Source organism: Somniosus microcephalus, chromosome 13, assembly GCF_052327205.1.
Source record: "Somniosus microcephalus isolate GS21.2 chromosome 13, FLI_Smic_1.0, whole genome shotgun sequence".
Lineage (NCBI taxonomy): Eukaryota > Metazoa > Chordata > Chondrichthyes > Squaliformes > Somniosidae > Somniosus > Somniosus microcephalus.
Genome location: NC_140999.1, coordinates 162325245 through 162397333, shown reverse-complemented (window position 1 = coordinate 162397333; position 72089 = coordinate 162325245). Strand labels below are relative to the sequence as shown.

General features: G+C 45.9%; 1 protein-coding gene and 1 pseudogene across 1 annotated transcript; one reads left to right on the top strand and one right to left on the bottom strand.

Annotated features, from left to right (window-relative positions):
• The first annotated feature begins 14055 nt into the window (after positions 1–14055).
• On the top strand, positions 14056–64540 carry LOC147108733 (nociceptin receptor-like). Its single transcript, XM_086004292.1, has 4 exons — positions 14056–14408; positions 22025–22264; positions 60260–60615; positions 63640–64540. The coding sequence occupies exons 1-4, from the start codon at positions 14056–14058 to the stop codon at positions 64158–64160; spliced, it is 1470 nt and encodes a 489-aa protein (XP_085860418.1). The 3' UTR covers positions 64161–64540.
• Positions 58188–60250, bottom strand: LOC147108734 (BLOC-1-related complex subunit 6-like; annotated as a pseudogene).
• Positions 64541–72089: the final 7549 nt, after the last annotated feature.

Below are 72089 nucleotides of genomic sequence, written 5' to 3'. Positions count from 1 at the left end.
CATAGAATGGGAATGGAATCTTGAGCATGAGAAGTCATGGAGCGATCTAAAGAAACTGCTCACAGAGGAACCAGTTCTGAGGTTTTATGACCCAGCGAGACCCATCAAGATATCATCAGATGCATCACAGAGTGGGCTCGGTGCCATTCTTCTGCAAAAATATGACTACTGGCAACCTATTGCATATGCATCGCGCTCAATGACAGACGCGGAGATGCGATATGCTCAAATAGAAAAGGAGCTGCTCAGCATCACATACGCCTGTGAAAGATTTCACCAGTTTGTGGCAGGACAAGCAATCAGTGTAGAGGCTGACCATAAGCCCTTGATTGCATTGTTCCAAAAGCCACTAAATAGCTGTCCGCTTAGAATACAAAGAATGATGATCAGGCTGCAACGCTATACACTGAATGTTGCGTACACACCGGGTAAGCTGATGTATACAGCAGACACGTTGTCCAGAGCTGTTGACCCAAGTGAGCCCGCAAACACCAAAATGGATGAAAAAGTGAACGCCTACGTGAACATGATCACAAGTGCACTGCCCATAGCAGATGCAAAAATGGAGCTCATAAAGACTGAGACAAACAAAGATGAAACAATGAGACGACTGAGGAAAAGCATCTTGGATGGATGGCCCAACATGAAGCAAGACTGCTCACCTGACATGGCAGAGTACTGGAACTGCAGGGCGGAACTATCAGTGGTTGAAGACATCATCTACAAAGGAAGAAAAATAGTTATCCCAAAGAGTCTGAGAAAAGAGATGCTAAAAAGGATCCATGGAGGACATCTGGGAATCGAAAAGTGTAAGAAAAGAGCACGAGAGGTGATGTACTGGCCACGAATCAACCAAGATGTGACAAATGAGGTGTCAAACTGCACAATATGCCTGAAATATCGAGCAAGCAATCCGGTAGAACCACTAAAGCCACACCCAGCACCAGACAGACCTTACCAGAAGGTAGGCGCTGACCTATTCGTATGTCAAGGGAAGGACTATCTTGCAGTCACAGACTATTACTCCCTGTATCCAGAGGTTTGTAGACTGTACACCACCACTGCAGATGCTGTGATAACATGTATGAAAGCCATATTCTCCAGACATGGCGTGGCAAGCGAGGTCTTCACAGACAACGGACCCCAGTTTTACAATGCAAGTTTCCGACACTTTGCCAAAGAGTGGGACTTTGTCCACACAACGTCAAGTCCTCACTTTCCACAGTCCAATGGACTAGTGGAAAAATCGGTCCAGACAGTGAAAAGACTGATGTACAAGGCAAAAGACAGTGGAACTGACTTCTACCAGAGCATGCTTGTATACCGCACAACGCCGCTCGAGTGTGGTATGTCACCAGCCCAACTCCTGATGGGACGTCTGCTAAGGTCAAACCTACCCATCCCGGAGAACCTCCTGAAAACAAAAGAGGGGGAGAAAGTGAGGAAGTTCAAAGAACAACAGAAAGAAAAGCAAAAGTACTACTATGACAGAGGAACACAAAACCTACCTGAACTCCACACTGGTGACCAAGTAAGGTTCAAAGACAAAGCAAACATATGGACTCAGAAGGGAACTGTCCTGAGTGAAGTTCAACCAAGATCATACACCATTCAGACAGATGAGGGTGCTGTTCTGAGAAGAAATCGTCGGGATCTTCTCATGGGACCAGCCACAGCAAGTCAAAAGACTGATACTGTTGAACAACCTGATCACACAGCAGGTCAAAAGACTGATACTGTTGAACAACCTGATCACACAGCTGAGAAACCATCATCTGAGGCAACAACTCAGATTCAAGGACAATCAATCAGAAAATCCTCAAGACGCGTGAAGCCTCCTGAGAGACTCATTGAGCAAGTTTAAGGACTCTTGTTATAGAAGGAAGTAATGTTATCTTATTCTTTCTTCAAGTTCTAGTGTATTTTCATATTTCATGTGAACACACAAAACAAGGTTAAAAAACCTTGATAATGATAATGATAATGTAAGTTCATTAAGTGTTACAGTTAAAATGCAGAGTAATACAAAGAAAACATGTTGTTAGATAAAAGTAAAATACTTTTGTTTTAAGAAAGGGAGATGTAATGATATCAGCAAATAGTGATGGTATTTGCCTGTTTGATTATTTATGCCTTACCAGCATATTTGCCTGATTGATTATTTATGCCTGACCAGCAGAGGGCATGTGAGAGACAAGCAGTTTAGTTTTAGTTTTGCTTTAGATGGATCTCTAACATGGTGTCTCCTGTAATGCTGTTAACTGAGTTGAACATACTTTAGATAAAAAGTCATTCTCTTTCATGAATGTGTCGTCATTGAACCCACATACAAATCAATACATACTCGATTTTCTGTGTCGCCGCCTGTACCTAAGTCCGATGTCTAGAACCCAGGGGTGTGGGAGCAATTCGAACCGCTCAAGGGACAGTCAGAGGCGAAGCTGACTGGGCACCACGACACGACACCACTCCTCTACAGTGATCATATTGAATAAGCAGATGACTTAGAAAATTGTCACTTTTCTCAGAAAACCAAGAGTCGCAGCTCTTTGCTACACCATCAGTAGTTTCATGGGGTTGAACAACCATTTCAAAAAATTATTTTAAAGTGCCACTGTTCTCTTCTGACAATTTATGTTATTCAATCAATTGCTCTGTGAATGACTGCATTGCAAGATGAGGCTTTTAAATTACAATCAATTAACCATGCATCTGCAACATATATCATAAGAACATAAGAACATAAGAAATAGGAGCAGGAATAGGCCACTTGACCCCTCGAGCCTGCTCCACCATTCAAGAAGATCATGGCTGATCTTGGGCTCAAAGCCACTTCCCTGCCCGCTCCCATAACCCTTCACTCCCTTATCTTGTAAAAAATCTGTCCATCTCCACCTTAAATTTAATGACCCAGCCTCCACGGCTCTCTGGGGCAGAGAATTCCACAGATTTACGACCCTCTGAGAGAAGAAATTCCTCCTCATCTCAGTTCTAAAGGGCGACCCTTTATTCTGAAACTATGCCCCCGAGTTCTAGATTTCCCCATGAGGGGAAACATCCTTTCTGCATCGACCTTGTTGAACTCCCTCAGTATCTTATAGGTTTCAATAAGATTAGCTCTCATTCTTCTAAATTGCAATGAGTATAGGCCCAACCTGCTCAACCTTTCTTCATAAGTCAACCCCCTCAACTCAGGAATCAACTGTGTGAATCATCTCTGAACTGCCTCCAATGCAAGTATATCCTTCCTTAAATAAGGAGACCAAAACTGTATGCAGTACTCAAGGTGTGGTCTCACCAATTCCCTGCTTTTAACATCCAACCCCCTTGAAATAAAGGCCAACATTCCATTTGCCGTTTTGATTACTTGCTGCACCCGCATGCTAACTTTTTGTGTTTCATGCACATGAATAATTGCCTGCTCAGGCTATGAATCATGTGAAAGCCATAAACCACGTAAACTACCTGGTGACTAATGACCCAGCTGTGTGTGAAAACTAACATAAATCCAGGAAAGTTGTGATTGCCATTGACTTGAATGAGCGTGGGGCAGAGCTATGATAATTACCTTTTCATGGTTTCAGTGAGGGTATCTGTGGCGGGCGCAAAAGTCCTAGGAATGGCATACTTACACCATAATTTCCTGGGAATTTTGTGCTGGAAAATGGAGCCAATGCTCTTGATGGGCCATTCCAATGACATAAGTCTCCATGAAATTCTGGGCCAACAACGCATCATGATAAGTCTTAACCACAGTCTTTATTGCAGTATGTCTTCAGCTCGAAGAGGATCAACTATCAATAGAAAACCCCTCCAATGACTCAATTGGTAGCTGAGCCACAAAGATGAGAAAGCCACAGATTTGATTACTGGTCTGTGCTGAGCTACCTGTTTTCAGCTGTTGCAGCAGTAGGGATGGTACAATTGAGCCTGGGCTAGGGAGGGGAAAATCAGCCAGAACTTTAATATTCAATGAAACCTGCTGGAAAGCATGCACTTGTAGTAGACATTGGGTGACATTGGGTGAGGGCAGGATCTCACATGATGAAAGTTAACAAAAAATGACTGGCTGCAAGAAAAACAAATCCAGTGTTCTCAAAATTCATAGAGAGGAAATAGACAACTTTATATTGACAAGAAAGAGATAGAAGGATACACATTTTGGAGATAATCACTAGAAATTTCCTTGGAGGTGCTCCCAACTGGCCACTGCAACTTCAGTAGAAACCCCGGCTAGACACGTAAATGGGGTTTGCGCCGATCTTTTGCAAAAGTTACAGTGGCTAATCAGCGACCACCCGAGGAAATTCACGGTGATTGTATCTAAAAACAATTTGGAGATTTTGGAGGCCGCATACTCCTTGCAAGGAGGCCACATATTCCTTGGCAAATAAGTGTCTAAATGGGGTAGAGGAGCAGAGGGATCTGAAATACACAGATACACAAATCACTAAAAGTAGCGGCGCAAGTAATAAGGCCATAAAAGAATGCAGACAAAGCACTGGGATTCATTTCTAGAGGGATAGAATTGATAAGCAGAGAAGTTATGTTAAACTTGTATTGAACCTTGGTTAGACAATGCTTGTGAATACTGTTAACAGTTCTGGACTCCATATTATAACATGGATATAGAGGCACTGGAGAAGGTGCCAAAAAGATTTACTAGGATGATACCAGATCTGAGAAGTTATACCTATCAGGAAAGATTGAACAGTTTGGGGCTCTTTTCTCTAGAAAAGAGAAAACTGAGGGGTGACCTGATTGAGGTCTTTAAGATTGTGAAAGGGTTTGATAGGGTAGACATAGAGAAGATGTTTCCACTTGCGGAGAGACCAGAAGTAGGGACCATAAATATAAGACAGTCCTTAATAAATCCAACAGGGAAATCAGGAGTAACTTCTTTACCCAGAGAGTGGTTAGAATGTGGCACTCTCTACCACAGGGAGTAGTTGAGGCGACTAGCATAGATGCATTTAAGGGGAAGTAAGATAAACACATGAGAGAGAAAGGAATAGAGGATATGTTGATGGAGTTAGATGAAGAAGGGCAGGAGGAGGCTCGTGTGGAGAATAAACACCAGCATAGACCTGTTGGGCCGAATGACCTGTTTCTGTGCTGTAAATAATATGTAATCAAAATTGCTGAGTGTAAGAAGAATAGATCCACACCTCAAAATCTATTGCAATGTGAATACACCAGACAAGTAAAGGAATATGATCCTAATCCAAATGGAAGGATTTGACAGGGTGCAATAAAGGTAATGCAGAGCCATATAACAATAACAAAAGAGTTGAGTTGCAGTATGAACCTACAAGTTAATCAAGAGATTTAATATTTAATTATAGAACTTGAAGACTGAGACCAAAACTGTCTTGTTTTGCACACTTTGTACAAAAATAATAACTTGCAGGACAACGGAGTATTACAGTTTAACTCTTTTAATAAGCATTAGGTCTGATCTTACTCATACAGCACAGTGTGGAAAAGATGGCGTTAGGACCCCTAGCCTGGGTCTTCAAAACAATAGTAGTCCTTACAGATGCCTGCAGGCCAATGACAACTCAGCATGTGATCACATGTGAATATAATAGGTATTCCTTACAGATGCCTGTGGGCCAATGATAATTCAATATGCAAATGTTACAAAAACCACTGATAAACTCCCTAAATATCCAGTCTCTCCAAAAAAACATGTTTGTGATTTTTTTAAGATGTTTGTGGCACCAGGAGAGGCCTCCAGTGGATCCTTTAAGGATCACTGGTGAGACCCCGCAACACCTAGAGAAATGGGTGCGCTGTGAATGCGCTGCCCATTTCTCTTTGAAAGTTGAAATTGGTGTCCTACAACAGGTGTAGGACCTTGATTCGCATAACAAAACAACAAAACAAATGGGTGGCCAGCACTCCCACTCACCTGGTTTAGGCAGGAGTGCTGGGCACCCATTTAAAGGCCATCCTGAAAGTTGATTCAGGTGGGCAAATCAGACTTTCCCCATCAGACTTTCAACTGCCAGTCACACGTTTTTTCAGGGAAGAAACTAATGGCCAGCATACAAGTCTCTCCCATTTAATCAGAAGCAAATCGTCTACTGATGATGTTGAATCTTCTGGTTCACAATAGCGGTAGTTAATCTCACCTTACCAAGAAAATGAAGAATAGTAACCTAAAATGAAAGAAACCATTAAACTCAAGGCTTAGCTCACCACAATGTTGTATAAAGATGCCTTTTAGTGTGACATTTGTGTAAATTAGAATAGTTTAGATGACTAAGAAGGAGTGGGATGTATGTAATGCATTGCTTGTATTATACCAATGTGAAGGCATTCCTGCAGACTGCAAGATGGCAATGACAAGTTCAGATGGAACTCCTGATCTGGTAGTTCAGATGAAAGGAAAACAGATACAGAACTGACATTCTCAAAATATGTAACACTTGAATACATGAAGAAAAGGAAATGCATTCAACTTGGTTCCTTGGGATGCAAAAGATAGAGGGGGAGAAAATGATATCTGTTTCCAATTCCTAATACAAGTCATTTTTCAGGAGTGTGACTTTAGCATAAATTCATCGAACAGATAAGATCAATAAGGGTTATGCAAGTGGTTGACAATTTTTTAAGCTATGCAAAGATCTTAGAGCAAATTGCAAAAAAGATGTTTATGAGAATGAATAATAACATATAGTGATATATTATCAACAGTATAAGGATTAAAAAAAAAAGAACCAACATAGGTATTGTGGTGTATGTGACCGTTCTACCTTTAAGAGAACTATTTTAAGAGATGCACTACTTTATCTTGGCTGCTGTATACTGTAATACCGGTGGTGACCACACCGGTATATAAGTGCTGTGTAATGATTTATTGGGCAGTTCAGCCCTGACCTTCGACTAGTAAAGACCTGTTAAAGTTATTCTTGTGATCTGTGTGCAGTGATTCATATTAACCATAACTGGAACACACAGACTTAACAGTGGCGGCGAGTACGATCTTACCCTGCGGCAGAGATATATCCAAGGCAGTTTAACGGGCGTCGAGAAGAGGCATCCGCCCTCATCATCCTGCTGCGAAAAGACTCGGGTCTGAAGAGCAAAGGAAGAATCCTGACACGAAGCCTTCCATCAGCGACAGGCAGTGATCATCCCTTCTACCACGGTGGTGGGTAAGCCGATCAGCGACGAGCAGCAAGTCGGCCACGTTGGCTGTGGAGTAGGGGAGGGAAAATGGAGGATATAAGGGCGGAGAACTCGACCACGGCCGGGGAAAAGAGCTGGACAGAAGTCGGGGCCAGAGGCGCTGAGACTGGGGCAGCGTAAGGCACGGGAGCCGCGGTGAATGCAAACGCAGCCGGTGTAAAAGACCGGGCTGCAAGCGGGCTGGGAGACGCAACAGCGTCGAGAGAGAGCTCGACCGCGACCGGTGAAAAAGGCCGGGCAGCTACCGAGGCCGCGAGGCGCAGCGACCAGGACAGCGTAAGGCGCGGGAGAAAATAAAAAAAACCGCGGCGAACTCAGCCGCAGCCGGTGGAAAGGACCGGACTGCAAGAGGGGCTAGGAGGCACGATTTGAGAACCGCTGGGGAGGGCGAACGCAGCAATACGGCAATCGCCATTACAGCCAGCGGGGGAGAAAGGCAAACGCAGGAAGCCGCCATTTTCATAGGCGGGGGAAGAAGACAAGCGCGGGAAACCGCCATTTTGAAAAAAATAAATAAATAAAAATTTCTTTTCGTTTCTCAAGAAGATTGCGAGGATGCCTAAGCATGGTAACATCAACGATTTCGATCCCGATGTTGAAGATTGGGCCACGTATGTAGAACGCATAGAGATTTATTGTAAGGCAAATAAAATATCAGATGAAGATAAAGCACTAACCTTACTAAACTCAATGGGTGCGAAGACATACGGGCTATTGAAGCATCTTCTATCACCAGCTAAACCGGCGGATCAGGCTTTCGCTAATATTGTTGCTGTCCTGAGAAATCATTTGAACCCCACACCGCTGATGTTAGCGGAACGATTTAAATTTTATGCGAGAACGCAACTGAAAGAGGAAAGCAACGCGGAGTATTTAATTGAACTGCGTAAGCTAGCGAAATACTGTCAGTTTGGGGAAAGACTGACAGAGGCACTGAGAGACAAATTCGTGTGTGGATTGTCGAAAGAAGGAACACAAAAGCGGCTGCTTGAAGGGAATGATCTTACACTTGATAAGGCTGTCACTATTGCAGCATCGCACGAAGCCACAGCGAGAGGCACTGCGGAAATGCAGCTGAAGGCAGCGGTACTCAGCGCAGATCAAATGGCTTTGGGTACAGCGAAATGCTATCATTGTGGAAAGACAACACACGATCAGAACCAATGCTGGTTTAAAAATCAGGAATGTAGAAAATGTGGCAAGCTTGGTCACATAGCTAAAGTATGCTGGTCAGGAAAGAAGATCAGCAACAAAAAGTCACCGCAGGAAAAGTGCAGAAAGGTACATAAGGTGGCTGAGAAGAGTTCGGATGAACAGAATTCGGATTCAGACTCCAACAGCAAGGAACTGGGTAGTCTGAGAATTCACAATGTGAGTAAGGAAGCTGACCTACAAACTATCTGGGTCACACTTCAGATAGCAGGAGTCCAAGTGAAGATGGAATTGGACACCGGATCGGCGTTGACGGTCATGAATAAGCAAGATTACAAAAGGTTATTCACACATATTCCCCTATGGGATATGGAGATAGTATTGCAGACATACACGGGGCAAAGAGTATACCCCATCGGAAAGATAAAAGTCAAGGTGGTACACAAGGGCAAAGAACACCAAGGAATGGACTTATATGTACTACCTGAGGGAGGTCCACCACTTCTGGGACGGGAGTGGATCAGGAAAATAAATATGGACTGGCACTCCCTAAAAGCAATAACGCTAGATTCCGGAAAAAAAGATGTCAAACCTGAACGATTGTCCAGAATATTGGATGAGGCTCAAGAGGTGTTCCAACAGGGACTGGGAACACTGAGAGGAATTGAGGCAAAAATCAAGATTGCAGAACATGCAAACCCAAAATTTTTCAAAGCCAGACCGGTACCTTATGCGATACGACCTGCTGTGGAAGCTGAGCTGGAAGGGCTAGAACGTTCAGGAGTACTGTCTAAGGTGGACTGGAGCGAGTGGGCCATGCCCATTGTTCCCGTCATGAAGCGTTCATCGAGTAACAAGCCAGGGGAACCGGGGAAGGTCCGCATCTGTGGAGACTTCAAGATCACGGTTAATCCGGTGCTTCACACGGTGCAATATCTGCTTCCGCGGATTGAGGATATCTTTGCTTCATTGTCTGGCGGGAAACACTTCACCAAGATAGACCTGGCGCAAGCGTACTTACAGATGGAAGTTGAGGAAGAGTCGCGCCAGTATCTCACAATCAACACGCACAGAGGCTTGTATCGATATAATAGACTGGTTTTTGGCGTGGCTTCGGCTCCAGCAATTTGGCAGAGGGCCATGGAGCAGGTATTACAGGGAATTCCAAGCACTCAATGTTACTTGGACGATATCCTGATTACAGGAGATGACGATGAGGAACACCTTGCAAATTTCAAACTGGTGCTCACCAGATTGAAGGAATATGGACTTCGAGTTAATCGCCAGAAATGTGAGTTCTTTCAGAAACGGATCTCGTACTGTGGTCATGTCATTGACCAGGAGGGGCTGCACAAGTCACCTGACAAGATCGAAGCTGTTGTAAAGGCTCCCACTCCGGAAAATGTATCCCAGTTGAGGTCGTTCCTAGGGTTGATTAACTATTACCATAAGTTTCTGCCAAATCTATCCACGGTGCTGCACCCGCTGAACGCTCTTTTGCAGAAAGAAGTACCATGGAAGTGGAGCGAGGACTGTAAGAAGGCCTTTCGCAAAAGCAAGGCATTGATCACCTCAGAGGAAGTGTTGGCTCACTTCAACCCAACGCTACCTATTCGTTTAGCTTGTGATGCTTCTCCTTATGGTATTGGAGCAGTACTCTCACACAAGTTGCCAAATGGCTTGGAAAGGCCAGTCGCATTTGCATCCAGATCATTGACCTCCGCTGAGCGCAACTATGCTCAGATAGATAGGGAGGCTCTCAGCCTTGTGTGGGGAGTAAAGAAGTTTAATCATTACCTGCAGGGCCAGAAGTTTACACTGCTGACAGACCACCAGCTGTTGGTAACCATTTTTAACCCTAAGAAGGGTGTTTCGGTGATGACAGCACAGAGGCTCCAGAGATGGTCCCTTTTCCTAGGGGCACATCAATATCAGATAGAATTCAAAGGTACAAAGCAGCATGGTAATGCTGATGGGCTGTCGCGCCTGCCACTACCTACTGAGGAGGAGGCACCGGCGGTTGACCCGGTGGAGTTATTTCACTCGACCATCATCGAATGTTTACCTGTCACCAATGCAAATATTGAAAGGGAGACTAGGAATGACCCGACACTGTCCCGGGTCTACGAATTGACAGTAAAGGGATGGCCAGCCCATGGTGATCCACTGTTACCGGCATTCTCAGCAAGACGAGAACAGCTGTCCATCTGTCAGGGAACATTGATGTATGGAACAAGGGTGATTATCCCTCCTAAGTTAAGAGAGAGAGTTCTAAAAGAACTACATGAAGGTCATCTGGGAGGGGTCAAGATGAAAAGCCTTGCTAGGGCTTATGTGTGGTGGCCGGGTATCGACCAACAGATAGAGGATCTGACGAAAAGCTGCTCAGGGTGCCAAAAAGTCCAAAATGCACCTCCAATTGCACCGCTGCATCCATGGGAATGGCCTTCAACCCCATGACAACGTGTACATATTGACTTTGCTGGTCCATTCATGGATTCCATGTTTTTAATTGCGGTGGACGCACATTCTAAATGGCCAGATGTAATTAAAATGACTACCACTACCTCGGAGAAGATGATCGCGGTGCTAAGAACGATATTTGCAAGAAATGGCTTGCCAGAGCAAATATGTTCAAACAACGGACCACAGTTCGTGTCAGAGGAATTCCAGAAATTCCTGAAGAAGAATGGGGTGAAACATTATACCTCTGCCCCATATCATCCAGCTACGAATGGGCTGGCCGAGAGGTTTGTACAGACGTTCAAAAAGGCAATAAAGGCCATGAGCGAAGATCAGATTCCACTGCAACACAAGGTGGACAATTTCCTACTGGCATATCGAAACGCCACCCATGCAACAACAAACCAAAGTCCTGCCATGATGTTCTTTAACAGGAGGTTGCGGTCCAGGTTGGACTTGTTAAAACCAAATGTGCGGAGGGAAGTCGAAAACAAACAGTTCCAGCATATCAATAACAAGCCCACTCGGAGTTTTGAAATAGGACAACCGGTGTTAGCCAGGGACTATAAAAACGAGAAATGGCAATCTGGAACAATTCGGGCCAGACAAGGACCCCTGATGTACACTGTAGATGTTGGTGAAAATGTAATACGGCGTCATGCTGACCAACTGGTGGGATTGAGAACAAGGGTCGAGCCCATGGTTACGACAGAGACAACCGTGGAGGAAGTTAGTGAACCTGAAGCATCTACCTCAGAAGTGAATATACCTGATGATGATGATGATGTCCTATCCATAGGGGATCAACTAGATGAGTCACCCCAGCAACGAGAACCAGAGACCCCTGAAAGGCATTATCCGTCTCGGATCAGGAGGCCTCCTCAGAGACTGAATCTGTGAACTGTTTTTACATGAAGTTGTGTATATATGTTATTATGTTATGTTAATGGGGAATATATACTGTTAAGCTAAAAAGGAAGGATTGTGGTGTATGTGACCGTTCCACCTTTAAGAGAACTATTTTAAGAGATGCACTACTTTATCTTGGCTGCTGTATACTGTAATACCGGTGGTGACCACACCGGTATATAAGTGCTGTGTAATGATTTATTGGGCAGTTCAGCCCTGACCTTCGACTAGTAAAGACCTGTTAAAGTTATTCTTGTGGTCTGTGTGCAGTGATTCATATTAACCATAACTGAAACACACAGACTTAACAGGTATATTCCTCACTGAAGTTTTACAACTTTAATAGTAGCCTAAAAATTATTGTTGGTGATATTAACGCACAAATGCTTAATGTAATCAATGACCTTTCTCTATTTGCTATTTTAACACAAACATTAACCTGTTTATTTTAAATATGTTAAATCTTCCATTAAAATAGCAAACTGAGGAACATAAAGGCCCGGATTTTGCGGTGGCATCGACGGCATATGCTGAGCGTACGCCTTCTAAAAGGCCCCATAAGTTCTGGGCTTCCGCATGCGCAAAAACCCGGAACTTGTGATTTGTCAAGGTATGCCTTGGCAGATCTACCAAACCGACTGGAAACCAAGCAGTGCTTGCCCAACAACTGCCCAGCAGGTCCGCACGCAACTCCTACGGTTGATAAGAGCAGGCGTACAGCCTGCATTTTGTAGAAAGAAGCAGGAAGAAGACCTCGCAGTCTCAGCGGGTGAACTCGAAAACGATAGTAAAAACTGTGAAGTGAAGAAAGTTCTTAGGATAAAGCCTCATTTAAGTTTGTAACAACTTTTATTAATATTTGTTAAATATTTTAGTGCTTTTGGATTCCAATTGGGGTGTTCTGAAGATTATAGGCATTTTACAGTGGGACTTTTGCTGTGGACAAAGTAAGCAATCTATTCAATTCGATTTATTTTTTTAAACTTGAAAATGACGGTGTAAAAATTAATTTTTTCACATTTACATGAATTTTTAAAATAATTATGCCAGAATATATGAATGTTTTAAATGTTGTTAACATTTATACACTGTTTAAAATTTTCACATCCATATATGTGAGTTTGTAATAATTTTAAAAGTCCTAGAAATTCATCTCGGGCGGTGATACTTATCAGCCACTGCGTATAACAGGGGGGCAGTCCGATACTGTCCGTTTTACACTACCGCCCGACATGAATTTCTACCGACTCACTTTATTAATATGACTTTTACAACTCTTTCCATTTTTTCGCCACATATACTGTCGATTTTGACTTGTCCCCTCGGCAGCAAAAGGAGAGGTCCAACAACAACAACTTGTATTTATATAGCGCCTTAAACGTAGTAAAACATCCCAAGGCGCTGCACAGGGGTATTTTAAGACAAAACATTTGACACCGAGCCACATAAGGATAAATTAGGGCAGGTGACCAAAAGCTTGGTCAAAGAGGTAGGTTTTAAGGAGCATCTTAAAGGAAGAAAGAAAGGTAGAGAGGCGGAGAGGTTTAGGCAGGGAATTCCAGAGCTTAGGCCCTAGGCAACAGAAGGCACAGCCACCAATAGTTGAGCGATTATAATCAGAAATGCTCAAGAGGGCAGAATTAGAGGAACGCAGATATCTGGGGGGGTTGTGGGGCTGAAGGAGGTTACAGAGATAGGAAGGGGTGAGGCCATGGAGGGATTTGAAAACAAGGATGAGAATTTTGAAAATGAGGCATTGCTTAACCAGGAGCCAATGTAGGTCAGCGAGCACAGGTGAGATGGGCGAATGGGACTTGGTGTGAGTTAGGACACGGGCAGCCAAGTTTTGGATGATCTCAAGTTTACGTAGGGTGGAATGTGGGAGGCCAGCCAGGAGTGCGTTGGAATAGTCAAGTCTAGAGGTAACAAAGGCATGGATGAGGGTTTCAGCCACAGATGAGCTGAGGCAATGTTACGGAGGTGGAAGTAGGCGATCTTTGTTATGCTGCGGATATGTGGTTGGAATATGTGGTCCCTTGCATTCTACAGGATTGCTGGCTTCCCCAAAGTGATTGGGGCCGTTGACGGAACCCATATTGCATTGAAGGCAGCAATTGATACACCTGTTACATTTATCAACAGGAAGAGGTTTCATTCCTTAAATGTAATGATCGTCTGTGATGCCCTACTGAGGATACTTAATGTGAATGCAGATCACCGGGGAAGTGTTCAGGATGCCTTCGTCCTATGGCACTCGGACTTACATGATGCCCTCAGCACATTGCCTGCAGGATTTGCATGAATATTGGGTGACAAGGGCTACCTGCTAAAACCATGGCTGATGACACCATACCCAGGACAAATAAAGAGGCACAGGAGAGATATAACTGTGCACACATGTCCACACGGCAAGCAGTGGAGAGGACAATCGGCGTTCTAAAATCATGCTTCCGGCACCTGGACAGGCCAGGGGGGACTTTGCAGTACTCACTTCTGAAAGTATCAAGAATTGTGGTGGCCTGTTGCGCTTTGTGGGAAGGACTGACCCTTAACCCTGCTGACAAGATCCCCGTGGAAATGGAGGATGCCAACATTGATGTCCCTGTGGCCAGGCCTGATGGGGATGAGCTAGGTGCTGCGGAGAGCAGAGCTGTAAGTGAACAGCTAGTAGCCAACGTGTTTTTGAAGTGATGATAGTGTCGCCTCCTACCTCCCCCTCCCTCAGCAAGGCAGAGAAAAGAACAGACACAATTTAAAGTGAAGCAGTGAACTTTTATTGCAGCAGCAAATACTCTTTGCAAGACATTTAAGGTAGTTTCTGATGTTCTTAGTCTTTAAATACAAATGGTTAGCTAGCTATTTTCTACTTTGTAAACAGTTGTAATGTTAAATTGGTTGTTAATAAAAACAGTTAAACACTTTAAAATGACTACAGACTATAACATCTGAAACAAAATGGGTAATTACACTATCAGTCACAAATATAAATTTCAAGAAATAACACACCAACATTTAAATAATATCAAACAATAAAAAATTGTCTCCTCGCATCCATGCCTGAGGGTTGAAGGAGGTGGATCCTGCAAAAGGTGGCACCCTACGGTCTCCTGCACCTTGCCCTTCCCGTGACCGGAGCCCTCGCACGCCAAGGGAAAGACCCCTGTGTGCTGTCTCTTGCTCTTCAGCAGTGGGCTCATGACAGGATTGCTACTGCTGCTGCTGAAAGGCAACATTTGGTTCCAACATAATTATCGGAGCTGCTGTCTCATGGGCCTACACTGTGTCTGCGATGGGAGCAAGCAAAGGGGATTCTACGCGGGTCAAATGAACGACAGCTGAACCTGCTGTCTGCAATTGCAATAGATGAACGAGAGGCTCGTTAACCTGATTAGTCACCTGATGCATCTGGGCCAACACATCAGATATGCTCTGTGAACCCATAGTGAGCTGATTAGCAGTTGTCTGTGTGGTTATGGCTAACTGATTAGTGATGGTCTGTCCACTTATGTCCAACTGATTACACAGATTGCTCGTATGAACCTCTATCCCCTGCCTGATAGAGGCAAGAGAGTCAAGTTTCTTTTCCTGCTGAGTGAGAATTTCTTGCCTCAAGCCTTCAATCTGTTGCATCTGAGTGTCAAAATCAGCCTGCTGTGTTAAACGTGTTGCTGCTTCTGCCACCTGCTCTGCAGTATCAGGCTGGCTGTGGAAGGACAGTCATCTGTGCCTCGCACAGAGCCAGAAGGGCCAGGAGATGGAAAGATGGTGGGCAGCATTTCATCTTGGTTAAGATCGCCACTTCACTCGACAGCTCACCCAGGGTCCACACCCTCCCCTTCCACTAGCTGACACTCCACAACTTCCTCCTTCTCCACCTCACCGTTCACACTTGATCTGTAGCCCCATCCCCAGTGCCCTCTCCGGGCCCTTTGTGGACATCCTCTGCAGCCGCCGACTCACCGCACTCTTCATCTCATGTGTGTGAAGACAGTTGTCCACTTGTGGGAAGGAAACAGTAAACATTTACAATGGTGAAACACGATCTGGCACATCACTGAAGCTGATATTCTGTGCACAGCTTGCAGTTTTAAACATACAGCTGGACAGAGCAACCCACCTTTCCTTACTCCAATGTCTGATTGGGCACCAAACACTGAACTGCCACCACTGATTCTCAGCAAGTGTATGGCCCTTTCCCCTTGCTCCGACAACTCCCTCAGAGTGGCAACACCACCGCCTGTCATGGCATGCTCTCTGGCATTATGCGCTCTTTTACTCTAAACAGAAATGAAAATGAAACTTTAAATTTTTGCTTCAGAGACCAGCTGCCTGCTTTGGAGACAGGGTATTGTTCACTAATTGAAATTTCACACCTCAAACCTGTGGAGTACAGATAAGATCTTTACAAGCACAATAGGTGTCGCTGACTGTCTCCAAAGCAATTGAATTTTACGACTAGCTCAGATGCTTGCATAATCAAGTCACTTCACAACAGCTGTGCAACTAAACATGTTTTGCACTAGTAAAGTTAAATTTTACAAAATTTTACATTTTACATTACTAATAACTGTACAAACCTTGGCAGATCGCATTAAATCATTGGCCCAGAAATTCGGGTCGGAGGCTTCCCGTGGGTGCAAGCCTCCGACCTGCACTTACCTAGCACATCGGCCATTGTGCTGTGGGCCCGCGTGGGATTCCGATCCTGGGCCTGCTCCAACTGCCGGCGCGCAGTGCCTGCGTATCCCAGGGGTGCAGTTAGTTCGAAGCGTCCCCTGGGATCACATGGGCCATGGAGAGCCAATGGTAGCAGGGAATCTCTATTCATAGATTTGACAGGAAGACCTGTCAAATCTATGAATACAATTCAGCCCCAAAACATCACTAAAACTTCAAATAAATTAAGGAAAAAAAATCACATTTTTAAAATAACTATAAATTACATAAAATAACTATTATAAACAATAATTTAAATTTTTGAAAACATTTATTACAGTTTCTAATGGGGCTAAAAATAAACTTACCTTTCTTTAAAGTATTTAAAAATAATAAATCTGTGGAAAAAATGTTTTAATTTTACTTAATTCACCACTTACCTTGTTAAAAGCGTAACTCCTGGAGACTTACCCTCCCAGAGAAACCTGCAAAAAAAATGGAAGTTCCAGGCGTACGCGCTGCCTCTTCCTTTAAGGGAACGGAAGTTCCGTTTTCCCGCGCATGCGCAGTGCATGCACGAAACCAGCACTTTCGTTGGGCCTACGCATGAGTACCCAGTGCGTACTCACCCGTGGGGACCCGAAGTTCTGGCCCATTAAGTTTTTACGACATTGTTCTGCTGTCCTTGGGACGGTGGAGTTAGCACTAACAGCCTGCGCAACTTCTGTCCAAACTAATGATTGCCCTTTGCGCAAGGCTCTAGGCTTCACAGTCCCAATGAGCCATAAGCACTTCGCCTCAACCTCATTGAGGAGTGTGCTCATTTCATCGTCATTAAAGGTCTGCGCCATCTTCATCATCGCAACTTTGTTTGCTGGTTCCATTTCACTTTGTTGTTTAATTAAAATTATTTCAAGGTTTTGCTTTAAAGCTCTTTAAAAGTCTTTAAAATTTTCTAAAAGTTTTCAAAAGTTTAAGCACTTACCTTGAAGAAATACAGGTGATTTCAATGTTGAATGCTCTGCAGAGTTAAAAAAGCTCTGAGGGCGTAGCCTATGCAAAGGCGAGCTTTGACAGGTCAGGGCGGGTCTTCCCTTCCGTATGAGGCCCTATACTGTGCTATGCAGTGCTCCTCGCCTGAGTGACATCATACACTGTGCAGAACTCTGCAGCGTGAAAGGGGAACTCTCCGTCTGGGGCCCGACTGAAGGTAGGTGCGCATTTGTTTCGGAGGTTGGAGTCGTACTCCGGAGGTACAACTCCGACCACAATTTCCAGGCCCATATGAATGTATCTGCATACCACTAGTCCACTTATATAACAGTAATTTCTAGGCTATAGTCACAGAAGCAAAGGTTTATATCCAAAATTACCAATTCTACCTACAGTCAACCATTTGCCATTACACAGACCATAGCAGATGATTAACAACATATTATGAGGCTGTAACACATATTTTGGGTTTCAATGTATTATAAAATGCTATAATAAAGCTTAATCATCCAAACTCCAGTTAGGTGTTGTAGCCTTGCACACTTTTAACCATTTTGTTTACATTATATAAAGAGCTTCTGTATTTTTAAAACCATTTCCTGGTCTTTGTTATGGTGAAAATTGCTATCTTCAGTTATTACTGCAATGAATGAAAAAAAGAAGAAAGTCTTGCATTTATATGGAGCCTTCATGACTTCAGGACGTCCCAAAGCACTTTACAGCCAATGAAGTACTGTTGTAATGTAGAAAATGCGGCAGCCAATTTTGCGCACAGCAAGGTCTCATAAACAGCAATGTGATAATGATCAGATAATCTGTTTTTTAGTTGAGGGATAAACATTGGCCAGGACAACAGGGAAAACGTCCCTGCTCTTCTTCGAATAGTGCCATGGGATCTTTTACATCCACCTGAGAGGGCAGGCAGGGCTTTGGTTTGATGTCTCATCCGAAAGACAGAAATTAGATTCGCCTTTAGCTGCAGATCACTTCAGGAAGAGATGATTTAATCATTTATACAAGATCATAATGCTAGACTAAGGTTATAATACTCTGCTAACTGGAAGAGAGAATGTTACCAAAACATCGTTGATTCGATTTTTTCTCTGCTTCAGTTACCTCTTCTTTTATTAACCCCTTACCTTTCCTCTTCTGAGATGATGATTCAAGTTATGTACATTTGAAGGACGATGATCTGTACTTTGCCAGAGTGTTCATTCTTAAGAACATAGGAACAGTACAGACCGTTCAACCTGTCAAACCTGCTCCACAATATGTTTTAGCCATAGCAGCTCTATTAAGATTGCTTAATCTCAATTTCCTGCCTTTTCCCCATATGCCATAACTTCTCAAACAATTATCTATCTCTCTTTTGAATATCTCAATGGACTTTACATCTGTAGTCTTCTTGGGCAGTGTGTTCCATATACCTTGTGTGAATTTTAAAAATTTTAAAAACCTCAATTATTTTAAACATCTCAATCAGATCACCCTGCCCATCTCCAGGGAATATGGCCCAAGTCTACCCAGTTTTGCATTCTAAATATCATCTGATCAATCATTTCTTAACTTTTTCCTAAGGTAGGTCACCCAAGTACAAAACACAATATGCCAAATGAGGTCTGATCAGCATTCCATTCAATTTTAATAAAACTTCATTGCTTTATATTCTAAGCTTCTTTTGGATTCTTGGACTGTGAATGTCAGTAGGTTGTTGGACAAGGGAAATCATCACAGCCAAGCCCAATCCTATCCCCAGCCATTCTGCTATTTCAAAAAGACATACACTCCTGTACACATTATAATCCTCTACATCCATCACACTGAGCAGTCCCTGAGGAGCCATACATACATACAGATGAGTATCAAAGCTGGCAACTTGCCTACATTTAGTTGATACGCATCTGTTTTCTACCAATGTGTAAGGCATGCTACAGAAACAACAATGATTACTTTATGGGACAGATTGCTTTAACCAAAAAGATTTTACATAAAGTTGAATCCTGGAGTCCCCTCCCATGTGCAAAACAAATGATAAAGATGAGGAATTTAAAATATTCATGAAGAAAAGGGGTCTATACTGTTTTATAAAGGCAGATAAGTCCCTGCATATAACCACTGCTTTGATTTAATGGCTTGGATTTTGTGGTCAGTGGCAAAGGGATGACACTTGCCGCTGACCTCAAAGAAAGCTGCCCACAAAGATGTAACGGGCTCTGTGGCATAGATTGCCCCTATTTCATCATCAGTTTCAATCTGGCATCATGTATAGGGGATCTGTGGCATCAAGGAACAGTGAAATCATCAAGCAGGCTGAGCAGCCAATCAGATTGAAGGATTCTCACAGACAGCAAACCAGAAAGTAAAAAGTACTGATTATCATTCACTTTTTAATCATTTTACAGAGAGTGAAATAAAGATTGGGACATACATGAGATTATGTAAAAGCTGAAATATCAAACAAACTTTAAAAAAATTAAATCATTTTTATTATTTTAAAAATCTATGGAATTTTTATCATGGAATGGAGGGAATGACACTCCACACTTATAAAATTAGTTTTTCAGGGCCAGAGAGCTTGGTCGGCAGTAATTATGACTTAGTACAGTGTTAAAATCTCAGTTACACCTCACGCAACAAGGCTTAACTTTTTCAATGGTTTTTACAGTGAGAATAGTGTGTAAAAAGTTGAAGTTCATGTCAAGTCACTGATTCTGTGTTGATTGCAGCTGCAAAGACTGCAACAGTACATCCTGTGGAGGAGCAGGGTATCACTGGCAGCAACTTCCAAATGTTTTTCTCACTTTAACTGCGCATGTGCGGACGCCAGGAGTTGCTGTCAGTTTTACACAGTAATGACGGCGAACACTGACAGTTTCGCTGTCATTACAACTGCAAATTCTGGGCCAAAATCTGTTCGGAGCAAAATATAGATGTTTTTACGCTTTTTGCAGAGATCCTAACACGCATTTTAAAAACGGAAATCGAATCTGCATCAGGTTTTTGTATGAAGGATTCAGCATGTGATCATGTTATCAGATGTAATTTCGAAATGGTTAACTATGGCAGCTGGTTATTCGCAATGGCTGTGCCCAAAGGGCATGTGAAATCAATGTACCGTAATTACTTCTACAGCAAGCGGCTAACTAACTAATGGAACACTTAAAATAAGGACAGTTTATTAAAGAAAAAGCAGAGCAAGTTGATCAATTTAAAATCTGTGATTATGACTACGAATCACAAAAGTATGACAGTACGTGAATGTTTGCCAAACGCGATAGTATGTGGCCTTACTGAGTGGCTTGTATATCATAAATTAAAAACTGATGTTTAATTTTTTTTTAGAAAGACTTGCATTTATATAGCGCCTTTCATGACCACCGGACGTCTCAAAGCATTTTACAGCCAATGAAGAACTTTTGAAGTGGAGTCACTGTTGTAATGTAGGAAGCGCGGCAGCCAATTTGCGCAAAGCAAGGTCCCACAAACAGCAATGTGCTAATGACCAGATAGTTTTTTTTAATGTTGACTGAGAGATAAATAGTGGCCAGGACACCGGGAATAACTCCCCTGCTCTTCTTCGAAATAGTGCCATGGGATCTTTTACGGCCACCTGAGAGAGCAGACGGGGCCTCGGTTTAACATCTCATCTGAAAGACGGCACCTCCGACAGTGCAGCACTCCCTCAGTACTGCACTGGAGTGTCAACCCTGCTTTATGTGCTCAAGTCCCTGGAGTGGGACTTGAACGCACAACCTTCTAACCTAAGGCATGTCAACAGAGGTTAGGGAATCATCTTGAACAGCACGTTTATTATTTTCCAACTAATTCTTCACTTTACATCTTTGAATCGGGTTGTTCTTCAAAAACACTAACATCGAAGTCGATAACCGTAGAAATAATTTAAAACCAGGCCACTCGAAACCTCAGATGCAGATCCTACTCCTGATGTCTTACTTCAGAGGCTGATTTAAGTGCGGAGAGCCCAAGGAAATCAAGATTTGATCAGAATGGTTTCGTGCGCCGACCGCCCCCTGGTGTGCAGCTGAGCTACTGCAGTCAGAGGACGTTGCCTGCATTGCACGACGAAAACGCCTCTTGTAAAGGTATCAGGACTGGTATTTTTACAGATGCAGAGCAAAGCTTGCTATTTGCGTGCTGGATGAGATTAAACAGTTTGAAAGGGGAGGCAGCACGCTGGAATAAGAAAAAAGAGAAGTAAGGGGGGGGATCAGACAACCTCAAGCTGAACGTTGGTCGGCAGTGACAAGAGTGCAAGTTTTGCATCTGTAATACTTCAAACGCTCGGCAGCGCTGACACTGTGATAACCTCTCCGGGCCCCACCCGGGGGGGGAAAACGTGTCTGAGACTTTCAAATTATATAACTTGTACAGAATTTCAGCTTCATCATTCTGAACTGGGCGGAACGCCGAAGAGAATCAAGCTGTACTTTGAAATTGCATTCGGCTTCTGAAGTCCAGTTGCCAAGGGTACAGCATTTGAAATATATTTCTACATTTAAGACTAAAGTGTAACTGTAATAATTTGTTCATAATTTATAATAACTTATTTATTTACAAGTGTACTATATATGTGTGTTTTCAGTCAAAAAGAGCTACATTGCTGTTACGTATATTGATACTGTGTTACCCCCAGGTCAGGCTGCACCATGGATATTGACACAGTCTGCGGTTTTGGAAGCTTTAAACACTACAGATATTTTAATGACTCTGTTGATGAAAATTACACGATTCTTCTTGATCGCTGGTCTGACAATGTTACCGACCACATATTGGAACGGTCAAGCACGATCAAACTTACCATCATCGTGGTCTATCTGTTTGTTTGCATAGTGGGACTGGTGGGCAATTGTCTGGTAATGTACGTTATCGTCAGGTAAGGCTTGGATTGTTCATGTTATACTGTTGTATGTGCTTTTCAACAAAAAAAAAGCTTATAAAGGTAAAAGACAATTTAGCTGTTGCGGTTATTGCCTTGGAGCGCCCTCCTAAGGGAACCGGGCACACCAGACTGAACTCTGGCTCTGAATCCATAAACCCCTCATGTCTTAATGTAAAGCACTGTATAATACGGAATTCAACTATTTTACAAACCGTCGCCCAGATTTTGCAGTCAGACCCATGTGTGATAAACTTTAGTTGATATAAGACTTCCATTTTACGAGGGGTTTGGCTCCATCAGGATTATTACCTGAATTGACGTTAAGGATCCTATTTTTATCTTTTATATATATGCATTTTTAGAATGCAAGGTTTTGCAATGAATCCATTGTGTTAATTTCATGCTCTTCGAGGAGTTTCTTAATTCATTTATTAAAGCTAATCGATTGCTTTTACAGAGAAGGGAATATACGATTCTCCGACTCGAACGTTTTGGGTTTGTTAATGATTTAATTTTATTGTGTTTTTAAGTAGTACCACAAAGTGTATGACACGTTCAGAACTAAGATGCATCCCAGACCATTATGTTTCCCAAAATAAAGCTGACGTTTACTGCATGTACTCTGTGGGTATTGGACCAAATCAGCGTTGCTGTGGAATATGGCAGTTTTGCAGGGTGATAGAGGGAGAAAACGTTTCATTTCAAATTATAATAGTTTCACATTGTTTTGACTATATGTTAAGCCTAATATGCATCAATATAACTGGTCTCCAAATAAATTAGGTGCTATTTGTCAAATATTTTTAAGCTTGCACATACGTTGTAGATAATGGACCCCAACATTTCCTGAGCAATCGATATATAAATTATATTTTACACCAGTTCTTTTCCATGCCCCACCCTACACACAGCAATATACTTGACTGTTGTAGAATATTAGCTCATTTTCATGTGAAGATTAGAAGCCAAGTATAAACTCCCCACAGTGCTGATATTTTCTCTTGGACAGTTCTTCTGCCTGCAAAGAACTGATTACATTTGTCTTCAGTCAAAACATTATAGTATAGTTGTCCTACAGATCCTATACAATTTAGTTATAATAATACTATGTCTTGTGCAATTTTTATTTCTTTATGCTATGAAACTGACATTATCTCCCCCTTCATTGTAAAGGATGAGTCCAATATTCTTACATCACTCTAATGTACAAAATGTGAAGTAATGGAGAGGCCAGGGGCAGAATCTTCTTTTTCTTCACATTAAACAGTCTAAAAACATGCTCCTAAGTACATCTACACTGTCGTACTCATTGTTCTTCTTTCCTCTCCTTGTCTCCTCCCCTCCCCCTCTCAGTAAATTTCTTAAGCAGGACCAAATGTCAGTATTTTCTTGAAACAAATAGACGTGAGTAAGTTCTTGTTTTGACACAAAATGGGTTAAACGAGTATCATTTCTTTTTCCCTAGATTTTTTAACACATGCTCAGGAGCACTTTAATTTGAAGAGAATGATCTATGCAAATTCGGAATTGTTGGAGCCAAGGGTGTAGGCAGCACATTTACAATTGTACACAGTCCTTCCATATGTTGTCCTACCCTTCCTACTCACTGATACATGCATTTCTGGGGGTGGGGAGAAGGTGAATGCTCCCCTGATGTTTATGTTTAAATGGCAAATTCTAGCAAAATTTGAAATTAATCTTTTCTTTCCCAATTGATAGATTTTTAATTTAAAAACACATAGAAAAATGAATTACACTTGGGTTTAATCTGCATTCAACAGACCATCACTGCCCTAAGATGTACTTGAATTGTAACACTTCCACATTCGCAAAAACGCTGTCCCTTCACTGATGCATTCTCCTCTTCATTCGTGAATATATTCTCTTTTATTTTCACAGAGACACTTTTTCCCCTTTTCAAACAGGAACTCTCATCCTCCTTCACTGAAGCATTTTCTGCTCTCCCTTTCACAGATGGACCCTGTCCTTCCTATACAGAGATATTCTCCCAGGTTCACAAAAATCCACCCTCCCCTTTCACAGAGGTTCAGCTGAACATTCACAGAGGCATTTTTCCCCAGCACAGAGATACATCCTTTTTCATAGTTGCAATCTTTCTCCTTCACTAAAGTGCTCGGCCCCCTTTATTGATACATCCACTCCACTTCACAGAGGCTGTCTCCCCTCCACTTCACAGAAGCTGTCTCCCCTCCCCTTCAGAGAGTGTCTCCCCTCCCCTTCACAGAGAGTGTCTCCCCTCCCCTTCACAGAGAGTGTCTCCCCTCCCCTTCACAGAATCACAGAAACCCCACAGTGCAGATAGAGGCCATTTCGGCCCATCGAGCCTGCACCAACACATATCCCACCCGATCCCCGTAACCCCTACACCAACACATATCCCACCCTATCCCCGTAACCCCACGTATTTAATCCCCCTAACACTAAGGGTCAATTTATCATAGCCAATCAACCTAACCCGCACATCTTTGGACTGTAGGAGGAAACCGGAGCACCCGGAGGAAACCCACGCAAACACGGGGAGAATGTGCAAACTCCACACAGACAGTTACCCGAGGCCGGATTCGAACCCGGGTCCCTAGTGCTGTGAGGCAACAGTGCTAACCACTATGCCACCGTGCTGCCCTTCACAGAGAGTGTCTCCCCTTCCTTCACAGAGAGACTCTCCCCTCCCCTTCACCGAGAGTGTCTCCCCTCCCCTTCACAGAGACTCTCCCCTTCCTTCACAGAGAGTGTCTCCCCTCCCCTTCAGAGAGTGTCTCCCCTCCCCTTCACAGAGAGTGTCTCCCCTCCCCTTCACAGAGAGTGTCTCCCCTCCCCTTCACAGAGAGTGTCTCCCCTCCCCTTCACAGAGAGTGTCTCCCCTCCCCTTCACAGAGTGTCTCTCCTCCCCTTCACAGAGACTCTCCCCTTCCTTCACAGAGAGTGTCTCCCCTCCCCTTCACAGAGAGTGTCTCCCCTCCCCTTCACAGAGACTCTCCCCTTCCTTCACAGAGAGTGTCTCCCCTCCCCTTCACAGAGAGTGTCTCCCCTTCCTTCACAGAGAGACTCTCCCCTCCCCTTCAGCGAGAGTGTCTCTCCTCCCCTTCACAGAGACTCTCCCCTCCCCTTCACAGAGAGTGTCTCCCCTTCCTTCACAGAGAGACTCTCCCCTCCCCTTCAGCGAGAGTGTCTCTCCTCCCCTTCACAGAGACTCTCCCCTTCCTTCACAGAGAGTGTCTCCCCTCCCCTTCACAGAGACTCTCCCCTCCCCCTTCACACAGACTCTCCCCTTCACACCAGACTCTCCCCCCTTCACACAGGACTCTCCCCCTTCACACAGACTCTCCCCCTTCACACAGACTCTCCCCCTTCACACAGACTCTTCTCCCCCTTCACACAGACTCTCTCCCCTTCACTCACACAGACTCTCCCCCCTTCACACAGACTCTCCCCCCTTCACACAGACTCTCCCCCTTCACACACAGACTCTCCCCTTCACACAGACTCTCCCCCTTCACACAGACTCTCCCCCTTCACACAGACTCTCCCCCTTCACACAGACTCTCCCCCTTCACACAGACTCTCCCCCTCTCACACAGACTCTCCCCCTTCACACAGACTCTCCCCCTTCACACAGACTCTCCCCCTTCACACAGACTCTCCCCTTCACACAGACTACTCCCCCTCACACACAGACTCTCCCCCTTCACACAGACTCTCCCCCTTCACACAGACTCTCCCCCTTCACACAGACTCTCCCCCTTCACACAGACTCTCCCCCTTCACACAGACTCTCCCCCCTTCACACAGACTCTCCCCCTTCACACAGCTCTCCCTTCACACAGACTCTCCCCCTTCACACAGACTCTCCCCCTCTACACACAGACTCTCCCCTTCACACAGACTCTCCCCCTTCACACACAGACTCTCCCCCTTCACACAGACTCTCCCCTTCACACAGACTCTCCCCCTTCACACAGACTCTCCCCCTCACACACAGACTCTCCCCTTCACACAGACTCTCCCCCTTCACACAGACTCTCCCCTTCACACAGACTCTCCCCCTTCACAACAGACTCCTCCCCTTCACACAGACTCTCCCCCTAACACACAGACTCTCCCCTTCACACAGACTCTCCCCCCTTCACACAGACTCTCCCCCTTCACACAGACTCTCCCCCTTCACACAGACTCTCCCCCTTCACAACAGACTCTCCCCTTCACACAGACTCTCCCCCTTCACACAGACTCTCCCCCTTCACACAGACTCTCTCCCCTTCACACAGACTCTCCCCTTCACACAGACTCTCCCCCTTCACACACAGACTCTCCCCCTTCACACACAGACTCTCCCCTTCACACAGACTCTCCCCCCTTCACACAGACTCTCCCCCTTCACACAGACTCTCCCCCTTCACACACAGACTCTCCCCCTTCACACAGACTCTCCCCCTTCACACACAGACTCTCCCCCTTCACACAGACTCTCCCCTTCACACAGACTCTCCCCCTTCACACAGACTCTCCCCCTTCACACAGACTCTCCCCCTTCACACAGACTCTCCCCCTTCACACACAGACTCTCCCCTTCACACAGACTCTCCCCCTTCACACAGACTCTCCCCCTTCACACAGACTCTCCCCCTTCACACAGACTCTCCCCCTTCACACAGACTCTCCCCCTCCTTCACGACAGACTCTCCCCCTTCACACACAGACTCTCCCCCTTCACACAGACTCTCCCCTTCACACAGACTCTCCCCCTTCACACAGACTCTCCCCCCTTCACACAGACTCTCCCCCTTCACACAGACTCTCCCCCTTCACACAGACTCTCCCCTTCACACAGACTCTCCCCCCCTTCACACAGACTCTCCCCCTTCACACAGACTCTCCCCCTTCACACAGACTCTCCCCTTCACACAGACTCTCCCCCTTCACACAGACTCTCCCCCTTCACACAGACTCTCCCCCTTCACACAGACTCTCCCCTTCACACAGACTCTCCCCCTTCACACAGACTCTCCCCCTTCACACAGACTCTCCCCTTCACACAGACTCTCCCCCTTCACACAACGACTCTCCCCCTTCACACAGACTCTCCCCCCTTCACACAGACTCTCCCCTTCACACAGACTCTCCCCTTCACACAGACTCTCCCCCTTCACACAGACTCTCCCCCTTCACACAGACTCTCCCCCTTCACACAGACTCTCCCCTTCACACAGACTCTCCCCCTTCACACAGACTCTCCCCTTCACACAGACTCTCCCCCTTCACACACAGACTCTCCCCCTTCACACAGACTCTCCCCCTTCACACAGACTCTCCCCCTTCACACAGACTCTCCCCCTTCACACACAGACTCTCCCCTTCACACAGACTCTCCCCCCTTCACACAGACTCTCCCCCTTCACACAGACTCTCCCCCTTCACACAGACTCTCCCCCTTCACACACAGACTCTCCCCCTTCACACAGACTCTCCCCTTCACACAGACTCTCCCCCTTCACACAGACTCTCCCCCTTCACACAGACTCCCCCTTCACACAGACTCTCCCCCTTCCACAGACTCTCCCCTTCACACAGACTCTCCCCCTTCACACAGACTCTCCCCCTTCACACAGACTCTCCCCCTTCACACACAGACTCTCCCCCTTCACACACAGACTCTCCCCCTTCACACAGACTCTCCCCCTTCACACAGACTCTCCCCCTCTACACTCTCACCCTTACACACAGACTCTCCCCTTCACACAGACTCTCCCCCTTCACACAGACTCTCCCCCTTCACACAGACTCTCCCCTTCACACAGACTCTCCCCCTTCACACAGACTCTCCCCCTTCACACAGACTCTCCCCCTTCACACAGACTCCTCCCCCCTTCACACAGACTCTCCCCCTTCACACAGAACTCTCTTCACACACAGACTCTCCCCCTTCACACAGACTCTCCCCCTTCACACAGACTCTCCCCCTTCACACAGACTCTCCCCCTTCATACAGACTCTCCCCCTTCACACACAGACTCTCCCCCTTCACACACAGACTCTCCCCCTTCACACAGACTCTCCCCCTTCACACAGACTCTCCCCCTTCACACAGACTCTCCCCCTTCACACAGACTCTCCCCCTTCACACAGACTCTCCCCCTTCACACAGACTCTCCCCCTTCACACAGACTCTCCCCCTTCACACAGACTCTCCCCCTTCACACAGACTCTCCCCCTTCACACAGACTCTCCCCTTCACACAGACTCTCCCCCTTCACACAGACTCTCCCCCTTCACACAGACTCTCCCCCTTCACACAGACTCTCCCCCTTCACACAGACTCTCCCCCTTCACACACAGACTCTCTCTCTTCACACAGACTCTCCCCCTTCACACAGACTCTCCCCCTTCACACAGACTCTCCCCCTTCACACACAGACTCTCCCCCTTCACACAGACTCTCCCCCTTCACACAGACTCTCCCCCTTCACACACAGACTCTCCCCCTTCACACACAGACTCTCCCCCTTCACACAGACTCTCCCCCTTCACACAGACTCTCCCCCTTCACACAGACTCTCCCCCTTCACACACAGACTCTCCCCCTTCACACAGACTCTCCCCCTTCACACAGACTCTCCCCTTCACACAGACTCTCCCCCTTCACACAGACTCTCCCCCTTCACACAGACTCTCCCCCTTCACACACAGACTCTCCCCCTTCACACACAGACTCTCCCCCTTCACACAGACTCTCCCCTTCACACACAGACTCTCCCCCTTCACACAGACTCTCCCCTTCACACACAGACTCTCCCCCTTCACACAGACTCTCCCCCTTCACACACAGACTCTCCCCCTTCACACAGACTCTCCCCTTCACACAGACTCTCCCCCTTCACACACAGACTCTCCCCCTTCACACAGACTCTCCCCCTTCACACAGACTCTCCCCCTTCACACACAGACTCTCCCCCTTCACACAGACTCTCCCCTTCACACAGACTCTCCCCCTTCACACAGACTCTCCCCCTTCACACAGACTCTCCCCCTTCACACTCAGACTCTCCCCCTTCACACAGACTCTCCCCCTTCACACAGACTCTCCCCCTTCACACAGACTCTCCCCCTTCACACAGACTCTCCCCTTCACACAGACTCTCCCCCTTCACACAGACTCTCCCCCTTCACACAGACTCTCCCCTTCACACACAGACTCTCCCCCTTCACACACAGACTCTCCCCTTCACACAGACTCTCCCCTTCACACAGACTCTCCCCCTTCACACAGACTCTCCCCCTTCACACAGACTCTCCCCCTTCACACACAGACTCTCCCCCTTCACACAGACTCTCCCCCTTCACACAGACTCTCCCCCTTCACACAGACTCTCCCCCTTCACACACAGACTCTCCCCCTTCACACAGACTCTCCCCCTTCACACAGACTCTCCCCCTTCACACAGACTCTCCCCCTTCACACACAGACTCTCCCCCTTCACACAGACTCTCCCCCTTCACACAGACTCTCCCCCTTCACACAGACTCTCCCCCTTCACACAGACTCTCCCCCTTCACACAGACTCTCCCCCTTCACACAGACTCTCCCCCTTCACACACAGACTCTCCCCCTTCACACAGACTCTCCCCCTTCACACAGACTCTCCCCCTTCACACAGACTCTCCCCCTTCACACAGACTCTCCCCCTTCACACACAGACTCTCCCCTTCACACAGACTCTCCCCCTTCACACAGACTCTCCCCCTTCACACAGACTCTCCCCCTTCACACAGACTCTCCCCCTTCACACAGACTCTCCCCTTCACACACAGACTCTCCCCCTTCACACAGACTCTCCCCCTTCACACAGACTCTCCCCCTTCACACAGACTCTCCCCCTTCACACACAGACTCTCCCCCTTCACACAGACTCTCCCCCTTCACACAGACTCTCCCCCTTCACACAGACTCTCCCCCTTCACACACAGACTCTCCCCTTCACACACAGACTCTCCCCCTTCACACAGACTCTCCCCCTTCACACAGACTCTCCCCCTTCACACAGACTCTCCCCCTTCACACAGACTCTCCCCCTTCACACACAGACTCTCCCCCTTCACACAGACTCTCCCCCTTCACACAGACTCTCCCCCTTCACACAGACTCTCCCCCTTCACACAGACTCTCCCCCTTCACACAGACTCTCCCCCTTCACACAGACTCTCCCCCTTCACACAGACTCTCCCCCTTCACACAGACTCTCCCCCTTCACACACAGACTCTCCCCCTTCACACAGACTCTCCCCCTTCACACAGACTCTCCCCCTTCACACAGACTCTCCCCCTTCACACAGACTCTCCCCCTTCACACAGACTCTCCCCCTTCACACACAGACTCTCCCCCTTCACACACAGACTCTCCCCCTTCACACAGACTCTCCCCCTTCACACAGACTCTCCCCCTTCACACAGACTCTCCCCCTTCACACACAGACTCTCCCCCTTCACACAGACTCTCCCCCTTCACACAGACTCTCCCCCTTCACACAGACTCTCCCCCTTCACACAGACTCTCCCCCTTCACACAGACTCTCCCCCTTCACACACAGACTCTCCCCCTTCACACAGACTCTCCCCCTTCACACAGACTCTCCCCCTTCACACACAGACTCTCCCCCTTCACACAGACTCTCCCCCTTCACACAGACTCTCCCCCTTCACACAGACTCTCCCCCTTCACACAGACTCTCCCCCTTCACACACAGACTCTCCCCCTTCACACAGACTCTCCCCCTTCACACAGACTCTCCCCCTTCACACAGACTCTCCCCCTTCACACAGACTCTCCCCTTCACACACAGACTCTCCCCCTTCACACAGACTCTCCCCCTTCACACAGACTCTCCCCCTTCACACAGACTCTCCCCCTTCACACAGACTCTCCCCCTTCACACAGACTCTCCCCCTTCACACAGACTCTCCCCCTTCACACAGACTCTCCCCTTCACACACAGACTCTCCCCCTTCACACAGACTCTCCCCTTCACACAGACTCTCCCCCTTCACACAGACTCTCCCCCTTCACACAGACTCTCCCCCTTCACACAGACTCTCCCCCTTCACACAGACTCTCCCCCTTCACACAGACTCTCCCCCTTCACACAGACTCTCCCCCTTCACACAGACTCTCCCCCTTCACACAGACTCTCCCCCTTCACACACAGACTCTCCCCCTTCACACACAGACTCTCCCCCTTCACACACAGACTCTCCCCCTTCACACAGACTCTCCCCCTTCACACAGACTCTCCCCCTTCACACACAGACTCTCCCCCTTCACACAGACTCTCCCCCTTCACACAGACTCTCCCCCTTCACACAGACTCTCCCCCTTCACACAGACTCTCCCCCTTCACACAGACTCTCCCCTTCACACAGACTCTCCCCCTTCACACAGACTCTCCCCCTTCACACACAGACTCTCCCCCTTCACACAGACTCTCCCCCTTCACACAGACTCTCCCCCTTCACACACAGACTCTCCCCCTTCACACAGACTCTCCCCCTTCACACAGACTCTCCCCCTTCACACAGACTCTCCCCCTTCACACAGACTCTCCCCTTCACACACAGACTCTCCCCCTTCACACAGACTCTCCCCCTTCACACAGACTCTCCCCCTTCACACAGACTCTCCCCCTTCACACAGACTCTCCCTCTTCACACAGACTCTCCCTCTTCACACACAGACTCTCCCCCTTCACACAGACTCTCCCCCTTCACACAGACTCTCCCCCTTCACACAGACTCTCCCCCTTCACACAGACTCTCCCCCTTCACACAGACTCTCCCCCTTCACACAGACTCTCCCCCTTCACACAGACTCTCCCCCTTCACACAGACTCTCCCCCTTCACACAGACTCTCCCCCTTCACACAGACTCTCCCCCTTCACACACAGACTCTCCCCCTTCACACAGACTCTCCCCCTTCACACACAGACTCTCCCCCTTCACACAGACTCTCCCCCTTCACACAGACTCTCCCCCTTCACACAGACTCTCCCCCTTCACACACAGACTCTCCCCCTTCACACAGACTCTCCCCCTTCACACACAGACTCTCCCCCTTCACACAGACTCTCCCCCTTCACACAGACTCTCCCCCTTCACACACAGACTCTCCCCCTTCACACAGACTCTCCCCCTTCACACAGACTCTCCCCCTTCACACAGACTCTCCCCTTCACACAGACTCTCCCCCTTCACACAGACTCTCCCCCTTCACACACAGACTCTCCCCCTTCACACAGACTCTCCCCCTTCACACAGACTCTCCCCCTTCACACACAGACTCTCCCCCTTCACACAGACTCTCCCCCTTCACACAGACTTTCCCCCTTCACACAGACTCTCCCCCTTCACACAGACTCTCCCCCTTCACACACAGACTCTCCCCCTTCACACAGACTCTCCCCCTTCACACACACTCTCCCCCTTCACACAGACTCTCCCCCTTCACACACAGACTCTCCCCCTTCACACAGACTCTCCCCCTTCACACAGACTCTCCCCCTTCACACACAGACTCTCCCCCTTCACACAGACTCTCCCCCTTCACACACACTCTCCCCCTTCACACAGACTCTCCCCCTTCACACACAGACTCTCCCCCTTCACACAGACTCTCCCCCTTCACACAGACTCTCCCCCTTCACACAGACTTTCCCCCTTCACACAGACTCTCCCCCTTCACACAGACTCTCCCCCTTCACACACAGACTCTCCCCCTTCACACAGACTCTCCCCCTTCACACAGACTCTCCCCCTTCACACAGACTCTCCCCCTTCACACACAGACTCTCCCCCTTCACACAGACTCTCCCCCTTCACACAGACTCTCCCCCTTCACACAGACTCTCCCCCTTCACACAGACTCTCCCCCTTCACACAGACTCTCCCCCTTCACACAGACTCTCCCCCTTCACACAGACTCTCCCCCTTCACACACAGACTCTCCCCCTTCACACAGACTCTCCCCCTTCACACACAGACTCTCCCCCTTCACACAGACTCTCCCCCTTCACACAGACTCTCCCCCTTCACACAGACTCTCCCCCTTCACACAGACTCTCCCCCTTCACACACAGACTCTCCCCCTTCACACAGACTCTCCCCCTTCACACACAGACTCTCCCCCTTCACACAGACTCTCCCCCTTCACACAGACTCTCCCCCTTCACACAGACTCTCCCCCTTCACACACAGACTCTCCCCCTTCACACACAGACTCTCCCCCTTCACACAGACTCTCCCCCTTCACACAGACTCTCCCCCTTCACACAGACTCTCCCCTTCACACACAGACTCTCCCCCTTCACACAGACTCTCCCCCTTCACACAGACTCTCCCCCTTCACACAGACTCTCCCCTTCACACACAGACTCTCCCCCTTCACACAGACTCTCCCCCTTCACACAGACTCTCCCCCTTCACACAGACTCTCCCCCTTCACACAGACTCTCCCCCTTCACACACAGACTCTCCCCCTTCACACACAGACTCTCCCCCTTCACACAGACTCTCCCCCTTCACACAGACTCTCCCCCTTCACACACAGACTCTCCCCCTTCACACAGACTCTCCCCCTTCACACACACTCTCCCCCTTCACACAGACTCTCCCCCTTCACACACAGACTCTCCCCCTTCACACAGACTCTCCCCCTTCACACACAGACTCTCCCCCTTCACACACAGACTCTCCCCCTTCACACAGACTCTCCCCCTTCACACAGACTCTCCCCCTTCACACACAGACTCTCCCCCTTCACACAGACTCTCCCCCTTCACACACAGACTCTCCCCCTTCACACAGACTCTCCCCCTTCACACACAGACTCTCCCCCTTCACACACAGACTCTCCCCCTTCACACAGACTCTCCCCCTTCACACACAGACTCTCCCCCTTCACACAGACTCTCCCCTTCACACACAGACTCTCCCCCTTCACACAGACTCTCCCCCTTCACACAGACTCTCCCCCTTCACACAGACTCTCCCCCTTCACACAGACACACTCTCCACCTTATTCATAAGCTTGTACTGCAACAGTTGGTTTATTAAAGATTGTACACATTTGCTTGTAGTTCTTATGCTGCCTACACTGGTAGTTAGAGTCCATAAACAACTGATGAGATATTCAGATCACACTTACAGAAAAGTTCCTGATCTACTTATTGGCGGCTAAAGAGGCATCATTGGGCTGAAATCTGCAGATCGTTGCCGTTGTTGCTGTGTAGCATCGATGCCTGAAGTGGAAATGTGGGAAACATGATGCACCCAGAAAAGATAGAAAGAAGGAAGAGCTTGCTTTTATATCGCACCTTTCATTTCTTTTCAGGACATTCCAAAGTGCTTTTAAAGTGTGGTTACTGTTATGTAGTCAAATGTTGCAGTAAATTTGTGCACAGCAAAGTTTCACAAACAGTTAATGAGACACATGACCAGCTAATCTGTTTTTAGTGGCGTTGGTTAAGGGAGGAATATTATCCAGGACACCAGGAGAACATCCTATTCTTTGAATAGTACCATGGAATCGTTTAGATCCAGCGGAACAGGCAGACGGGGTCTCAGTTTAACATATCTTCCAAATGATGGCCCTGCTGCTTCATAACCCTGTAATGGCAACACTTCTACATTTTGCAAATAATAAAATTCAACCTTTGCTAAAATTATTGCTTCCAAGAGTATTAACGTGCTGTCCATTTGATATATCTTATCAGCTGCTCTAACATGCATATCAACAGGCTCTTGGATCAGATCAGTCGTGTTTCTAAACTGTGAGGAGCAAACCAGATCACAAGCCTCAACTGGAGTGACATTATAGGGGTGTTGCACTTGACACTGTTACACGGAGAAAATGCATTTAAATTAAGTCTCTGAGATTAGGGGTGGAACAAAGTGAAAAATGTGTAAGTATTACCATGCCGGAATCAAATATGGTTTACAAAAAGATTCACTTTTGATTTTTATCAATATCTTGTGTAATCTTGCAAAACCAATATATGATATGACATGCACAGGATTAACAATTAGGCATGTATCTCTGCTTATAATCTGCATGTAACTTGTAGATATGTATTTTGCATGGCCTTTCACTGATTTGTGCCTCAGTGTCACTGCATAGCTAACATATGAAGAATAACATGAAGTAAAGAATATGCGCATTTAAGGCCTTTATCTTCAAGATTCTTGAAAAGCATTTCATAAACATAACGTGCGTGCGGAGGCCTCTGATTTGGAAAAAATGGGAGGGCTCCGGAGATCCGGACATTTCCGCTCCTGGGCTTCTGCTCTACAAAATGCGCAGGGCCCAGGTATCCCAGGGTCGCATGCGGTTCGCAAGCATCCCCGGGATCACGTGGGCCATGGGGAACCAATGAAAGAAGGGAATCCCCCTACACACTTTTGACAGCTTAGACCTGTCAAAAGTATGAATGGGGATCACTTAAAAACACGTCAAAACATTAAATACATTTTTTTTTTAATCATGTTTTTAAAATTAGTTAAAAGTACACTAAATTAAATATTTTAAATAAAAATTTAATTTTTGGAAAAAAAATTAAAGTTTTTACAGGGCTAAAAATAAACTTACCTTTTTAAAAGTATTTTAAAATTATAAATGAGCGAAAAGAAAATTATTTTTTTACTTTTTTACACTCTTATGCTGGTAAAAGCAGGCCTTATGCTTGATTTTACCAGGCGTAAGATTTTTAAGGGTTTTCAGCGGGCGGAGGTTCTGCAGAAAGCGGAAATTTCCCCCCGCAGAGGCTCTTCTCCAGGGCAGGCGTGCGCTCTGTCAAGAGGATTAGAAGTGCCGATTTTCAGCGCATGCCTGAAACCAACACTTGCGAGGTCCCTACGGGTGTGTACACAGCTCGTGCACACCCATTGGCATCGGAAAATATAATTCAAGATCAATATAGGATTTCATCGTTCAAATAAGAAGCCGTGAGTGCCCAGAATGCTACTGTACACACTTAACACTGCAATACTGAACTTTTATGGTTCTAAATGCAAAGGTACTTACAGTAGTAGCAGAGGCAAACAGTTCTTGTGTTCGCTTAGGAATCATTTTGACACATCGCAACTTGTAAATCGATCTGATACTCAGGGATGATTTTTGAATCCTGAATTTGAATGCCTGCGTTCCATGGCAAAATAAAATACAATAATTTAATAATAAAGGAGCTTGGAAGTCAGCAGAGTAGATTTTCCTCTCTACTACCGGGCCCCTTAAACATTGCCTGAGTTGAACACAGAAAGGAAAAGAATCTGATGGGAAGCATGCCTCTTACAGAAACCACCAGATTTCCCTTCCAAATTTTCTTCTCTGCACTCTCCACAGGCGATGTTTAATGCCCAGGCAGTAAAGATGAAAATGTACTTCAGCCAATTTAGTCAATTTTGGTTAGTCTTGTTAATAAGATGCACATAACCATTTACAATTCAATATTAACTTGATTATTGATTTGAAGTTCTACTTTTTGATGTGATGATATGTTGTATCACAGAAACATAACTGATGGGATTGGCATTAATGGTAACCTATGTCCCAGACAATGACGTGGGGCGCAATCTTGCCAGCCCTGGGGAGGCGGGTAAGGAGGAGGGACTGCTGGAAAAATGGCAGAATCTGTGGGTGGGTGCCCAACCTGCCCGCAACCCACCTCCAACCCGCCCCAAACCCGCCTCTGTGCCATCTTGCCAGGAGGTGGGTAGCCATCCCGCGCTGGGTCCCGTCTCCTTGGAGGCGGGAAGGGATTACAGCCACTTAACTGCCTGTTAACTGTCTGTTAAAAATTTTGACAGATGAAGCGTCATATGTTGACATTCTCTGTAACCGGCTTTCCCTTAATTGACCTGCTAAGCCCGCTGGGCTTATCAAGGGAAAATAGCGTGGGTTGGCCAGAAGTTGATGGAGGCAGGACTGAAACCCGACAAGTGGGAGTCCCACCTCCAAAAGCTCCCCATTGGCAAAATCACCCCTGTGGTCTTTGTGGCATGCAAAGCACTTTCCCAGCAGGACAGCTTGAAGTTTTATCCACTCCATGTGTCATTTTATGCCTTTTTATTAGATTCTCCAATGTCCCTTTTTTCAGTTTCAGTTCACCTTCTGTGCTTTTCTGTTCCTTCCACTGCTCTAATGCCAGCTCCAAACAGGCAAGACGCACACAGCTTTAGCATGGAAAGTTAAAGGCAGTAAATTTGTGCAAAGTCCCCTTAATTGTCATTTAACAAGATCAATCCAACATATGCTGGAAACCATTATAACAAGAGCTTATACATAAAGGTACTTTCGGAGAAGTGCCAGAACACTGCATTAACATGAACATGCTAGCATAATAAAACAGTATAAATTAAATAATGGACAAATGTTGTGCAAATCAAATAAATATAAACAACAGTTTAATCCAGTTATCGCTGACTTGACTCAACTTTCTAGCAGTAACATACAAGGCTGTTGCTGCTCAATACAAAAATGGTGTCATTTTTGATTCCATTCATCACCTTTGGTAATTAAATAAATAAACTTCAACAAAATAATTGTCATGAAGGATACTGCAGTTATTTTATTGTACATCAAACATTCACCAGCTGAAATTATTGTATGAAAGGATCATATTTTATCTGTGTACCCACAATTCAGTCAATCACAATATTCTAGAGGAGATTACATTACTGTCTCAAAAAAAGTTCCATCCCACCATCAAACTCACCATGGACTACTCCTCAGAATCGGTTTCATTCTTGGACACACGAATCTCCATCAAAGATGGACACCTCAGCACTTCACTCTACCGCAAGCCCACGGACAACCTCAGGATGCTCCACTTCTCCAGCTTCCACCCTAACCATGTTAAAGAAGCCATCCCCTATGGACAAGCCCTGCGAATACACAGGATCTGCTCAGACGAGGAGGAACACGATGGACACCTACAGACGCTGAAAGACGTCCTCGTAAGAACGGGATATGACGCTCGACTCGTCGATCGACAGTTCTGACGGGCCACAGCAAAAAATCGCATAGACCTCCTCAGAAGACAAACACGGGACACAACCAACAGAGTACCCTTCGTCGTCCAGTACTTCCCTGGAGTGGAAAAACTACGCCATGTTCTTCGCAGACTTCAACATGTCATCGGTGACGACGAACACCTCGCTAAGGCCATCCCCACGCCTCCACTACTCGCCTTCAAACAGCCGCCTAACCTCAAACAGACCATCGTTCGCAGCAAATTACCCAGCTTTCAGGAGAACAGCGACCATGACACCACACAATCCTGCCACGGCAACCTCTGCAAGACATGCCAGATCATCAACACAGATACCATCATCACACGTGAGGACACCACCCACCAGGTACATGGTATATACTCATGTGACTCGGCCAACATTGTCTACCTCATACGTTGCAGGAAAGGATGCCCCAGAGCATGGTACATTGGCGAGACCATGCAGACACTGCGACAACGGATGAACGGACACCGCGCAACAATCGCCAGGCAGGAGTGTTCCCTCCCAGTCGGGGAACACTTCAGCAGTCAAGGACATTCAGCCTCCGATCTTCGGGTAAGCATTCTCCAAGGCGGCCTTCGAGACACACGACAACGCAAAATCGTAGAGCAGAAACTGATAGCCAAGTTCCGCACTCATGAGGATGGCCTCAACCGGGATCTTGGGTTCATGTCATGCTACACGTAACCCCACCTGACGTAGGGTCATCCAGATTCGAGTCGTCGTTGGCTTGTTCTCTCTACACAGATGCGGCCGGACGTTCTCTCTACACAGATGCGGCCGGACCTGCTGTGATTTCCAGCAAAAAAAATGTTTTTTCGTCTGTTTTTTGTTTTTCATACAGACCCCAGCATCTGCAACATTTGACCCCTTGTGACCCCACCTCATTGTTCTTTGATGTAATGTTTTCCTGACTAACCTGTTTGGACACCATTCACACCTTTGATTGCTGTGATTATCTCTCTGCCGAGGTATGATAAATGGCAGTTAGAAAGATTACCTGTAATCCTCTGGCATTATTCTCTGACTATATAAGCTGTGTCTTTATGTATCTCTCCACTTCACCTGACGAAGGAGCAGCGCTCCGAAAGCTTGTGATTTCAAATAAAACTGTTGGACTATAACCTGGTGTTGTGTGACTTCTTACATTTGTCAAAAAAAGTGGGCAACCCTCGGCCATTCACCGGCACTCAGCTAAGTGTGGGGAAGGGAGTTTGTGGGGGTCTCACGGTAGAGAATGGGAGCAGGGCAGGGGAGGCCTAAACTTCCCTTGTGGGGTATTTATATGACTAAAAGGAAATTAAAGTTGGCCTTGCACAGATTCATCAACAAGGCTTTAGAGGAAGACTTGCTTTTAAGCATGTGGACTTGATAAGCATAGAGGCCAATTTGTGCTGTGTCGCAATTAGAGCCTCAGTAATATATTTTAAAGAAATGTAATTAATTTATGAAGGAACTGTAATAATGTTAAACTGAACATTTGGCAAACTGAACATTTGTAATTTTCTTTTGGGAGTAGAGGGGAATGTGATTGCTTCTAAATGCAGTTAATTCTCCTGTAGAGCTGGCTACTAGGGATGCATTTCCTCTACAGTAGTATCACTGGTGTGAAGCAGAACCACCTTGCATGGACGTCAAGTTTTAGTGTAAATCCAAAATCAGGACATGGCCTGACTTCAGAATAAGGTGAAGTGAGTTGTGCTGCCAGCAAGCAAGGCTCCTTGCCCAGATCATGAAATTGAGAAATTATCTGTTAATGTTATATAATAGTTCTTGTCTATGTTTATAGACCTTTAAGAAAAATTATTCACACAAAGTCAAACTCATATAACTCATAGGCTGCAATTGCACTACCATTGGAGTGGTGGTGCAAAGCAATTCCCTTTTAGACCAGCACAGATTTGTAGTAGAAACCCAAAATGAGGGTCCAACCAGTTGCTGACAGGAAGCAGAGCACGAATCCATTTAGGAGGATATCTTCTACAAAGTTGGATGCAGTTCTAATTTTGATCATAACATTTTTGTGTTTGCCTCATAATTATGGAGAAATCATGGGGGAAAAATTCAGTATCGCCCCAGTTTGGGGCGCCATTATCAGCCGTGCGCAAAGTTTAGCGCCTGGTGCTAATTATCGCCTCCGACGGCAAACTTGGTTTATCGCGCCTGGAGGTGATTGGAGTGCTAAATCAGGCGCTTCACACCTGTCTTAAGGCGCAAAGGCCGAGGAGCGAGGCGCTACCTCACAGCGCTGGTGAAGCTCATGTGATGTCAGTCAGCAATGGAACACAGACACACAGGCGCCAGCCAGTTCTTAAAGGGGAGTTCTGACGAAAGGTCATCGACCTGAAACGTTAACTCTGTTTCTCTTTTCACAGATGCTGCTTGACCTGCTGAGTTTCTCCAGCATTTTCTGTTTTTATCTTAAAGCGGAGGGTTGATTTTGCTCTCCATCCACATCCTGCTCATTGCAGCCTTGAATCTTGGCCTGGAGAGACCTGTACATCAAATCTGCTGGAAAGAATAATGGAGAGACCCAGGGAAAGAGCTCAGAGTGCAGCCCCCACAGTCCCTTCTAAATCGATACAAGGAAGGGCAAATCAAAATGAACCTGCAAACTGCTGCTCAGTACCCAAAACTCCTTCACACAGCGTTGAATCTCTCCAGAAGTCTCTCTCTCTCTCAGAATGCGTGGTGCAAAAATGTCACCAACGAAACAAGGCAGGAAGCGGTCGCCTTTAAATAGCGCTCCCCCAGTCCCTTTCTGACTGCAAAACGTTCCCCTCAACCTGTCGTTGCTAGCGGCAGGCGGTAAGGCAGGGGGCGCCACTCAATATCCGGTCCAGGGCGTTGCGCACACGACTAACGTCACGATCTGCCGGCGCAGGAGATCGTGGCGGTAGTGTTTAGCGCTGCCACAAAATGTCTAGGGGGGAAAAATTCAGTTGGTTTGCACCTCCCATTAGCGCCTTAAGAGGGCGCTAATGGGGCGCAAAGCAACTAGCGCCCGGGCGCGGCGATGTTTGCGCCGCTCATGAAATTAACTAGACATTTTGTGGCGGCGCTATACACTACCGCCACGATCTCCTGCATTGGCAGATCGTGACATCAGTCAAATGTGCAACGCCCCGGTAGCACCCCGGACCGGATATTGAGTGGCGCCCCCTGCCTTACCGCCTGCCGCTAGCAACGGTAGGTTGAGGGGAGCGTTTTGCAGTCAGAAAGGGACTGAGGGAACGCTATTTAAAGGCGAACGCATCCTGCCTTTTTTTGTTGGTGACATTTTTGCACCACACATTCTGAGAGAGAGACAGAGAGACTTCTGGAGAGATTCAAAGCTGTGAGAAGGAGTTTTGGGTACTGAGCAGCACTTTGCAGGTTCATTTTGATTTGCCCTTGTATCGATTTAGAAGAGACTGTGGGGGCTGCACTCTGAGCTCTTTCCTTGGGTCTCTCCATTGTTCTTTCCAGCAGATTTGATGTACAGGTCTCGCCAGGCTGAGATTCAAGGCTGCAATGAGCAGGATGTGGATGGAGAGCAAAATCAACCCTCCCCTTTAAGATAAAAACAGAAATTGCTGGAGAAACTCAGCAGGTCAAGCAGCATCTGTGAAGAAAGAAACAGAGTTAACGTTTCAGGCTGATGACCTTTCGTCAGAACTCCCCTTTAAGAACTGGCCGGCGCCAGTGTGTCTGTGTTCCATTGCTGACTGACATCACATGAGCTTCGCCAGCGCTCTGAGGTAGCGCCTCGCTCCTCGGCCTTTGCGCCTTAAGACAGGTGTGAAGCACATGATTTAGCGCTCCAATCACCTCCAGGGGCGATAAAAGCCAAGTTTGCCGTCGGAGGCAATAATTAGAGCCAGGCGCTAATCTTTGCGCACGGCCAATAATGGCGCCCTAAACGGGGCGATACTGAATTTTTCCCCCTAGTTAATTTCGCGAGCGGCACAAACATCGCCGTGCCTGGGTGCTAGTTGCTTTGTGCCCCATTAGTGCCCTCTTAAGGCGCCAACGGGAGGTGCAAACCAACTGAATTTTTCCTCCCATTTGTTTACCCACTGCAGATATTCTAATGCATCACAGTTTTCTTATTTGAAAAGTCTGGAGCAAATGGTCTATACACATAGACAGGAACTTCTATATAATAATAACAGTTTCCCGATTTCATGATCTGGGCCTGCTGGCAGCACAACACAGTAATCTGGGCATGCACTGCCCATGATTTTCTGTCTATTTAACAAGACATTTGTGGGCCGTGCTTGCCCGAATTTCTGATATATGCTGCTACAAACAAGGATCCCCTTTTAATAGCTTTATTTTTGGTGAAGCTATGAATCAGTTTACTGATAATTACAGCTACTGTTATGTCTGATAAGCCACCACTTGTTATCAGTAGCACTTGGTGGAGTGTGAGGGTGGGGATGAGAGATTGTGTTGTTTGCTACTTACAGTGAAATTGTAAATCCATTCTTTATACACCCAGTTATGCTTTCTCCATAAATATGAGGCAAACACAAAAAATCTTGATTTATGACCAAAATTAGAACTGCAACTGGCTAACAAGGGAAATTAGGGATAGCATAAGATCCAAGGAGAGGACATATAAATTGGCCAGAAAAAGCAGTAAACCTGAGGATTGGGAGCAGTTTAGGATTCAACGAAGGAGGACAAAGGGATTAATTAAGAGGGGGAAAATAGAATATGAGAGTAAGCTTGCACGGAGCATAAAAACTGACTGTAAAGGCTTCTATAGATATGTGAAGAGAAAAAGTTTGGTGAAGTCAAGCGTAGGTCCCTTGCAGTCAGAATCAGGGGAATTTATAATGGGGAACAAAGAAATGGCAGACAAATTAAATATATATTTTGGTTCTGTCTTCACAAAGGAGGACACAAATAACCTCCCAGAGATGTCGGGGAACATAGGGTCTGATGAAAGGGAGGAACTGAAAGAAATCAGTATTTGTAGGGAAATGGTGTTAAGGAAATTGATGGGATTGAAGGCCGATAAATCCCCAGGGCCTGATAATCAATATCCTAGGGTACTTAAGGAAGTGGCCCTAGAAATAGTAGATGCATTGCTGATCATCTTCCAACATTCGATGGAATCTGGAACAGTACCCACGGATTGGAGGGTAGCTAATGTTACCCCACTATTCAAAAAAGGTGGTAGAGAGAAAACGGGGAATTACAGACCAGTAAGCCTGACATCGGTAGTGGGGAAAATGCTAGAGTCCATTATAAAAGATGTAATAGCAGAGCACTTGGAAAACAGTGACAGGATCGGACAAAGTCAACATGGATTTACAAAGGGTAAATCGTGCTTGACTAATCTACTGGAATTTTTTGAGGATGTAACTGGTAAAATAGATAAGGGAGAACCAGTGGATGTGGTGTATTTGGACTTTCAGAAGGCTTTCGATAAGGTCCCGCATAAGAGATTAGCGTGTAAAGTTAAGGCACATGAGATTGGGGGCAAGGTACTGACTTGGATAGAGAACTGGTTGGCAGACAGAAAGCAAAGAGTTAGAGTAAACGGGTCTTTTTCCGAGTGGCAGGCAGTGACTAGTGGGGTACCGCAGGGATCGGTCCTTGGACCCCAGCTATTCACAATATATATTAATGATCTAGACAAGGGAACTAGACGTAATATCTCAAAATTTGCAGACAACACAAAGCTGGGTGGGCATGTGTGCTGTGAGGAGGATGCTGAGAAACTCCAGGATGATTTGGACAGGTTGGGTGATTGGGCAGAAGCATGGCAGATGCAATATAACATGGATAAATGTGAGGTTATCCACTTTGGTAGCAAAAACAGGAAGGCAGATTATTATCTGAATGGCAATAGATTGGGAGAAGGGGAAGTGCAACGAGACCTAGGTGTCCTTGTGCACCAGTCGCTGAAGGTAAGCATGCAGGTGCAGCAGGCGGTTAAGAAGGCAAATGGTATGTTGGCCTTCGTAGTGAGAGGGTTTGAGTACAGGAACAAGGATGTCTTGCTGCAGTTGTACAAGGCCTTGGTGAGACCACATCTTGAGTATTGTGTGCAGTTTTGGTCGCCTTATCTGAGGAAGGATGTTCTTGCCATGGAAGGAGTTCAGCGAAGATTCACCAGGCTGATACCTGGGATGACAGGAATTACGTATGAGGAGAGATTGGATCGATTGGGCTTGTAGTCGCTGGAGTTTAGAAGAATGAGAGGGGATCTCATCGAAACTTATAAAATTCTAACAGGACTAGACAGACTAGATGCAGGAAGGATGTTCCCAATGGTCGGGGAGTCCAGAACCAGGGGTCACAGTCTAAGGATAAGGGGTAGGCCATTTAGGACAGAAATGAGGAGGAATTTCTTCACCCAGAGAGTGGTGAACCTGTGGAATTCTCTACCACAGAAGGCAGTTGAGGCCAATTCATTAAATATATTCAAGAAGGAGTTGGATATATTTCTCAAGGCTAAAGGGATCAAGGGGTATGGGGAGAAAGCAGGGACCAGGTACTGAATTTGGATGATCAGCCATGATCGCATTGAATGGCGGAGCAGGCTCGAGGTGCCAAATGGCCTACTCCTTCTCCTATCTTCTATGTTTCTATGTTTCTATTCAACTTTGTAGAAAATAAAGCTTTCAGTAGCAGTAAATGCTATATCATAAAAATAAAAAATACTATAAAGTTCAATGCTTTTAAATCCCAGACTTGCCAAGTTTTACTAGATAAAATGTTTGTTGGTCCAATTCCTTTCCTTTAACTAACTTTTAGATCTTTCTGAGCTTGTTTATTTCTGATTTTATATAATCAGCTCTATGATTTTAGTCAATTTTAAGTCCCTTGAGCCTTCAGTTATTTTATTATTTTTAATTTAATTTCTGCTTTTCTATGATTTATTTTGACATTCTGGCCCCGATATTAACAGGGAGGTGGGAGAGGGTGCAGGGGAGCCCGGTAGAGAGCGGAAAGCCTGGCAAGGTCGGGGACGTGGAGGCTCTGTCGATCTTAACGGCAGGGCCACATTTGAAGATTTTTGGCCAGATTCCTGCCTGACAGTCAGACAGATTGAGTGCCTTGCCGGTGGGCAGAAGTGGACACTGGCAGCAGGAGGCCGGAGCCGGGAACTCCTGGGGACGCTCCTCGACAGTTAGTGGGGGGCGGGGGTGGGGGGGAGAGAGAAGACTTCGGGCCGCGATCGGGAGAGGGGGAGCCAAAAGATCAGGGCCGCGATCGGGACTGGGGGAGGGGTGTCGAAAGGTCAGAGCCGCGATCGGGACTGGGGGAGGGGAGTCAAAAGGTCAGAGCCGCGATCGGGACTGGGGGAGGGGAGTCAAAAGGTCAGGGCCTTGATCGGGACTGGGGGAGGGGAGTCGAAAGGTCAGGGCCGCGATCGGGACTGGGTGGGGGGGGTCGAAAGGTCAGGGCCGCGATCGGGACTGGGGGAGGGGAGTCGAAAGGTCAGGGCCACGATCGGGACTGGGGGAGGGGAGTCGAAAGGTCAGGGCCACGATCGGGACTGGGGGAGGGGAGTCGAAAGATCAGGGCCGCGATCGGGACTGGGGGAGGGGAGTCGAAAGGTCAGGGCCGCGATCGGGACTGGGGGAGGGGAGTCGAAAGGTCAGGGCCACGATCGGGACTGGGGGAGGGGAGTCGAAAGGTCAGGGCCACGATCGGGACTGGGGGAAGGGAGTCGAAAGGTCAGGGCCACGATCGGGTCTGGGGGAGGGGAGTCGAAAGGTCAGGGCCACGATCGGGACTGAGGGAGGGGAGTCAAAATATCGGGGCCATGATTGGGGCTGGGGAGGGGCATGGGGGGGGGATCAAAAGATCGGGGCTGTGATCAGAGCTGGAGGCGGTGTGAAGTCAAAAGATTGAGGCCACAATCTGGACTGGGGAGGCCGAAGGCTTCCTTGCGGTGCCTGGGGGGCACTCCTGCTCCTCTTGGTCCCCAAGAAGCTCTAAAAGGAGCCAATCTTCAGTGCTTTCCTTAGGCAGTTGGCGCCTCCCACCTTAAAGCTGAACTGCCTTCTGCACATAAGAAAAATGCAAAAAATGCTTCAGCACTAACATAAATAGCTCAACAGGCCTGGCCCGGGGTCGCGAACACAGCACTCCAGCTGTGTGCAGGGGATTAATAAACCAGAGACGGGTGTTCAAATCTCACCACTGCAGCTGGGGAATTTAAATTCAGTTCATTAAATAAATCTGGAATAAAAAGCTAGTGTCAGTAATGGTGATCATGAAACTATCGGATTGTCATAAAAACCCATCTGGTTCACTAATGTCCCATAGGGAAGGAAATCTGCTGTCCTTACCTGGTCTGGCCAATATGTGATTCCAGACCCACAGCAATGTGGTTGACTCTTAACTGTCCTCTGAAATGGCCCAGCAAGCCACTCAGTTGTACCAAACAACTGCAAAAAAGTATACACGGACCGCAATGGTTCAAGAAGGCAGCTCACCTTCTCAAGGTCAAATAGGGATGGGCAATAAATGCTGGCCATGCCAGCGACGCCCACACCCCAGGAATGAATAAAAAAATAAATGGGGCCAGGAGTCCCTCCAGAAAGAAGGATGTGGGACCAGATCACCGAGGCCGTCACTGTGTCACCCCCAGGACCTGGCTCCAGTGCCCAAAGAAGTTTCATGACCTCAGATGAGTGGAATGCATCTTCAAAAGCTGTCCCCTACCAACTGCACCACTAGCCTCACACACTGCTCAATGCACAAAAAAAAACACTGCCTCCCCCCCACCTCCCCCACCATCACTCACCATCAGCTGAGCTAGGAGTCAGAGGACCATTAAGGATCATATAAGGCCATTGAACAATTCCACCCGGCAGATTCACGTGGACTCCCAGGTTATGGCAGAGGTTTTAAATGGCTACTTCATGGCAGAAGATAATGCTGAGTTATTCATAATACATCATAGGGATGATGCTAAAGTTGAAAGTCTTAAAGTAGATGTGCATGGTTCTGGCTAGAATGAGTCTCAAAATCAGATCAGACTGCCAGCCGTGACAGCATTCACCTGAAGGTGCTCAAAGAGATGGAAGCTGTGCTCTGTGAGCACCATGCCTATATATGTAACAGCTTGCTGCGGTGTGGAATTGTTTCCATGGACTAGAGGGAGTCCCATTACGTGCCAATATTTAAAAAGGTAATAAGTAAGAACTAGAAAATTACAAGCCCACTCGCTTGACTTTGGTTCTGGGCAAGTTGCTAAAAGGGATTATTAGAGATACACTGGTAACTAGCCTGGTTAGCATTGTATAGCTTCATTTTCAAAAAGACTTTGGCAAAGTGCCATACAATAAGATAAGAGTCCTCCAGGATTTGTGGGCAGATTTTGGGTTGAATAAGGAATTCCTCATAGACTAAGGGTGGCTAATAATGGCACAAGGGACTGGTTGTTAGTGGAGCTCTGCAGGCCTCGGTATTAGGGCCATTGCCCTTCACTATATTCATCAATGATCTGGGTGAACACATTGGGGGAATAAACTGTCTGCAAATTTGCGGATGATACAATGATTTGTGCAACAGTTGTGACCTTATTGGAGAAAAATAAATTATAGGCAGGTCGAGATGAGATGGGAGAATTGGCCCAAGTGTGGCAGATGTAATTTAACACATCTTAGGATATCCCCATCCTCAATGATGGTGGAGCCCAGCATGTGAGTGCAAAAGACAAGGCTGAAGCATTTGCAACTATCTTCAGCCAGAAGTGCCGAGTGGATGATCCATCTCGGCCTCCTCCTGAGGTCCCCAGCATCACAGATGCCAGTCTTCAGCCCATTCAATTCACTCCACGTGATGTCAAGAAACGGCTGAAGACACTGGATACTGCAAATGCGATGGGCCCTGACAACATTCCGGCAATAGTACTGAAGACTTGTGCTCCAGGACTAGCTGCGCCCCTAGCCAAGCTGTTCCAGTACAGCTACAACACTGGCATCTACCCGGCAATGTGGAAAATTGCCCAAGTATGTCCTGTCTACAAAAAGCAGGACAAATCCGACCCGGCCAATTACCATCCCATCAGTCTACTCTCAATCATCAGCAAAGTGATGGAAGGTATCGTCGACAGTGCTATCAAGCGGCACTTACTCAGCAATAACCTGCTAACTGACGCCCAGTTTGGGTTCCGCCAGGGCCACTCAGCTCCTGACCTCATTACAGCCTTGGTCCAAACATGGACAAAAGAGCTGAACTCAAGAGGTGAGGTGAGAGTGACTGCCCTTGACATTGATGTAAGCCCCCAAAGTGTGGACTGAGTGATATACAAAGTCGACAACACTGGCTTGTTGTAAGAAAGACAGACCCAATAATTGAGGTAAAACAGTTTATTCAGGCCTGGGGAGCTATGGCTCTTGCGTCCCAACACAAGGCTCCAACTCCACCGAATCTCTTGAGGTTTACACAGTTGTACACATATTCCGAGACCTCCTACTCCAGAGGTCCAATCGATTTAAAAGTCTATACGCTAATCACTAACTAGGTGTGCCTAACTTCTACAAGGTAACCAATAACATAAGTTTCACTTTTCACTGTATGGGCCTGTGGCCCCTCTGATTTCTTGGAAATGAGTCATCAGGTCATGTGATTTCTGAGAAGCGAGACCCTCTCTCTCTTGACCACTACTAAGTTTTGTTTTTCCAGAAAAGGGTTATGTCAGTGTCTCTTTTTGTAAGTTCATCTCTCTAAACTGGCATGGTCATTTCTGCAATTAAACATACAAGTAATTAGTACATTTCCTCTTTAAACATTTTGCTGCGCAATTGCGTTCTACTAAACGTGCCCTGTTACGCTCATTTTTAAATCTTACTTCAACATCAAGGCAGCATTTGATCGAGTGTGGCATCAAGGAGCCCTAGCAAAACTGAAGTCAATGGGAATCAAGGGGAAAACTCTCCATTGGTTGGAATCATACCTAGCATAAAGGAAGTTGGCTGTGGTTGTTGGAGGTCATTCATCTCAATCACATGACATCACTGCAGGAGTTCCTCAGGGCAGTGTCCTAGGCCCAACCATCATCAGCTGTTTCATCAATGACCTTCCCTCCATCATAAGGTCAGAAGTGGGGATGTTCGCTGATGATTGCACACTGTTCAGCACCATTCGAGACTCGTCAGATACTGACACAGTCCGTGTCCATATGCAGCAAGACCTGGACAACATTCAGACTTGGGCTGACAAGTGGCAAGTAACATTCGCACCACACAAGTGCCAGGCAATAACCATCTCCAACAAGCGAGACTCTAACCATCTCCCCTTGACATTCAATGGCATTACCATCGCTGAATCCCCCACTATCAACATCCTGGGGGTTACCATTGATCAGAAACTGAACTGGACCAGCCATATAAATACTGTGGCTACAAGAGCAGGCCAGAGGCTGGGAATTCTGCGGCGAGTGTCTCACCTCCTGACTCCCCAAAGCCTTTCCATCATCAACAAGGCACAAGTCAGGAGTGTGATGGAATACTCTCCACTTGCCTGGATGAGTGCAGCTCCAACAACACTCAAGAAGCTCGACACCATTCAGGATAAAGCAGTCCGCTTGATTGGCACTCCATCCACCACCTTCAACATTCACTCCCTCCACCACTGGCGCACTGTGGCTGCAGTGTGTACCATCTACAAGATGCACTGCAGCAACTCGCCAAAGCTCCTTCAACAGCACCTTCCAAACCCGCGACCTCTACCACTTAGAAGGACAAGGGTAGCAGACGCATGGGAACATCACCACCTACAAGTTCCCCTCCAAGCCACACACCATCCTGACTTGGACCTGTATCGCCGTTCCTTCACTGTCGCTGGGCCAAAATCCTGGAACCCCCTTCCTAACAGCATTGTGGGTGTACCTACACCATATGGACTGCAGCGGTTCAAGAAGGCAGCTCACCACCATCTTCTCAAGGGCAATTAGGGATGGGCACTAAATGCAGGCCTAGCCAGCGATGCCCACATCCCATCAATAAATTTAAAAAAAAGGTCCCTTGGATATTAACAGCCCTTTGTTACCAGGAGGGAGATGAGGAGAATTGTTTTTACGTAGCGAGTTGTTATGATCTGGAGTGCACAGCCTAAAGCAGATTCAATAGTAACTTTCAAAAGAGAATTAGATATATACTTGAAAAGAAATTTTTTTGTGGTGTGAGCCTTACTTTCTAAGGTTATATGAAAATTTACATAAGCCATCCACTGTGAGGGCACCACAGCCAAGACCTGTCCAGCTTCATCCAAGCTTCACACATGTTCTTGCAGAAGGTATCACATTAGGCAGGAGCTGCTATAGGTTGCATTTTACAAGCCATAGTTTCAAGGACCCCCACCCCCCCACCCCGCCCCAGTCCCGGTACACTGAGGCAAATTACCATGCTTTTAATTACACCTTGGCTGATATCTAATTCAGCATAGACTAAGGATCAAATCTAGGACTTTGCTGGTCTGTATGGCTCAATACCATGGTGCATAGTATATCTACCACTGACTCATCACCAGGCCCCTACCCTAACCCCTCTGTTATCACTGTTTTTTCCTCAATATTTAACTTTGAGATGTCTTCCTGTGTGTGGAGCATACTATAGAAATACAAGTTGTTTTTGATTTGATTTTGGAAACTTTGCGCCAATCAGAGGTGAGAGCCATTTACTCTGAGGCAGTCATGTGTTTCCTAGTTGCTTGAGCAAGACCTCAAAGCTAGCCTTTGGAAACCCCAATCCCCCATTGAAATTATGACTTGCAATATTAGCAATTCCGGCCTAATGTAACAACATTTTAAATTGTCACAGATGGTTATCTGTAGATGATGATGACAATTACTGGTTTTATAGTTCAAAAGATTTCTCATGTACCATTTGGTTCCCAGTGTCATACATATACATCACCCAACTATCAAGCAAAACAACATATTGTGCTATGACTTGGTGATAGAAAGTAAAACATACTCTATGCAGGAACAAAAAATTGGCAGCTTCCCAAACCTATTGTGCCAGTAGAAATGATCATTGATCTGCCATTATTATTCTCTAAGTGGTCCTCTTAACGTTCGCAAAATCTAATTTTAATCCTTAAGAGACTACATAGTCTATAAAAATAGCTGAACTCCATCTCAGGAGGGACTGTTGCAGTCAGCTTCTTTTGTATCTATAAAAGAAAATTATATAATAACGGATCTCACATGGTATTGCTAACGGTGAGTCAGTGAATATAGTAGAAGTTTGTGAGAAATGGGGTGAGAGAATGTGGAGTAAGTGGATAATAGTGAAGTGTTTTTTTGATTTGTTTACCAATCAGTGACAAGTTGCATTTCTACAGCGCTGCTTATGTGCAAGAAGATGACCGAGTGCTTTACAATAAGGAGGAAAAAGCAATGGGTGCTCAGCAGTAGAGAAAAGGGAAAAATGTAGGACTTAGGGTGAGTGCCCATAGTCAGAAAGAAAAGTTTCAAGGAGATTTTTGAAGCCAAGGCTATCTTTGGCTGAGATAGATAGATTTTTGGACTCTAGGGGAATCAAGGGATATGAAGATCGGGCGGGAAAGTGGAGTTGAGGTCGAAGATTAGCCATGATCTTATTGAATGGGCCATATGGCCTACTCCTGCTTCTAATTCTTATGCTCTTATGTTCTTAAGGTAGCAAGGCAGAGTGAAATGGGCAGGGAGTTCCAGAGGATAGGAGCATAGCAGTTGAAAGAGTGACCACCAATAGGGAACAAAGGGAGTGAGGAGCAAGAAATAGTGTGGTGATAGAGGAGCAGAGGGTGAGTGCAGGAACATGAAACTAGAGGGGTCACTAAGAATAGGGCGGTGCAAGGCTAGGACATTTATCAGAAGCTCTCTCGCATGCCTTCATCACCTCTCAACTTAACTTTTCCAATGCCCTCCTCACTGGCCTACAGCACTCCACTCTACATAAACTCCAATTCATTCAGAACTTTGCTGCCTACATCCTAATCCACATAAAATCCCTTTCACCGATCACCCTGATTCATGCCAATCTTCATTAATATCAAAATCCCTGCCTGTATCTATCCACTGCTTTGCCTCTCACTACCTTTGCAGCCTCTTTTGTTGTATATCCTTGGCTGCACCCTCCATTCTTCCAATGCAAGTCTGCTACAAATTTCACCCCTTTCCCTCTGCCCTATCCGTGATGACTGAGGCTTCAAACATCTTGTTTCTGCACTCCACTTTATGGAGGGAACGCTCCATAAATTCCTCTGTCTTGCTACATCTCTCCCTACCTTGAAAATTCACCTTTAAAACATTTCTTCAACAATGTCTTTGGCTACCTCTTCAGTCACTCTTTTCCTGCTTGGGTCTGACCTCTTACTTTGGAGCATCTTGGGATCTTTGTTACATTAAAGACCCCATGAAAATGCTTATATTTGAACTCTGAGTAAGCCAAGAAGACACTGGAAGAGACTGAACATATTGCTCTCCTGACCTCGTAGAACTGTCATTGCATAAAATATCCCCTTGCAGCTCACAAAATTGCAGTCAGAAGCAACAGGCTGAATGAAACATTGCCACATTACAGAGTTCTATTTCTGACAATATAACATGAATAAAACACTAATTTTCAGATATCTAGTCCACATGGGCAGGGTTTGTTATGCATCAGGAGGACACAAATGAATTCCAGGGGCCACCACCAAATTGCCTTGACCATAAAGCAGGGTCAACGGTGCATGCACAATCATGCTAATGATCCCAATGCAATAATGAATACTTCCACAAGCACCATGCAACAAAGCTATACACTGATGGCACAAATGGATGTCATTTCATAAACATAACTAAAAGGAAATAAAGCTTATCGCTTGTGGGTTCTCAATCTAAGTAGGCAGGGAGGAAATTTGGGGCCTTGCGATGGAACATCTGGCATTTCCCGCCAGAAGTGGTATTAGGTGGAAATATTATAATGAGAGGCAAATTATAGTATAATCATATACAACACATTTCCTGTCATTTTCACCTGAGCAATCCTGGACACAGTTGTGCATTTCTGGTGTCCAACGTTACAAGGCCATTTCTTTGATGCAATCGATCACAAAGTGAATGTGGGCCACTTGCGCGGCGGAAAATTGCCACAGCAATGTCTCTCCCTCCCCACCCCCTCAACCAAAGGCTGGTGCCCCACCACCTGTCCGAAATATTTAAATCCTTTGACCCTGGTAAATGGCCAGGGCTAGAGTTGCAGGCAAGTTATGTTCCACCCCACCGAAAATCCACTGCCATTGTGGAATACAGGAAATTCGGAGCCATGCATTATATGCAATCAATGAATGTGTAAGTTGTTTGTAAAGAGGTTGTTTATTTAATAAATGAACATGTCTTGGAATTATTCCAAGTGTTTTTATCGGTAAGAAGGCAAGGTATATCAACTTTTACAATGCAAACACACATTTTGGCATGACAGTGTGATCCTGCAAATTATTTCATTATTTCTGCAGTGTTCAATTTCTTGGAAAGTTTCCATTGACCCTAATCATGAAATATGAACCCAAACTCAATAGTGGGACTAATTATGCATTTCCCCATTTTGTACATGTATTTGTTTGTATTTTGCATCATTATTTATTATGTAAAATCGAATTAATTTATTCCATTTGACTAATTTTATGCAATTTTTACTCCAGATTAGCATTGCCATTGCTGGGTGCAATTATATAAAGTGCGATGGGAAAGCAATTACCAATCACAGCAAACAAATTAATGGTTTTCATAATTCCAGTTTCAGAACAGCATTTAGATATATTTGCTTTCATCTTTAACAACATATCACAGTTATGTAACAAGCTATAACTTGCAATATTCATGAACTAATAAAAATGTAATTTTTTCAACTACTATTTGAAATTTAATAGCCATACCTTGACTGTAATGATAACTGGTTTGCAATCCTATTACTGCATATTAGTTTTTTGTGGCATAAGAGTACTGAACAGCATATAATTTTGCATGTTTGAACACAATACAGAGGATAGCTGTTCGATGTCTTTTATACCAAGACAAACAATTATACAGTACATTTATTTTGAGTATATTTTGACACTTTCAGTTTGTATAACATTTTACGATACCTATCATGCTACTTTGTGCTCCACTGAAAACTGGTGCAATTTGATGACTTACTTGCTGTCAATCCAGGCCAAAAACATTTAATTTCTAGATATAAATTCCTGTCAGACCAGAACTTGTTGGCATGCTAGGTCCTCCATATGATCTATCTGTATTACCTTACAATTCTTTACATAGATTCAGGATTATCACTAGAAGAATGAAGGGGAATGTTAGAAGAAATTTTTGTAACACAGAAAATTATTGGATAATAGAACACTTTACCAGAAGTACCTATTGAGGCACAAACTATAACATAATTTAAAAGGGTATTGGATAAGTATTTGAAAAAGTACTTAAAAGGATATGTGAGAAAGAACATGGAAATGGGATTAGAATAGATAGCTCCACTTGAAGAGCAAGCATTGGCACCGATGCAATGGAAGGAATAGCCTCCTTCTTTCCATGCTTTAATTTTTTGATTTTGAATCAGTAACATAAGGCTCAAAAATGTATTTCTTAAGAGTCATCAATATGTTTACAGAAAGATATTGGCCCAGAAATTCGGGTCAGGGGCTTCCCGCAGGTGCAAGCCCCCGACCTACACTTACCTATCGCGCCGACATTTGAGGCCTGGGCCTGCGTGGATTTCCACTCTGTGACCCGGTCCAGCTCCCGGCGCGCTGTGCTTGCGTGATCCAGCGGCGTAGTTAGTTCGATGAGTCGGCTGGGACCACGTGAGCACTGGGCAACCAATCGGAGGTTGCAAAAGTTCATTCATGAGTTTGATAGTAAGAACTGTCAAACTCATGAAAACTCAGGGCGCCCAAAACAGTACTTAAACTTCAAATAAAAGTTAAAAAAAATCCCACTAAATAAATGAACTATGAATAACTGTAAAAAACTATTTTAAACAATTAATCAAATTTTTGAAAAAAATAATTTTTTAACAAATCGGGTCTAAAAATACACTTACCTTACTGTAAATTCTTTAAAAATAATAAACCTGTGGAAAAAATTTCTAAATTTTATTAATAGACCACTTACCTTTTAAAACTAAGTACTTACGTCTGCTTTTTTCACGCGTAAAAACCGGAGGCCTTTACGCACGGGCAACTCTTTAAAAAAAAAAGGAATTTCAGCGCGCACGCACTGCCTGAAAGGTCGCACGCGTTCCGCCTCTTAACCCCTTGCTTCAGAGGACAGGAAATGCCGGTTTTCAGCGCATGCGCTGTGCATCCTAAAAACCGGCACTTCCATCAGGCCCACGCGTGAGTACCCCGTCCGTACTCACGCGTTGGGACCCGAATTACTGGGCCATAATCATTCACATTTGTGCACAGGGATGATTTATCAGTACAATCATTATGTTGTAGTTTATTGGACAACATTGTAGTAGATGCAGAAAATCAAGTGAGGGACCATTGTTTTTTATTTATTCATGGGATGTGGGCGTCGCTGGTAAGGCCAGCGTTTCTTGCCCATCCGTAGTCGCCCTTGAGAAGGTGGTGGTGAGCCGCCTTCTTGAACCACTGCAGTCCGTGTGGTGAAGGTACTCCCACAGTGCTGTTAGGGAGGGAGTTCTAGGATTTTGACCCAGCGACGATGAAGGATCGGTGATATATTTCTAAGTCAGGATGGTGTGTGACTTGAAGGGGAACTTGGAGGTGATGGTGTTCCCATGCGCCTGCTGCCCTTGTCCTTCTAGGTGGTAGAGGTCACGGGTTTGGGAGGTGCTGCCGAAGAAGCCTTGGCGAATTGCTGCAGTGCATCTTGTAGATGGTACACACTGCAGCCACGGTACGACGGTGATGGAGGGAGTGAATGTTTAAGGTGGTGGATGGGGTGCCAATCAAGCGGGCTGCTTTGTCTTGGATGGTGTCAAGCTTCTTGAGTGTTGTTGGAGCTGCACTCATCCAGGCAAGTGGAGAGTATTCCATCACACTCCTGATTTGTGCCTTGTAGATGGTGGAAAGACTTTAGGGAGTTAGGAGGTGAGACACTCGCCACAGAATACCCAGCCTCTGACCTGCTCTTGTTGCCACAGTATTTATGTGGCTGGTCCAGTTAAGTTTATGTTCAATGGTAACCCCCAGGATGCTGATGATGGGGGATTTGATGATAGTAATGCCGTTGAATGTCAAACACTCGCTTGTTGGTGATCGTCATTGCCTGGCACTTGTGTGGCGCGAATGTTACGTGCTACTTATCATCCCAAGCCTGAATGTCATCCAGATCTTGCTGCATGCGGGCATGGACTACTTCATTATCTGAGGAGTTGTGAATAGCACTGAACACTGTGCAGTCATCAGCAAACATCACCACTTCTGGCCGGGGAAGGTCATTGATGAAGCAGCTGAAGATGGTTGGGCCTAGGACACTGCTCTGAGGAACTCCTTCAGCGATGTCCTGGGGCTGTGATGATTGACCTCCAACCACCACAACCATCTTCCTTTGTGCTAGGTATGACTCCAGCCAGTGGAGAGTATTCCCCCCAATTCCCATTGACTTCAGTTTTACTAGGGTTGCTTGACACCACACTCGTTCAAATACAGCAGCCATTCTCAACTCACCACTGGAATTCAGCTCTTTTGCCCACGTTTGGACCAAGGCTGCAATGAGGTCTGGGTGCCGAGTAGTCCTGGCGGAACCCAAACTGGGCATCAGTGAGCAAGTTAATGGTGAGTGACATGAATCAGTCATTCATGAAAGAAAGACTTATGAAATAATACCGAGTGGCCTACGGGTGGCGCTGTCCAGGGAGAGTATAAATACTCGGGCACGGGCCCAGCTTGCGCAGGACATTCTTAACAGGAACTAGTGAAGGACACAACTAGACCTCCATGTTGTAAAACAGTTGATTAAAGCTTTGTTTAATGCTTAGACCAAGTGCCTAATAGTTTTCTTACGTCAGTGAGTAAGTGCTGCTTGATAGCATTGTCGACGATACCGTCAATCACTTTGCTGATGATTGAGAGTAGACTGATGGGGCGGTAATTGGCCGAATTGGATTCGTCCTGCTTTTTGTGGACAGGACACACCTGGGCAGTTTCCACATTGTCGGATAGATGACAAATTTTATAACCATACTGGAACAGCTTGGCTAGAGGCGCGGCTAGTTCTAGAGCACAAGTCTTCAGCACGACAGCCGGGATGTTGTCGGGGCCCATAGCCTTTGCTGTATCCAGTGCGCTCAGCTGTTTCTTGATATCATGTGGAGTGAATCGAATTGTCTGAAGACTGGCATCTCTGGTGGTGGGGACCTCAGGACGAGGCCAATATGGATCATCCAATCAACACTTTTGGTTGAAGTTGGTTGCAAATGCTTCAGCTTTGCCTCTTGCACTCACGTGCTGGGCTCCACCATCTTTGAAAATGGGGATATTCATGGAGCATCCTCCTCCCGTTAGTTGTTTAATGGTCCACCACCATTCATGACTGGATGTGGCAGGACTGCAGAGCTTTGATCTGATTTCAATTTCAATTTCAATTTTTATTTGTCACATAACCAAATACAACAAGTGAAATCCAGTCAGTGAAATGCTTTTTTCTTAACGAGCCGAGAGCACCAAGCAGCAAAGGACACTTAGCTGCCTGGTACGCACGGAGCCCGCAAGGACGGCAGCCATCTTCATCGGCGCCATCACAATAGGGTCCGCTCTCGCCTCGCTCCGCCTTTCCCGCACTCCTGCCCGACAATCTTCAGCCGACGTCCCGGGGCCTGCTTCTCCCTGGCTCTCCTTCCACCCGGTCTGACCTCCGAGCCTCCCGCGGTGTCCGACCTCCCAGGGCCTGCTTATCCCGCCCTCGGTCCGCTGGCCGCCTCCCCTCCAGGATATAAAAGCTTCTTTATACTCATATCCACCGACTCTCCGAGACTGTCTACTGAATCTCGGTAAGTTTGAATGTAGCCCACACTTAATGCTGTCATATTCTGGATGGTGGCGTTTAGGCTTTTCATCATCTGATCGACTTTCTGTGCCACCTCCTTTGCATCTCTCTCCAGATCTAGCAGTACACCAGGATCTATTGGAGGAATATCCAATTTTAACCTCTGCATACTTCTGGTTTTCACGCTGCTTCCAGAGTCCGTGTGTCCAGACTCTGCCTCGAACTCATCTTGATCTTATGCTGCAGGTTGTTCGCCACATAGTGGGTGAGGTCGCCATCGTGGCTGACCGTGCCCTCCAGCTCAAGTGCACTGGAAATGGTGGCCCTCCGCCCTTCCAGCTTGCTGTCCCGGCCTCGGAGGCCGCCCAGCACCTGGCTGATGCCGTCCAGGCTTTTGCTGTCCTGTAGGCAGCCGCACACCCGCTCCCGGGCTGCCGGGTTGACCACCGGTCTGCCGCTCTGGCACGGACCCGGCGGCTGTCGAGGTGCGGAGCGCGGCGCTGGCCCTTTGGCGCCTTCCCACGATTTGTTGATTGTGGGATTTCTTAGCTCTGCCTATAGCATGCTGCTTCCGCTTTTTAGTTGTGCTGCAGCTTCCCCAGTTTGGCACCTCATTTTTAGGTACGCCTGGTGCTGCTCATTGACATGCTCTTCTACACTCCGCATTGAACCAAGGTTGGTCCCCTGGTTTGCTGGTAATGGTAGAGTGAGTGATATGCCATGCCATGAGGTTACAGATTGTGGTGGAATACAATTCTGTTGCTGCTGATGGCCCATAGCACATCATAGATGCCCTGTTTTGAGCTGTTAGATCTGTTCTGAGTCTATCCCATTTAGCACGGTGGTAGTGCCACACAACACAATGGAGGGTGTCCTCAGTGTGAAGATGGGACTTCATCTCCACAATAACTGTGTGGCGATCACTGCTACCGATGCTGTCATGGACAGATGCATCTGCGACAGGTAGCTTGGTGAGGACGAGGTCAAGTAGGTTTTTCCCTCGTGTTGGTTCTCTCACCACCTGTCACGGGCCCAGACTGGTATCTATCCTTCAGGACTCTGCCAGCTCGGTCAGTAGTGGTGCTACAGAGCCACATTTGGTGATGGACATTGACGTCCCCCACCTAGAGTACATTCTATGCCCTTGCTACTCTCAGTGCTTCTTCCAAGTTGTGTTCAATATGGAGGAGTACTGATTTATCAGCTGAGGGATGGCGGTAGGTGGTAATCAGCAGGAGGTTTCCTTGCCCATGCTTGACCTGAAGCCATGGGACTTCATGGGGTCCAGATGCATTGTTGAGGACTCCCAGGGCCACTCCTTTCTGACTGTATATCTCGGTGCCGCCCCCTTGGTGAGTCTGTCCTGATGGTGGGACAGGACATACCCAGGGATGGTGATGGAGGAGTTTGACTATGTCAGGCTGTTACTTGACTAGTCTGTGGGACAGCTCTCCCAATTTTGGCACAATTCCCCAGATCTTGGTGAGGAGGAATTTTCTGGGTCAACTGGGCTGGGTGTGCCGTTGTCGTGTCCGTAGCTGGCGCCGAGGTCGATGCCAAGTGGTCCGTCCGGTTTTATTCATATTGTTTTTTGTAGCGGTTTTTTTACATCTGAGTGGCTTGCTAGGCCAATTCAGAGGGAAGTTAAGAGTCAACCACATTGCTTTCAATAAGGGTCAACAAAATACACTACCAAAAGGATTACATCTGCTGACTATGGGTGTAACAATACTAGGAGGTAATTTTCATAAATCAAAGGGTTGAAAATTGGGTGTGTTTTGCAATGGGTTGTCAATCCACTCTGCCAGATTAGTGCCCAGGTGGTAAGGTGAAAATGACCCCCTCTGTATTGTATATTTACAAAAGGAGAGTTTCAATATCTTGATAAATGTGATGTATAAATCTGATCATTTTTTTCAATTGCGCTGTTTAAATTCCTAATAAATCTCTGACTTTCATAAGATCCATTTCTTTCAGATATACCAAGATGAAGACAGCAACAAACATCTATATTTTCAATCTAGCACTTGCAGATGCATTAGAATTAATCACGTTACCTTTCCAGGCAACTGATACTCTCCTGGGATTCTGGCCTTTTGGAAATATACTCTGTAAAATAGCAATATCGATTGATTATTACAACATGTTCACCAGCATCTTTACTCTGACAGTGATGAGCGTTGATCGATACATAGCCGTCTGTCACCCTGTTAAAGCATTAGTTCTGCGAACCCCTTTCAATGCAAAGGTTGTCAATGTGTGCATTTGGGTACTTGCTTCTGTGATTGGAATACCTGCAATGATTATGGGATCAGCTGACATAGAAAACAATGGTAAGTCACAATACTATGTTACTATACATATATACTATCAAATATATATGTCATATAAAGAAACAGTATTTCTTAATTGGTATTACTGATGGTATACATTCTATCATTGTTCCATCAGTAATAGCTCATTGCTGGTGAATGGATACATTACCCTTTCACTCTTGGGCTTTAGTACAAATCGAAGCCTGAATATTGGGATGAAAGTCTCCTGTGTCTGTTGGCTGTCAGGGCCCAACAAGTTTCAATTCAGTGGGGCATGGCCCACAGCACAAAAGTTTGGAAAGTGGAAATATCAGACTGATTCAGGAATCAGAGGTTGAGATTAAGGCACATTGGTGGGGTACAGTGGACAGAGATTTATAATGCATCTAACCTGTGATATTTTTGGCCTGAGGATGGTTAATGCTGACACAGGGTGCTTCAAATGAAAAAATAATTCCAGCAGTATCACCATGAAGTGTTCAAAATGACCCCAAAAAAGCTGCCAAATAAAAAGATTTAAATTATTGACAAATGGTGTTGTTCAAGTAAGAGACATAATAGCTTGTCTGTTTTTGGACTGACTTGGAAAGTTTTTAACATATCTCTAGAGCACAATAATCCTGTATTTACCACTGCGACACAGAGGCTCCATTATAATTATTTCAACTGATCTGAAATATGATCTTGGTGGAGGTTATATTATAATCCTTATAGAAGTCAAAGATAAAGCGCAGTAAGAACTTTCTTTTTCGTTTAATCACTGTTTCCTTCTCTTTTGTTTTTCCTTTTCTCATCAATTTTTTTCCTATTCCATTACATTGACTCCTTATAAACATGGAGACCTTGCTGGGTTATGGTTTTATGCCTCTGGTATTGCGCCTATGTGAGCATTCTGCATTTGCAAGTCTCGACATTGAGTTTGAGCAAGCTATTTACCATAGAGGCATCGTAGCGAAGCATGATTCTGTCTTCACGTAGCATCCACACATGTGCACTTCCAACAAATGTCATTTGGATAGTGATCAGGAGCACAAACCCGAGCCAATTTCCCTTTCCTAATTTGGGTGGGGGTGGAGACCAATTGTAGCATCCCTACTGGCACCCTGGCCAAGGTCAGCTAACTCAGCACGCTCTTAAATCGAACCTAGGAACCTCCTGGTCAATATAGGTCAGCTACTCACTGGGCATACTTGCTGAGCCACTGGCGGGAGAGTATAGTTACAGTATAGCAAGTTTACATAGGCAGTTTCCACTACAAATGTGGACATAGGAATTATAATGTGAATATAAAAATAAGAACAGAATGTATGAATGTAAAATGGGGACTGAATAAAATCTGCACACCTTGGTCTAGTTATCTCTTACCCTTTAACTTCGCTATGTCTGAAGACTATACTTGAACTTGACTCCTCATGTGCAATGCCACAGGGAAGCAACTAGTAATACAGGTACACTGGGCTAGAAATTCAGTGGGCTTTGCGCCCAGTTTCCGCCCAAATAGGGTTTCTGTGCCAGTGTAAGAGAGTGCACTGATATTCAGCGCTGCAGTAATGGCGGCGGTAGCCAGTAGCGCTGTGCCGACACCGATGACGTCATCGGTGTGCGCAGTGCCCCGGTTCCGCCCCGCTTCCGGCCCAAACCCCATATTTAGTTGCGGCCGCCTCTTCTACAGTGGCTGCAAACAGTGATTGAAAAACGGGGCCGTACTGCTGCGCTACTGGGGCGCTTTAAGGTGGAGGTGCGGCCGGCCGCTTTTTCGGCGGCCGCCTGCCCGCACCTCCTTCCCCGGCCTCCTCCACCCCCCCCCCGCGGCATTGCCGGCTGCTTTCCGCGAGCCCGGCACTTCGCCGTGGTGCCGGGCTCATTTGCCGGCACAATCCAGCGGCGATCTCGCTGTTGCAGGCACCTCCCCCTTAAGAGAAGGAGGAGGCCTGCAGTACCGCAGCCTGCCGCTCCGCAGCAGGTGGCGCAGCGGGGCCTACAGCGCAGAAATTCAGTTTCAGCGCCCCAAGCGGGGGCGGGCACACCCTGGAATAGTGCCCGGTTCCGACTTGAGGCGCAAAAGCCGAATATCTGATAGGTGCACCTGGCTCCGCGCGCAGCGCTAACTTTTGGGCGTTAGCCTGCTGGCGGGCCTTAACTGAATTTCTAGGCCACTATCCCTTATCCGAAAGCCTTGGGACCAGCTGAGTTTCGGTTTTCGGAACTTTTCGGATTTCAGAAGGTATTATTATAAGACTGGGAAATTTGTATTTAATATAAATTTTAAAAGTTCAGGCTACCTCTTGCGACTGTTCCGTGTCTCATTCCCCTTCCTGCTTCTCTGGAAAGCCGGATATCGGCTGACTCCTACTAAGCTGGCCCGCAAATCAGGTTGGGTAGGGGGGGAGAAAAGAATATCGGACGGGCCGCGGTTCAGGTCGGGGTCAGGGGGGTCCGGGGGGGTGTCGGGGGGGTCGGGGTCGGGGGGGGTCGGGGTCGGGGGGGTCCGGGGTCAGGGGGGTCCGGTGGGGGTCCGGGGTCGGGGGGGTGTCTGGGGGGGGGGTCGAGGTCGGGGGGGGGGTCCGGGGGGGGGGGTCGGGGTCGGGGGGGGTCAGGGGGGAGAAAAGAATATCGGACGGGCCGCGGTTCGGGTCGGGTCGGGAGAAAAGAATATCGGACGGGTCGGGGGTCAGGTCGGGTCGGGTTGGGGGGAGAAAAGAATATCGGACGGGCTGCTGCAGCTATTGGACCGGCCGCTGTATTGTTGGGTTCACTCTCCCGGTACCTCCTTCACACTGCCCGGCTCGGCCTGCAATCTCCTACCCAGGAGGGAACTCTGTGACCCTCTGCCCTGCTCAGCGTAAGTCGTGCACCACTCTAGTCATGTCGTGCGCGCGACTTACGCTGAACGAAAAAACTTTCGGTTTTTAGAGGTTTTCGGAAGTTCGGATAAAGGATAGTCTACCTGTACTCCAATGTGCAGGATCATTGCAACAAACCTGTTTAAGAATATTCAAATGTTAACATGTTTTAACTTGCTTTCTGTTTCTTATGTTCCAGAAATTGAATGCCTTTTGGTTCATCCTCAGCCTCACAGTTACTGGAAGCCCACAATTGAAATCGCTGTGTTTCTTTTTTCCTTTGTTATTCCAGTCACTATCATAACAGTTTGCTACACATTAATGCTTAGGCGGTTGAGAAGTGTGCGTGTGCTTTCGGGATCAAAAGAGAAGGACAGGAACTTGCGTAGAATCACAAGAATGGTCTTAGTGGTTGTTGCGGTCTTCATCATCTGTTGGACTCCAATCCATATTCTAGTGTTAGTGCAAGCTATCTGTAATCATGAAATCATGACAATTATGCCAAGCTGGTACTTTTGTGTTGCTCTTGGATATGCTAATAGCAGCCTCAATCCTGTTCTTTATGCCTTTCTGGATGAAAACTTCAAAAGGTGCTTTAAAGAGTTTTGCCTTCCCCCCACTTTTAAAACAGAACTTAAGATGTCAAATGGGATGAGAAGTATCACAAAAGGTGTTGCTTACTCATGTAAGAACACAGATGGGACTGAAAATGTTGCATGACTAGAAGTGGAGACTCCTTCAGCTTCTGGCCATCAGGAGAACAAAATTAACTCAAATGTGGAGCTGACTCAAATTATAGGCCTTTGAAAACAAATGCTTCAGCTGCATTTTCAAATTGAATAAGGCAGACACATTTCTGGTTTCAATAAATCAAGTGCTGTTTATTTTTAAATGAGCAAATCAAGTTAGTGAAAAGTTATCTCAGCGGATAATGAGTCAGAATCTGAAACATGACAGGAATTAATGTAAGAAATTTAAAAAATAAACAACGCAGGCAAGTTCACACAGCTGTCAGATTTTCAGACAAAACTAGAAATGTATGATGGGTTAAGCAACTCTTTAAGCTTGTTTACACAAAAAGCAGTATTTGATTATGTCAGATATATTAAATAAAAACATAAAACATAAGAAATAGGAGCAGGAGTAGGCCATTCGGCTCTTCAAGCCTGCTCCGCCATTCAATGAGATCATGGCTCAACTCCATTCACTGGCCCCATCGCCATATCCCTTGATGCCCTTACTAGTCAGAAATCTATCGACTTCTATTTTGAATATACCCAATGACTGAGCCTCCACAGTCCTCTGGGGTAGAGAATTCCAAAGATTCACCACCCTCTGTGTGAAGAAATTTCTTCTCATCTCAGTCCTGAATGGCCTACCCTTTATCCTGAGGCTGTGGCCCCTGGTTCTAGACTCCCCAGCCAAGGGAAACATTCTCCCAGTATCCACCCTATCAAGCCCTGTAATAATTTTGTATGCTTCAATGAGATCTCCTCTCATTCTTCTGAATTCAAGAGAATACAGGCCTAGTTTACTCAATCTCTTCTCATACGACAGTCCCGCCATCCCAGGAATCAATCTCGTGAACCTTCATTGCACTCCCTCTATGGCAAGTATATCCTTCCTTAGGTAAGGAGACCAAAATTGTACACAGTACTCCAGGTGTGGTCTCACTAAGGCCCTATATAATTGGAGTAAGACTTCTTCACTCCTGCACTCAAATCCTCTTGTAATGAAGGCCAGCATACCATTTGCCTTCCTAATGGCTTGCTGCACCTGCACATTCACTTTCAGTGACTCATGTACAAGGACACCCAGGTCCCTTTGAGCATCTGCATTCTCCAAACTTTCACCATTTCGGAATAACTTCACATTTATCCACATTATATTCCATATGTCATGTTCTCGCCCACTCACTGAGCCTGTCGAGATCTTCTTGAAGCCTCTTCACATCCTCTTCGCAACTGACACTGCCACCTAGCTTTGTATCATCAGCAAATTTGGAAATGTTACATTTAGTCCCCTCATCCAAATCATTGATATAGATTGTGAATAGCTGGGGCCCAAGCATCGATCCTTGCGGTACCCCACGAGTCACAGCCTGCCATCCTGAAAAAGTCCCGTTTATCCTACTCTTTGTTTTCTGTCTGTTAACCAATTCTCAATCCATGCTAGTATATTACCCCAATTCCGTGTGCCCTAATTTTGGTCACCAACCTCTTGTGTGGGACCTTATCGAAGGCCTTCTGGAAATCCAAATACACCACATCTACCGGTTTCCCTTTGTCTACTCCACTAGTTACATCCTCAAAGAACTGTAGTAGGTTTGTTAAACAGGATTTCCCTTTCATAAATCCATGTTGACTCTCATAGAGTCATAGAGTTATACAGCACAGAAAGTGGCCCTTCGGCCCATTGTGTCTGCACCGGCCATCAAGCCCTATCTATTCTAATCCCATTTTCCAGCACTTGGACCGTAGCCTTGTATGCTATGGTGTTTCAAGTGCTCATCTAAATGCTGCTTGAATGTTGTGTGGGTTCCTGACTCTACCACCGTTCCAGATTCCAACCACCCTCTGGGTGAAAAAGTTTTTCCTCAAATCCCCTCTAAACCCTTTGCCCCTTACCTTGAAACTATGCCCCCTGGTTATTGACCCCTCTACTAAGGGAAAAGTTATTTTCTATCTACCCTATCCATGCCCCTCATAATTTTGTACACCTCAATCAGGTCCCCCCTCAGTCTTCTCTGCTCTAAGGAAAACAACCCCAGCCTGTCCAGTCTCTCTTCATAGCTGAAACGCTCCAGCCCAGGTAACTTCCTGGTGAATCTCCTCTGCACCCTCTCCAAAGCAATCACATCCTCCCTGTAGTATGGTGACCAGAACTGCATACAGTATTCCAGCTGTGGCCTAACTAGCATTTTGTACAGCTCCATCATAACCTCCTTGCTCTTATATTCTATGCCTCAGCTAATGAGGGCAAGTATCCCATATGCCTTCTTAACCACCTTATCTACCTGTCCTGCTGCCTTTAGGGATCTATGTACATGCACACCAAGCTCCCTCTGATCCTCTGTTCTTCCTAGGGTCCTACCATTCATTGTGTATTCCCTTGCCTTGTTAGTCCTCCCAAAATGCATCACCTCACACTTTTCAGGGTTAAATTCCATTTGCCACTGTTCTGCCCATCTGACCAACCCGTCTATATCATCCTGTAGCCTGAGGCTTCCCTCCTCGCTATTTACCACTCCACCAATTTTCATGTCATCTGCGAACTTACTGATCATACCTCTTACATTCATATCTAAATCATTAATGTACACTACAAACAGCAAGGGACTCAGCACCGATCTCTGCGGTACACCACGGGACACAGGCTTCCAGTCACAAAATCAACCTTCGACCATCACCCTCTGCCTCCTGCCACTAAGCCAATTTTGGATCCAATGTGCCAAATTGCCCTGGATCCCATGGGCTCTTACCTTCTTGACCAGTCTCCCATGCGGGACTTTGTCAAAAGCTTTACTGAAATCCATGTAGACTACATCAACTGCACCACCCTCATCCACACACCTAGTCACCCCCTCAAAAAATTCAATCAAATTGGTTAGACATGATCTCCCCCTGACAAAGCCATGCTGACTATCCTTGATTAATCCTTACCTCTCCAAGTGGAGACTAATTCTGTCCCTCAGAATTTTTTCCAATAATTTCCCTACCACTGATGTTAGGCTCACTGGCCTGTAATTCCCTGGTTTATCCCTACTACCCTTCTTGAATAATGGTACTACTCTGCCCAATCTTATTATTAGTTTCTAAGTGCCCAGCTATTGCATCCTTTATAATAGAATCCAGCCTTTTCCCAACTACTGATGTGAGGCTAACAGGTCTGTAGTTCCCTATTTTCTCTCTCCCTCCTTTCTTAAATAGTGGGGTTACATTTGCTATCCTCCAATCTGCAGGAACCATTCCGGAATCTATAGAATTTTGGAAGATGACAACCAATGCGTCCACTATCCCAGTGGCCACCTCTTTCAAAACCCTAGGATATAGGTCATCCGGCCCTTGGGATTTATCGACTTTTAGTCCCATTAATTTTGCTAGTACTGTTTTTTTACTAATAATAATTTCTTTAAGTTCCTCATTCTCACCACACCCTTGGTTTTCTTGTATTTCTGGGAGGTTTTTTGTTTCTTCCTCCGTGAAGACAGAAACAAAGTATTTATTTAATTTCTCAGCCATTTCCTCATTCCCCATTACAAATTCTCCCGTCTCTGACATTTGATAAAGATATTATTGCATGTTCGTGAAATATATTAATCCTTTCATCATGTGGGTACATGTGATTGTTTCACCACAAAATTGAGAATAATATTAATGTCTGCCTTTTGTGACTGAACATAAAGCACTTTTTGTAAGTTTCATTATTCCAGTTAGAGGCTATTTGACTGTAAGCACAGAGTGGGCTTGCAAAATATTGAATATTTTTGGATGCATGTTACTGAAGTCAAATAACCAAGAGGGTAAGGATAAAGCAGATGTCTGCTTGTTAAAATAAGTTATTTATATAAAAATTACAAAATATACATTTGATTGTAATAAAACCTACTGCAGGGCATAAGCTGAACGATTGCTGCTTCTTGTGGCAGCAGCATGAAAAAATATTTGCTTTTTAACATTCATTATTTGTGGCTGTTTACATCTCAGATGGGATGGGATTTTTAATCCTTACATATGATCTCCCATATTGTGAGCTAACTTATCCATTATTAATTTCACCAGTTTCCAATTTAACACATTTATAAGCTGAAGCAGATGCTTTTTGAGAACAAAATATGTTCTGAACATCCCAATAAAATTTTTAATATGCAGCAAGTGCACTCATAGGGCTTGAAATCACTCTGTGAGATTAGCATATTAACGCTGTACAAATTCATATCAAATTCATCTCTCTGCTATTTCACCAGAAGTGCTCCTCCATTTTCACAGGTTCACCAGCATTAAAAGAGCAGATGGAAGAATTGCTATTGGAGCACATTAAGCATTTGTACTCTGATATTGCACAGGGTAATTTTAAGGTCATAGTCACCAAGACTATCATTCACTCATGGGCAGCAGTTGACAATTTTTTCTGCAGCCCTTTTATTAAGTGCTTATCTTGTTTTAAATTATCTTTGCTGCAGTTTCTTTTGAAGGATATATCTTATATAAATGTTTATAATACTTGCATTTATATAGCATCTTATCGTGGCCAAACTTTTCAAAAGTGTTTCGCACAGTGGATTCTATTGTGTAGTAACTTATGTAAAATTATATAAGTATTGGTCTATTTATCTGTAATTTAACTGTGTATTTACATGTTAATTGAAGAAAAAATCAGTTAAAGAGAAGGAATGCTTCCATTAACTGTATGGAAATCTTCAAATTAAAGCTAAGACTTGCCATCTGTATTGCTTGGATGTTCCTTTGCTGTTGTCAACATTTTATGCCGCATTAAAATGAAAATGTGCTAATGTGGAAAGTTAATTGTAATGTTTGTCTCCTGCAACAATAAATAGAAGTTATTAATTACATGCTAAATTAATTCATATTATTTGGCACCATTAGTACCTTGGTAAAACTCATTCTGTGAGCAGGAGGGATATTGTTCATTCAAAATTTTCAGAACCACTGGTGCACGACAAGAAACTGCTTTTAATTCAAGGCAATTGCAGGCATCCTCTCCAGATGGGCCTGTGAGATCCTCATCCTGTGATGTGTCTTCAGTAGAGACATGAATGGGCAAAGAAGTCATCATTTCTCCTGTTATGGTACCAAGCACTACAGGAAACCTTCCAGAGTTCTCACGCTCCTAGACAAAGCAGCCACACGGCCCTGCATACCAAATTGAAGTCAATGGAAAGTAAAATCAGACGTTGTATAAAATGGACAGCCGATCTGATCATGTCAGTTTTCTACAGGGGGAGTTAGGTTAAAATTACCCCCAATAGAGCTGAGAGCTGCCTCTCTTCTATATCCCATGAACAGCATTGCAATTTGGAGTGGGGGAGGGTAGTTTACAACACCAGATTTTTTAAAAATGCATATTTTAAAATTAATTCTAAAATCTAATCATTTTTAACTTAATGGAGAAATTTGACATTCCGCCAATATAAAATATGTTTTTCAGGCCAGAACGGTTGTTTATCAGTAGTTAATATTCAGATTGCTGTTAAAAACCCAGTTACATCTCATTTGAATAGGCCTAACTGTTTATGGGGTTTCTAACATTGATATTTGTTGGGAAAAGGAAAAGTTTTCATCAGATCGGTAATTTCACTGATTGCCGGCTCAGTTAGTGGGGGTGGTGGGCACAGCGCAGCCGGTGGAGGAGCAGTGAATGACAGACCGCAACTTAAGGATTTCCGCATTAGGCTGTGCATGCGCTAAATCCTGAAGTAGCAGTCAGTTTCAAAGGTAAAATGACGGCGAACGCTGACAGTTTGGCGTCATCAGGACCGCAAGTTCTGGGCCATTATCTTGTACTGTTGATCGTGATGCCTCAGCATCACTAGGTGGAGCTCCCCTTCAGAAGCCACTGATGCTGCATACTGTTCAGTGGCAGTCTACAGGGCAGAAAAATCTTGTTGTATGGCATTACCTAGTTAGGTGGTAAAATATGCAACTCCATCTGGGCCAGCCTGCATCATACCATGCAGTGAAGTAAGTAACTTTCATTGGTGGCCCCATTAAGTCAGAGTCACAAAGCCAGCCTTCAGGGCCCGTGGTTATTATGTACTAATGCACAGTTTTATCAAGCTCACTATCCTCTTCATTCTGCACCTCACCCATGATTACACTGTGCTTCTCTGCAAACTCACTAACATCCTCCAAACTTTGTGTATCTGCCTTGCAGCCTGCTTTAAGTCATGTGTGTGACGCCGTAAGCAGCATGATCCAGAAGTACTGGTTTCCTTTTTCTGGGCTTGTGAGATTTCTGTAATAAAAGAAGGCACAGGATGAGCAGCTTATGTTCATTGTGCTTACAATTACAGTACCTACTGTGTTTCATGGTAGAACATGGTAGAGCACTGCCTTGAACTTGATGAAAGTGGAAATCATTGCACAGAAATATCTGCGTAAACTGTCTAGCATCTCCACAACTTCAACCTCCCCCAGGACACAAGTACGATAGCAAAATACTGCAGATGTTGGAAATCCGAAATAACAACAGAAAATGCTGGAAAAACTCAGCAGGTCAGGCAACATCCGTGGAGAGAAATTTGAGTTGACGTTTCGGGTCGAACCCTTCTTCAAAACTGGAAAGAAAAGAAATTAGATCGAAGGCAGGGCTGCGATCGGACAAAAGAAGTGAAAGAAACAAAAGAGCTAGACGAGATGGCAATAGGCTGAGATTAGGTGTAAAGTGTACTGGCAGGGCAAGAGATAGCTGCCAGGTGTGAGAGAGAAACAAAAGGAAAGGGGGGGGGGAAAAGGAGTGGAAAAATTACAAGAAAAAATGTGTAATAGGGGCCAAGGTTATGATCTGAAATTGTTGAACTCGATATTGAGTCTGGAAGGCTGCAGAGTGCCTAATCGGAAGATGAGATGCTGTTCCTCGAGTTTACGTTGAGCTTCCATGGAACAATACAAGAGGCCAAGGACGGTAAGGTCCGAGTGGGAATGGAGCGGTGAATTAAAATGACAGGCGACCAGAAGCTCGGGGTCACCCTTACGGACTGAACGGCGGTCTCCTCTACATTGGGGAGACCAAACGCAGATTGGGTGACCGCTTTGCGGAACACCTCCATTCAGTCCGTAAGGGTGACCCCGAGCTTCCGGTCGCCTGTCATTTTAATTCACCGCTCCATTCCCACTCGGACCTCACCGTCCTTGGCCTCTTGTATTGTTCCACGGAAGCTCAACATAAACTCGAGGAACAGCACCTCATCTTCCGATTAGGCACTCTGCAGCCTTCCGGACTCAATATCGAGTTCAACAATTTCAGATCATAACCTTGGCCCCTATTACACATTTTTTCTTGTAATTTTTCAACTCCTTTCCCCCCCCCTTTCCTTTTGTTTCTCTCTCACACCTGGCAGCTATCTCTTGCCCTGCCAGTACACTTTACATCTAATCTCAGCCTATTACCATCTCGTCTAGCTCTTTTGTTTCTTTCACTTCACAGAATCACAGAATCACAGAAACCCCACAGTGCCGATAGAGGCCATTTCGGCCCATCGAGCCTGCAACGACACATATCCCACCCGATCCCCGTAACCCCTACATCAACACATATCCCATCCTATCCCCATGTATTTAATCCCCCCAACACTAAGGATCAATTTACCATAGCCAATCAACCTAGCCCACACATCTTTGGACTGTGGGAGGAAACCGGAGCACCCGGAGGAAACCCATGCAAACACAGGGAGAATGTACAAACTCCACACAGACAGTCACCCGAGGCCGGATTCGAACCCGGGTCTCTGGCGCTGTGAGGCAACAGTGCTAACCACTATGCCACCGTGCTGCTTTTGTCCGATCGCAGCCCTGCCTTCGATCTAATTTCTTTTCTTTCCAGTTTTGAAGAAGGGTTCGACCCGAAATGTCAACTCAAATTTCTCTCCATGGATGTCGCCTGACCTGCTGAGTTTTTCCAGCATTTTCT

Excerpts from the sequence above, each read along its gene's own strand:
- LOC147108733 (XM_086004292.1), top strand. The coding sequence starts at position 14,056 with ATGGCTGATGACACCATACCCAGGACAAATAAAGAGGCACAGGAGAGA. Across the intron at positions 22,265-60,259 it reads GTAATGTACGTTATCGTCAG|ATATACCAAGATGAAGACAG; the intron begins GTAAGGCTTGGA and ends CATTTCTTTCAG. Across the intron at positions 60,616-63,639 it reads AGCTGACATAGAAAACAATG|AAATTGAATGCCTTTTGGTT; the intron begins GTAAGTCACAAT and ends CTTATGTTCCAG.